General features: G+C 32.1%; 1 protein-coding gene across 1 annotated transcript; it reads right to left on the bottom strand.

The window, feature by feature from the left end:
- Positions 1-265: 265 nt before the first annotated feature.
- LOC129218151 (U-scoloptoxin(18)-Er1a-like) lies at positions 266-53,390 on the bottom strand. The gene is made up of 3 exons (XM_054852366.1): positions 53,171-53,390; positions 3,064-3,244; positions 266-511 (listed from the first exon to the last, which is right to left on the bottom strand). The coding sequence occupies exons 1-3, from the start codon at positions 53,318-53,320 to the stop codon at positions 471-473; spliced, it is 372 nt and encodes a 123-aa protein (XP_054708341.1). The 5' UTR covers positions 53,321-53,390; the 3' UTR covers positions 266-470.
- Between the last annotated feature and the right edge of the window lie 3,558 nt (positions 53,391-56,948).

The following is a 56,948-nucleotide window of genomic DNA, read 5'->3' as shown; positions in this document are numbered from 1 at the left end:
TTTTCTTGTATGTAACCCATTAGAAATAAAAATTAAATTCACCCTACAAAATAATTCGTTTATCTGGGCTGCAGACTGCTAAAAAAAACGCTGCTGGGTTACGAATTCTGCTTGTATTGCAGCAATAGTTACAACAAAAAAGGAATGATTACACCTTGTTCAGGATACATGTAAAATATACACATGAAGCTAGAATTGATTTCAATGAACAAAGTCTTTTGTGACATGTTTAAATTCATAAATAAAATGGAGACTATTTTGTCTTTTCAGTTTTTATTAAACAACAAACTTCGTGTTCATAAATGCATACATAATTTGAAACGATCTCAATGTGTAAAGTACAATATAATGATAGAAAGATGGTGCGTTGAAAAAGATGAAACAAAAATATATCGCAAAATCGGAGACAAATTTATAAATTAAATTGGAACGCTACATTAAATGAATGATGTACACTTTGATTGTTACTGTCAGGCTGTGCATCTCGGCTCTGGATCATCCGAACAATATTCTAAAAGTAAAAAAAGAAAAAATTAGGTTTCTTTCCAGACAATTGAAAGCTAACTTTATTTTTATTATTATAGTTCCAAGTCGCACAGGAACGTAAAAAATAAGTTAAGAAAGATGTTCGAGTATACGTGTTGACGAAAAATTGAACAATTGTTAACTAAAAATTTATTCGAATTAAAAATTCAAAATCTTTACTGGAATAATTTTATTTACTTGTATTTTTGTTTAAAATAAGAGCAATTTCAGTGTATAAGGGTCGTTGTTCAAGCAATATACTGAGCTAAATAGTTAATTAATTGATATCATATTTTGACGAATTCAAAATGAATATTTTCTGAGCATGTTCTGAGCTATGTGTTGCGCATTTTCACATAGTAATAAAAAATCTCACATAGAACACGCGCAACGCAGATTCGAATTCCGACGGGGATTTTCTGTGCTCAAATATCAATCATATTTTGTTTGTCTGTGCAAATGCATTGCAAAAAGGAAAAAAGATTTCCGAGGAAAGATAAATGTTTGGAACATGAATTGCAAAAGGAGTCAAGAGTACGTTCTTCTAGTTTTTACGAAATGAATAATAATAATCATAATAATAATAAAAGGTTTAAAGTCACAAGAGAGAAGCAAAATGTAATCCGGTTAATGGTGGCATAACTTTGGTTGTACATTAAAATTACATTTTCATCGAGCAAAATAAGTGTAATACATGGGCACTTTCCCTTTTTTAAATGGACAAAAAATGAAAAATAAATGAATTACATTTTATTTACCAAAATTTTAAGTCTTAATGTTACAAGACTGAACTGTAGGGCGTGCCCACAGGATGAGAGCCGCAACGCTAAAGCAATTGCAAAGGAGATTGGCATCCACCATTCACTAAGAAAATTCCAAAACACCACAGAATATTTCCGTGCAACGTTTCGGGATTTCACGGATTTCCACCGGTTTCCTGTGAAAATCAAGTACCTTTGCGAAAGAAATTCATGAATTGCTACAAGTCCCATGAATGCACCGTTACGAAAAATACTTTTAGCTACCAAGGTAAAAATATACTCTGGGTTTTTAGAAAATGTTTCTCCTTTTGCTCAATTACAGCCCATTCATATTGACACGGTCCTGGTAAATTAGGAAGGTGCCAAGCTATTACCACAAACATAGCTAAGATCTCTTGGAAGGTTCCTGATTTATTCTAGAGACGTGTCTTGCTTTTATTGGGATGGTTTTTGAATTCTTCAGAAAGGTTCTTGGTTATTTTGAAGACGGTTACTGACTTTTAGTGGGAGTTTTCTGTTATACGTAAGATATGTTACCGGTAAAAAGTAGACAATTTAGAAGCTTATTATTTTCAAGGAACGTTTTTGAATTGTTTTTACAGTGTTCGTCTGCTGATGAAAAGAACAAACATTTTGGAATTGTCTTGAAGCAGGGAATTTCGGTTTTGAAAATTTGACTAAGAGACATACAATCAAGCTATAAGAATCTGTTTATCTTCTTATTAAACACAATGTAGAGTCACTCGTAGACTAGCTAATTGCGGAAAATTTTAGCAAAACCAGATCTTCGTCGACGGCAGGTGTAACTGCTTGAGGTGGGATTTTTATGAACAGGAGGTGTTGCTCTGGTGGGAAAGAAAAGATTCCATGTACTACGAACAGCGTTCAGCAGGTGCAAACTATCAATTCCGAACGTTTATTGTAAATAACATGATAAATTGAATGCAGCTATCCAAGGAAAAGCAGTCAGTATTAGCGAAAAGAGGAATTTTGTTCTATTAGGAAAATGCAAAACCATATACTGCAAGGATGTAGCAACTAAAGTTGAATGAGCTTGGATCGAAAGACCTTGGTCGCCTACTTAGTCACCCAGCATGTATCGATTGCTTTGCTTCAGCTTATATTCATATTTAAAAGCCAATGTTTTCGTCATCAGTTTCGAAGGATTTGAACTCTGTAATTTAAATCTTAATTTCTCCTTTGCGTACTATGAAGGAAAAAAATGAGGTTTTAGTACATTAGCAGAATGTTTTATTAAGTATGTTGTATACCTTTCTCCACGAAAATTATCCTTTTCAACATTTCAAAGTAAACTAAGGTGAATGATCCTAATGCTGATTTTTAAAGCCACTACTGTTTGGAAATACATGAAGCCTACCATACAATATTCGTCAAAGGTTGAATTTGTTATTTAGCTGATTTATTGTCACAAGCACTTTGGGAGAGTTTGGATCAAGTTCTAGAGAAACAAGGGGTATTTCAGCAAGTAATCTAAGCACGTAGTGCACATTTTACCATGCAAAACATCACATGTTGGTAAAGAGAGAAACATGTTGCAAAGTAATCGGTTCAACATTTCCTACTTGTTAACCATTACGATTCGGCAGATGCTGAAACATCTTTCAAAGTTTAAATCAAACGAAAAAAAATATACTGTGCGTTAGTCCGGTTCACAGTTAAGTAAAGAAAAGATTTGAAAGCGTGACGTAATGTTCACGACGTTCAACAGAGAATGTTCAACAGCTTAAAATATACTTCAATTTTGAAAGATACTTACTATTCCCCTTCTCACAAGGACAATAGTCCATATACAGATCCAATTTGACTTGGCTAACGGAGCATCGTTCCTCCTTTTTCATTTTCCTTGCGCACCTCCTCTTGCCACTCTTCTCTTGAAGACAACAACCACTGCTGCAGTCAAAGCTGAATTGGCAAGGATCTCCAAGTGCACGATCAGTCTATGAAATAATAAGGGAATTATATGAAAAATAATAGGAATTTCATAAAAGTTCAATCAATACCTTTGTGCTTGAAAAGTAAAAAAAGAAATAAGAAAGTTAAGTTGCACAAATTGCAAATTTCTGAAGACGCGTGTTTCCGGATTAATAAGAACCCATTTTCAATGAAAAATAAGTGAGCTGGTCTTTTCATCCATAAGATCACTTATTTTGCATTGAAAAAGAACCTCCAAGTAAGTGTCTGCAATAATCTGCAATTTGTGCAATTGAAGATGTTATTTTTTTTACATGAATTACATTGTTTACGCATTCAAATTCAAAACTTTACGTCTCCAAACAGCATTCAAAGTTGCACCCGCACCTGTTTTTGTACGGTGGATAGGGACTGCATGAAAAAAATCGCATGAAAGAAAACCTTTCGAAACTTTACGAGTAGCTATATATATAAAAAAAAGTATTTGCAACACAGTTTAAAAATATTTTTTTATTCGGCAGATAAGTACCGCATAAAAAAAGTCTCACATAAAAAATAACCAGAAAAAAAAAATTACGAAATAACTAGGAGTTATTTCTTCAAACGAAATCAAAAATAAATCAAGTGATGATAGTTTTGCCGAAAAGTCAGACACAATTTCCTGAATAAGGACATTTCTGGGAGGTCACAGTTGCCTCCTGTCTGAATACCCCTATCGTCACTTGAAAATACTTCCTCGCACTCGTGTTACAAATAATTTCGTCAATTGAGTTCCAATCTGTTTGAAATTTTCACAAAAAAAAAAAAAAAAGAGTTGATGTGTACATCACATGACTTCCTTTACGCCAATTTAATGATAATAGTGCCTTAGAGTAAGCAAAGAAACACTTTAAATATTTTTACCCCAAGTTTATTGCGAATTGAAGCAAAAAAAAAAAAAAAAAAAAACGTTTTATGCAGATTAATTTTTCCAGTATTGGACATTTCAATGTGATCCAATGGTTAACTCTCAAAATATTGCCAATAGTGGCCAAAATGAAACCAGATTTAAAAAAAAAGAAAAAAAAATGATCAAAAGCTTAGCGATATATTGCAAAGTGTTTGCCAAATTATAACAACACTTGAGTTTGCATTGACATTAACAAAGATTTCCCCCTAATAAGGTGTAAAAGTCCCCCTTTGGAACATCTAAATGCAACCAAAAGGGGATGTGCACAACTAGACCCCCTTAGGAGTCTACGTACCAAATTTTAACTTTCTAGGACACACCGTTTTTCAGTTATGCGAGACACATACGCACATACACACATACGCACATACATACATGTACATACGCACGTCACCAGAAAACTCGTTGTAATTAACTCGGGGATCGTCAAAATGGATATTTCGGGTGTGTATACGTTTTTAGGCATATATCCACGCGTGGTCGGGCTGAAAGAAAAGGTCAATATTCATTCGAGGGTGAACAAAATGGAAATTAAAGACGATTTTTGGGTGAAATTTTTGCAAATACAACACTTCCTTTACTTCGTAAAAGGAAGTAAAAATCGAAAAAAAAAAATTATATATACAGGGTGTACCAAAAAGAATCATCCGATTTCAAAAAATCATAACTATTCTGTTTTTCGAGCTAAAGGCGCCAACAACGTACTGTTGGAAAGAGGAAACTCTCAAGTTTTACATGGTTCCCGCTAGGTAGCGCAGGGCGTTTGAGTGAACGCCCACTTCAGTTCTAGTGAAAATGGCGTCTGTACCACAAAAAGGATTTTGTGTTCTACGTTTTTTGCAGTGTGAGTCTGTAATAACCGTTCAGCGTGACTTTCGTAATAAGAACGGTGTTGATCCTCCTACATCACAGAGCATTGGACGATGGTATGAACAATTTCAAGAAAAAGGTTATCTGTGTAAAGGCAAATCGCCGGGCCGTCCCAGAGTCTCCGATGCAGACGTGGAGCGCGTCCGCGAACACCTTTGAAAATTTTAGGACATACGGAAACTTTTTCAGTTTCCCTTTCATCCAAAAAAATTTGTAATTGCATATGTTTATTACTGTTCGAAATATAGACATGCCAAATCAGATGATCCTTTTTGATACACGCTGTATATATATATATATATATATATATATATATATATATATATATATATATATATATATATATATATATATATATATATATATATATATATATATATATATATATATATATATATATATATATATATATATATATATATATATATATATCATATAAGGAATTATAATTTGTGATGTTCTGAGTTAATACATGTACAGTCGGATACCGACTTACGCGAGGGATGCGTTCCAAGACTCCTCGCGTAAGTCGAAATTTCGCGTTGTGGAAAAGTGTTGTGTATGTGACATTTTAGAAATTTTTAAACACCTTTCAAACTGTTTTAGACCATTTTTTAACTATATATTACCGATACTCACATAAAGAGCTAAATTTTTAACGTATTTTTTAAAAAAAGCTGCATTATTTAAACACTGCACTGTAAAAGTACTATACAGTAGATACAATAAGTTTCATCTATAACTTAAAAATTGAAGATGCTGATTTATGCTGCGTAATCTGATCATCATTCTAATATATTTTAAGTACACTACAGTAGCTTCGCATTTGCTTTTATAACATTTAAATCTAAGGTGACACCCCTCTTTCAGGGTCTCTGTTCTCTACTATACAAGAGCAGATTCCAATTTTATATTGTTTGCACTTTGCGTAAACAATACTCTGAGAGCTTGATATTAAAACTAAGATCTGAACTTATACGGATTGCCTTCTCTTGACTTTTAATTATACGTATGAAAGAAGAAAGATTCACTCGTACCTTATTGTCGTGTTACTTTCGACCCACTTTCTAGTTGTTAAAGCGTATCAAGAATCTTTAACTTTTCTTATATTGTCGCAAACTTTCGCTTTTTGTTTCCATCTTCAAACTTAAGGTGAAACAACGTGCCTAGGTGCTACAGTATTTCATCACCTTTCATATTAAAATAAATAGATGAAAAATGAGGAGTGGTGATTATACACACGGATAAAGCTATGTTTATAGTGCGGTGTGTGGGAACTACGTAGTCATTGATGCTCAAAGGATGAAAGTACATTCACGAAGTCAATGTTTAGTAGTGAATAACAAAGCCGAAACTTAGCATCATGTTTGATTTCCAAATAATTTCGTGTTGGAGAGCGAGAAATTCGCTTTAGCTCTAAAATTTGTTGCTCCTGAAAAACTCGCGTTATAGCCATTTCGCGTAAGTCGGATCGCGTTATAGCGGAAGTCGACTGTACTTTTAAAAATAAAATTTGCGAAACATAAATTAGTATAAAGAGAGTAATGGTTATATTAAGTATATTTAATAAAAAGTGTTATGCCCCGACATTATAACATACAAGTTTCAGGATTTAAAAAGTAAAATTGATCATGAATAGACATTGAAATTAAATAAAGACTCGCAGGTAAAAAATATTTTGCGATGCTTTTGCGTTTCAAGCCTACTCAAGATTGTTCTTCTTAGAGTCATAAGACAATTGTATATTCTCTGTTTACTTTTAGTCCAAAAATACAGGTTTTTACTCTTAAAATTGTAATTGAAATTCACAATTGACTGTTGAAAAAATTAAAGCGAGTGAGGATTTTGTCGTTACGAAAATACGGGTATTCTGCAAAAATTTCGCTTTTAAACAAAATAACAAATGTCTGAGTTTGAATACAAAATGCCTTCAGGTTCGACCCGAATGATCCTTATAATTGTTGTACCAAACTTTATGACTCTGATGATGGAAAAAAATATGACCAAAAATGCAGGATAAGAAATGAGCATTTAGCTTTTATTTGGAGATTAAATGAAGTAATTCCTTTTTTACTATCAAATTTTGTATGCAAAGAGTAAGGTGACGAGGGCTATTGTTTTCTTTTATTTAATTCTCTATTGCTTGACTTTTAATTTGAATACAATCATGCGACCCTCTGCAAGGAGAGAGAAAGAAATTGAACTGATAGGTTTCGAGTAGTGTACTGTACTCGATCAAAAGCGTTTCGAGGCTACTTACTTAAAACACACTGTTGAGTGAAGATAGAATTAGACCATGTTTATTTAACTCTTAAGAATGATAGTTGAAATGGTAAGACGCCTACTTTATAGACTTTCGGAAAAGTGAAAGACTGTGATTTTTTCAGATAGGAAAGTTTTGGAGAAAGTAAAGCATCAACAATTTTGTTGAATTGTCGATTTTTCAAGCAAAGTATGGGTTTTTCGCATCATACTGTTCCTTAAAATATATAAAGTAAGGAGGGGAGACAGATTGACCGACAGACATTCCCTAATATCAGAATATTAAGTTCTTTTTTTTTATTTCCGATATTTATTTGATTTTTTTTTTGTCGATATCTTTCCTTCTTACGATTCGAGGTCTTCATTAATTCATTAAAATCTATCGTAAAAAAAAGCTAAAAAGAGGAACTTCAAATAAATTTTATCATTCAAAGCATGTACTTTAAAGTGTCAAAAACGAAAAGGAATAATTAGCATAACGTTTCCGGAATGTCATTGAAATATTTTTTTATGCCTATTTCCTATCAGGAAGATGAATATTTGAAAATAGCTGTTTCACGTCCGTTTCCTTCAGGATAATATACAAGGAAATTAGTTTTTTCACAGCTGAATAGAAATTTCAAATTGTTATACTTTCAGAGATTTTAGCGTTCTTCTTTTAGTTTCCTCTTTGCTAAGAAATTCAGGTTTTAACATTTTTTGAGTTTTTTTTCTATTTCTTGCTCCCTGATATAAAAACCCACATCATGTCTCGAATAACTTTGAATCCGTTTAAAATCAGCGAAGCTAGTTTTTCGTTATTATGAACTTGTAATTACAGCGAAAGTTGAACATTACAAACTGTATAAAATCTTTAATTATTAGAGCGAAAGCCTGTGTTTTCATTGTGAAATGCACCAGAAAAGGATAATCTTCATTTTTTTTCATTGATTTTGTTAATGTAATATATTGATAACATGCTACATTATAGCCCATCATGAATTTGTCGAAATTCATGAAGTTGATTTCTACCGGTTAACTGGACACACTAAAAATTTAGTTAGAAGTTCTAAAAATTTTCTATGGATATTGAACCCATGGCATGAAATGGTTGGATATGCATGATTAAAAATTAGTTTTCAGTCTCTCTTTAGTAATGCCGTTTTTTTTGTGCGTTGGTCATCCGAAACATTTTACTTGATATTATTCTAAAATATAGGCACTGCATCTGGAAATATTTGTGTTTAAGTAATATAAAATAACGTCTGAAGTAGTCATAGGAGAACGGTATATCGTGCATTCGAAAGGCAGTTTGAAACCAATTTTGGGAAGTTCCTTAACCATGTACGAATTTTTTGTTGAAAGGGCGTAAGTCACACATAAAAATTAAAGAAAAAAACAAGAAAAAAAAAACTTGTTAATTTTTTTTAAAAATAATGAATAATAATAAACCATAATGTTTTCTTGTTTATTATGTCGTTATAGATTCAGATAGAAATGCCCTTTTAACACACATCAATGTCTATCTTCAAACAATGTAAAACCATACGCCCATAAAAAAGTGATTCATATAGGAAAGCATTTTCCCATTTACGACTGTTTGCCGCAGAATTTTAGAAAACAGTTTAAACATATATGTGAAAGCACGTTTGCGATTTTTTTCGCTATAGATTTTGAATGGTTGGAGGATGTTTAGGCCTATTTCTTAGCACCTTAGCAAAATAAGTGATCGTTGTATAACGTTTACGACTGCTTACTGTTTGTTGTAATATATATTTTAGATGTAATAATGTATGTGATCGTCGTATAACGCTTACGACTGTTTGTTGCAGTGGCGGCTCGTGCCTTAATTTAGTGGGTGGGCCCGCAGTTATGTTTATGGGTCATTCTTCAAAAAGTGTAACTTTTCTGTCACATGACTTTTACATTAAACACTTTAGGGAACAATTCATTTAACATTGATTTTTAATTTCATCAAAAATAAATCTATTTAAACCTGCCAACACATTTTTAATAATATTTTTATTTTAGAAAATTTTTGGTTCACAACATGTGTATTCTCACCTTCGTGGCATGTCCCACACCTTGTATGACTGTTTTTGTTGCTTAATAACTTGTTTATTTAAAAGCAGTGATGTTCCCATAATTTACTGAGGGTATACTCCCAGTAATCCACTAAGCACAATTTGTGTACGTGAACATTTTCATAGTATGTCATAATATGAAAATTCATGATTTTATTTTCTTTTTATTTATGAGTAAAATAATTGGAGCTTAGCCGGGCCATTGTTTATGGTTACTTCTAGAAGGTGACACTTTCATGTGAGAATGGAAAAAAAAAAGAAAACAAAAGGTTTCGAAATTGAAAAATATTTGCGTTCAAAAGTAACGTTTTCCGGAGAATGACCCTTATATGCTTACACACATAAAATGATGAAAACAATGGTTAGTGAACTAATGCTGAGGAACATAAAATTATATTTAAATCAGTTAATGCAAACTTCAGACAGCCCTTCAAAATTATACCACTTGATTTAATACACCCAAACCTGTTTTTGTGCGGTGGATAGGGACCTCATAAAAACAAATTGTTCGTTTTAAAGATAACTTCGTTCGTTTTAAAAACTCTTTGTCTGTTTCATAAATAATTTGAAAATGGATTCCCAATTTGATTGAATTTTTCACATACCACGCAAAAAAAAAAAAAAAAAAAATGTACTAAAAGAAAGACCGCACAAAAACAGGTTTGTGTATACATAGATTATACAGGGTGTTCCGTTTTAACCGACAAGACCTTCTTTTTTGCAACCGTTTGTCCAAGATGCATACTTCTAATTGCAAAAATGTTCAAAATCAGGTACAAGGTTAAGGAATTGAAAGTTTGAAGCAAAAATAAAAATGAGTCAAATGATACAAAATTTAACTTTTTATACGGGCCCTAGGTCCTCCAACTTATATTCAGGGTAGTCATCACCATTAAAATATAATTCCAACACAAAACGTTTGACATTAGTCGACCGAGATATGAAACGTAGCGTTTCGCGACTTACACCACTTCACACACACTGTCAATAACACATTTTGGGGGAAAATATAACAGTTTAAAAAGGCTTAAAATTTTTGTGAGCATAGAGTGGTTTTTGAAATTGATTAATGTTTTGCAATGTTTTCGCGTATCACAGCATAACATTTGCATTTGTTTTTGAATAGCATTGAACAACATAAATACTTTGTTTTTTTACTTTGACAACCTATCATTCTTCTGAAAGGACGATAAGTTCCTATCTCAACTTGTATCTGGTCCCTTATAACTTTAAACTCGAATTTTCGAATATGTCCTTGAGTTTTGGTCGCATAAATGTCAAATTTTTTTGTGTCAGTAATATATTTCAATGGGGATTATTTCCCTAAATATAAGCTAGGGGACCTAGGGCCCGTATAAAAAGTTATTTTTATTTTTTGACTCTTTTTTTTTCGCTTTAAACTTTTAGTATCTTAACTCTGCATCTGATTTTGAACATTTTTGCAATTGGAAGTATGCATCTTGGACAAACGGTTGCGAAAAAGAATGTCTTGTTGTAAAGTCAGACAAAACAACGCAAGTAGAAGCACAAATTTGTAAATTACAGCAGACACGTGTTTCGGCGTTACAGGGAACGCCTTTTTAAATGCAAAAAATAATGAGCTTATGGATGAAAAGACATCCGACAAAAGCCAAGAGCAGATAAGCATGCAGCTTAAAAGATAAAAACAGCGGATTAGCCAAACACCAATGACAAAGTTATAAACCGATCAGGAACCAATAGGAATGCAAGCAAAGGCCAGGAGCTTTCTCTTAGGTACGAACCCAGAAAGAAAGAATTCAATTGGACAAGGATTAAGCCGAAGCTTAAACAAAAAGAAGAGAAATTGTCAGTAACCGTGAACCGCAAGAAAGGAAAAGCAGAATGGAAAAACCATGAAATACAATAAACAGAAACAAAAAATATTCGAAAAAAGGAAAAATAAAGATAAATAGAAGAAAATTGGGGGGGGGGTGTCAATCAAGACAAAAAGGTAAAAATAAACAAAGGAAGATAGATCAAAATGAGTGGGGAAAAAAAGGGGGGGGGAATGGGGAAAGGAACAGTATTAAAGATATGGGAGCCAAATGTTAGAAAAATATGGAACTGCACTAAGATCGTTAACTAAGTTAGAACTGTTCCTCAAAATATGAAAGGATTCCCAAAAGTCAAGATCTGATGAATTGGGGCATTTTTGGATAATCTGATAAGAGTTAAAATCAAAAGAGTGATTCGAATCCCAACAATGTTGAGCAATACTAGACTTATTTAATTGTTGTTTTTTCACATAATTTTTTACAAGTTTACAACTACAATTAATTCTATAAATTATAGAATTAATTGTAGTTGTAAACTTGCCTATATTGGACAGACTCGGCGTGCTTTAAAAATTCGCTTGAAAGAGCTTCAAAATTATGTGAAAAAACAACAATTAAATAAGTCTAGTATTGCTCAACATTGTTGGGATTCGAATCACTCTTTTGATTTTAACTCTTATCAGATTATCCAAAAATGCCCCAATTCATCAGATCTTGACTTTTGGGAAACCTTTCATATTTTGAGGAACAGTTCTAACTTAGTTAACGATCTTAGTGTAGTTCCATATTTTTCTAACATTTGGCTCCCATATCTTTAATACTGTTCCTTTCCCCATTCCCCCCCTTTTTTTCCCACTCATTTTTATCTATCTTCCTTTGTTTATTTTTACCTTTTTGTCTTGATTGACACCCCCCCCCCCCCAATTTTCTTCTATTTATCTTTATTTTTCCTTTTTTCGAATATTTTTTGTTTCTGTTTATTGTATTTCATGGTTTTTCCATTCTGCTTTTCCTTTCTTGCGGTTCACGGTTACTGACAATTTCTCTTCTTTTTGTTTAAGCTTCGGCTTAATCCTTGTCCAATTGAATTCTTTCTTTCTGGGTTCGTACCTAAGAGAAAGCTCCTGGCCTTTGCTTGCATTCCTATTGGTTCCTGATCGGTTTATAACTTTGTCATTGGTGTTTGGCTAATCCGCTGTTTTTATCTTTTAAGCTGCATGCTTATCTGCTCTTGGCTTTTGTCGGATGTCTTTTCATCCATAAGCTCATTATTTTTTGCATTGAAAAGGCGTTCCCTGTCACGCCGAAACACGTGTCTGCTTTAATTTACAAATTTGCTTCTACTTACGTTGTTTTGTCTGACTTTACTATTCTGCACAAAGGTATTTATTTATCTTAATGTCTTGTTGGTTTAAACGGAACACCCTGCATATTTTAAATGAAACACTCGGCTTCCCTTAAGCGATCAAATTGATAATAATATTAACAGCAGTAATAATAATAATGTTTTGTAATAAAAATATTAATCTCATCAACTGTGCCATCCCCCTCCTTCCAAGAAGGGTTGCACACCGTGAAACATTAAGGAACCAGACTCTCAAAAAAGAGAAAGACCCCTTACCACTAAAAATACCCCCGTAAAAAAAGGTCTTGCTAGGTGAATTAAATTATTTTCATTACAGGCATAAAAAGTTATTTAACAATATTTAAAAAATACTTTAATTACAGTATAAGCATCTTGACTTAATAATTCAAGCAACCTTAAAATTAAAACATGGATGACTGACAAATCGCGTCTAAAAGGTCCGTCCGAACAACAACAAAAGTAAGTAAATAAAATAAATAAACAGAATATTTCTATTGCTGCATTTTTTACTTATCGACTTTCAAATTTAACTTATGTTTTATCATCATTATTAAATAATAATTTTGAGAAAGAGTGGTTGAAAAATTAATTACGGTCACACATATACCCTTAACAAAATATTTAAGCGACTAGTTATAGGCACATTAGCTTGAAAGGATCTTAAATATTTTAATAATTGTCAAAATTATACATATATGATAGAAAAAAAAAAGCTAAGGTACGTACCAATGGAACTGCGATCTGATGTAAAACAGTAATGTCATTTCTCTCTCGACTTTTTTTGACATGCGGGCCTGCAAAAGCTTTTCAAAAAAATTCACGCGGACCTGTGCTGTTTTTTTTTGGTAACTTGTAAAAAAAATGTTCGCGAACCGTTGAAAACTAGTGAAAAAAAAATTACGAACGGCTGAAGTTTTTTCCCCTTTCCTTTTTTACGAAGTATAATAAATGAATAAGTAAATACATAAATAAAGCTCTATTAAGTAACTGTTACACAAATATTTTAATGTTAAAACAAGAAGTAACTTTGTTAAAAAAAAAATTGACACAATTTTTAAAAAAATCTGCTGAGAAATCATAAAATTATGAAAATTAATCTCAAAACTGACGTAAAAGATTAAGTATTGGATAATATTATCATTAGGTATTATGGAGTTTTCTTTCTTTTATTTATTTTTTTATTTTTTGCGTGGATGACCAAAAATTCTGAGGACCAGTCTTTTTTTTTTCTGCCGGTGCGTCAGACCACCGGGCTGCTCTACTATTCGAAAAGAAAGTCCTTACACCGAAATTTTGAGAATAATCATCTCTAACCCCAAAAACAAACAAATAACTAAAAATATTACGTATGCGTTGTAAAAGAAATGCATGGAATCTCATGAAACCGGCCATCTCCATGCCCCTATAGTAATAGCTGTTGAAGAGGAAAAAAAAAAAAAAAAAAACAGAAGCGGAACGGTATGATAAAAGTTTTCCCTGACACATGGGCAGGGGGCAGCCAATTCTCTGCCCTTTTACATGTTATTCTATTGAACGACGTTGCTAGATTCTTCCCTCCAAACTACTCTTGGTTGGTATTAGGCATTTCCGATTTCGTTCGGGCTCGGTGAAATTTGCCCACTCTTGAGTTGCAATAAAATCCTTCGGGTGTTATCACCCGCCGTTTTTCGCTTTCTGATTCAGTCATTGCGATTGGCTAAGGGAAGGGGCGTGGCTCTTGGTTTCGGGAGCAGCTTCACGCGATCCCGCAGTTCCCAAAGCTGTGCACAGCGCTAAAATGAATGGGATTTAAAAACTTTCTGGTTATGTTTAGAGATATGCGGGGAGGAGGGGCCTAGATGTTTGAAATCAGTTGTTCGCCTTACTTTTTGATTTTTTAAACTGAAACACAAAACGATATTTTTGTTGATAATGTATTTTATTAATTACGATTTTTTTGGGTGGGCCGGGCCCACCTTGCCCATAGCGACGAGCCGCCCCTGGTTTGTTGTACACTTTTTAGTTGCAATCATGTAAGCGAACGTAATACCACCCTCACGACCACTTGTACTAAATTCTGGCGAATGAAATAAGCGAAAGTAAATATGCTCAACACCAATTGTACGAAATTTTGGAGATCAAGACATCATGTATCAAAGTATCACCATATTCAATGAAGTTTTAAATAATGTGTGATAGCCCGACATCTTTTCTACCGCAGTCATGTTTTATTAGCTGCTGTTTAAGGAAACTTTTGAGTTCTCGCTATGATGAAAGAACGCATACTGTTTCCACTTAATACCATTTTATATAATTTTTGACAGTCCATGACAATAGTCAAAGCATCCAACCTGTATAAGAGCTTTGAGATAGTTTAACTAATTAATATAATCACACGCATTTGTGTATAAGTTAGATGAAGTAATTTCAGCATGAGTTTATTACAAAAATTCATTTTTTACTTCCTTTTCAAAAAAAGAAAGTACTGATTCGCGAAAAAAATTTCCCTCAAAAATCGACCTTAATTTCTCTTTTGCTCACCCCCGAATGAATGTTGAGTTTTTTTTTTTTTTTTTTTCCCCGATTTGACCACACGTCGATAAGTGCCTAAGAACGTATAGAAACGCGAAATATCCCTTCTGACGATTCCCGAGTTAGTTACAACGAGTTTTCTCGTCACGTCTGCATGTACTTATGTATGTATGTGCGTATGTGCGGATGTACGTATGTGCGTATGTATGTCGCATAACTCAAGAAAAGTATGTCCTAGAAAGTTGGAATTTGGTATGTAGACTCCTAGTGGGGTCTAGTTGTGCACCTTCTCTTTTGGTTGCATTCGGGTGTTTTTAAGGGGGTCTTTTGCCCCTTTTTGGGGGGAAATCATTGTTACGCATTGTTTGGCGGACACTTGGCGATATATCGCCAGTCTTTTGGTCGCCAAGTTTTGTCGCCAAGTTGGCGACAAATTTGGCGAATTTTTTTTCTTAATCTGGTTTCAATTTGGCCACTGTTGGTGATATTTAGAAAGTAAACTATTGAGACACATTAAAATTAGCAATAATGGGAAAATGACATTAAATTGGAGCAAAAGGAAGTCATGTGAGGTACACACATCAGCTCGTTTTTTGCTATGCCTGCGATCTTTATATTATTGTGAAATGTTTTCCTCTGAACTTAAAAGCTTCCTTTTGCTTAATCAACAAGCATTGTTCTTAAACGCGATTCGCTTTTCCTGTATTTTTTTAAAAATCTTATATCGTTGAGAAAGATTCGCCTTTGTTGATTGATTTTAAAAAAAAAAACAAAAAAAAAAAAAAAAAAAATCACAGATTAAATAAGTGTGGAGAACTTACAGTGGCATTGTATGCGAACGTGAAAGATGTTTCTGCAATTCAGTTTTTACGGTGGGCTGGGAACCGCAAGAATTCGTCTTCGTCTTACAGATATCGTCGTAAAATAAATCATCGTTGACTAGAAAACCAAATGTGTATGGTAAAAAAATAAAATGAAAAAAAAAAAAAAAACCACTTGAACTCGTACCCTGTGAGGAGGAATTATGTTTAATTGTTGTATTTAAGATTTCTTTTTCAAGCTTCGTTTGACTTAAAAAAAAAAAAGAAAGAAAAACAGGTGAAGATACAAAAAAGATTTTACTATCAAAAGTAAGGTACAATACATACTATTTCTCCACATAATCACCTTGCTGATTTAGGCATTTGTCGTACCTGTGTCCAAGCTTTTCTATACCCTCCTCATAGAACGTTGCCGCCAATGATTGAAAGTGATTTTTGACGTTGTCTTTGAGTTCCAATCAGTTTGGAAGCGCTGCCACCCAAGCCACTGCTTCAGTTCAGGGAAAAGATAAAAGTCATTCGGCGCTAGGTCGGGACTATATTGTGGATGTTCAAAACTGTCCCAATGAAATTTCTGAAGGAGCTGTTTGGTTAGATGTGAGCAGTGAGGACAAGCATTATCATGAATCGGAACAACTCTTGAGGTCAACATGCCTCTTCATTTGTTTTGAATAGCTCTCCGTAAGCGTTTCAACGTTTCACAATAAGAATCTGCCATAACTGTTGTTCCCGGCTGCATAAACTGTAGAAGTAGCACACTTTTTTGGCCCCAAAAAAGTTGCCATAATCTTACGGTTGTTGACGGTTTGCTTGAATTTTATGGGTTGATTCGGTGAATTAGTGCGCATCCATTGCATTGATTGTCATTTCGTTTATCATATTGAACCCATGTTTCATCACCTGTCACAATGGATTTCAAAAAATCATCTCCATCAACATTCTAAAGCTCAGGAAATGACAAAGCTGCACCTTAGAGCAGGAATTAAAATGGAGGGAGCAAGTCTAATCATTGGCTTAGCAAAAGCTGACCCAAAGGCCAAAGTCACGTGACTCAGCAACGACGAATGGTTTGCACGTTTTGCGTGAAACAAGCGAAATAAACCTGATTTCTTCCAATGCTTTACTTTAAAATCTGTCACGTGACTTGGGGTCTTGGTTTCATGAAAGAAAGTCTTCGCTCCCTCCATTTTATCTCTTCTCAATGAGTCGCACCCATTCGGAGAGTTTTGTTATTATCAGTCAACATCCTGGGGGACCCAGCGAGCAAAAAGTTTTCTGTAGCGCAACCGTTCTATAACTATAGAATGTAGGGACGATCTTGAAACTTTTGGAAATTGCATCGATAATTCACTTATCGTGAATCTTCGATTTTCCTTAACCGCTTTGTCGACTCGTTGAGCAAGGCCGTCTGTAGCCGCAGACTTGCGTCCAAGACCCCCTTCATCATGCATACTAGTTCCGCACTTTTTAAATTTTCGGCACCACTTACGAACAACACCAGCACTTATTAAGTTGTCTCCATATACACGTCTTATTTTTCGATCAATTTCCACTGCCCTGTTTGTTACCTTCTGCTTGCAAGAAACGAATAACACTTCTCAATTCGCATTTGGCGGGAGACTCGATAGAGACAGCCATGTTTTCGTGTCTGTAGCTCAACAGAAAATGACAGATTGGACTCGGCAGTAGCTGAGTGTTTGGACAGGGGTATGTGCAGAATCCTAGTACGCAAACCAGCCACCTGCAGCCCACTTGGCTTTCCTACTGTGAAAACAGAGCTTGAAAAAAAAAAAAAAAAAAAAAAAAAAAAAAAAAAAAACAACCTACGCAACAGCAGTATTTATTTCATTTATCTGTTCTGGATAGTGTACAAATTGAAAGACATTTCAATCTGCGTGTAGTAGTGTTTACAAAAATTACGCTCGTCTAAACACATCAGAATATAAACTTTTTAATAATCTTCAAAGATTTTCTTAAATAATTCTTCAAGAATTGAAAAATTTGATTAAAATAAAATAATCATTTTAATTTTGATGATGATCAAAAAATACCTATTGTATTTATTTTAAAATATATGCCACATCTGCGGTTTTCTTTGCAAAACCATTCGGTCTGTGTGTAGTAATGTTTACAACTATGATTAATTTCCGTTCATTTCACTGACATTTTTTTACATTGTTTCTTGTGGAACGACAAAGTTATACGCGCATAATGAACGCCATGAAACAGGTTTTAGAAAACTGAGCCTGTTTCCTTAATATTTTCTGAAGATAGGAAAGAAAAAAAAATGCTCTGAGTAAGATATTTGAAGTTCAAGGTTATCATTCGGAGAATTTAACGAGGAGAAACTTGATGTTCATCTTTTCCCTCTTAGGGGATTTGACTTATCTGACGAGTTGTTGACTCTCTGTTTCTATTGGCTGTCATTAATTCCCTTTTCAAAAATAATGACTTGTTTTGACACAGACAAATTGATATATACTTAGAATTAATATGTTTAAACCTGTTTCGTGTAGAAGAATGAAAATTAAGAAATTATTACCCCAGAAGCAGGAAGCGAAAACTTTGTCAATAAATTCAGAAAATAGCGTGATATTTTCAATAAAAACATCGTTTGTTTGAAGCATGCAAGGTTACGATTCGGATGTTAAGCTAAGCAGATGTTTTTCTGGAAAGTAATTTATTTTGTAGTACTGTAATTATGTCATTATTGCCGATTATTATACCGTCAAAGTTTATTTTGGCATTAATATTTGATTGCGCCTCAAGTCAGTGGTGCTCTAGTTGTCACTGAATATAAATTTTAGAACATTGTTCATGACTATTGAATAAATAACTGATTTTTTTTCTTTAGTTCCAGTATCACAATAATAAAAGATGGGTGAACCATAATGACAAGGGGAAAATTGCTCAAAAATTTCCTCAGTGTATAGGTACATGAATAAAATTTGCTTTTAGTGGGAACATTTGTGCTTTATATATTTATTTAGTTTTTCTCGGAAAAGAGATTAGTTATTACGGCCCATGCAAACAGTGTCATAGATATGAAACACTTTGTACTATTTTTAACGAAAGAAAATTTAGTAATCGACGTTTTCCGAAACTCATTTCCAAATTGATTCCTCGTCGAGCTGGGACCTCAATCTTTGCCCTCTATAATACATATTACATCCTTCGTACACTCTCTTAGGATTCCAAAATGCTTCCTTTATTTCTTCTATTTATTTTCTGTCTTCTTTTCTATTATTTTCTTCTTTTTTGAGCGATTTAACTTTAAAATCATTATAGTATTTCCTTGTACGAAATTAAGTAAGAGTTGCGTTTAATAAAAATCCCTACTTGTTTGTTTACTTAAATGTCCGTTCCACTACTGTCCCCGAATCAATTTTGATTAGTTTTCGTGACGTCTAGACGTACGTTAGTACGTACTGGCATATGGACAAGCAAAACATAAATTTTAGCACACTGTGACATTTTTTGTTGCGACATCCGTATGTACGTATGTATCTCTCATAACTCAAAAAAAGTTAACCGTGGGTACAGAGCGTAACGGTACGCGCAAAATGCGTACGGAGGGCCTGCCATATGTCTGATTGAGCACCTCCCTCTTGAGTTGCAATTCGTTTTTCCAAACAGGCTTTTTCTCGCCCTTTTTTTTTGTGCCAGATTGACGTATATTTCACGGGGGTTTTCTTTTCGTGTAGGGTTATTGGGTTATTTCACCTTTAAAAGTCACTCACTCCTTTCCTCTTTTCAAGTGACTATCTTGTGTCCCTTGATGAGTGTTAGCCACACAAGACCGCTTTTTACTTTTTTATCACTTTATTGCATTCTGGTAAATAAGTTTTGTAATAGCAGGGTAGACCAGGAGAATGCCGCCACCTCAAAAAACTTCAATTTTTATCACCATCAAAAATCGTATTTATGAGCTGGATCAATATTTTGGATTATTGTACGCCATCTTAATAATGTATACGAAATTTGTTATTAATAAATCTATAATCGAAATGGTCATAAAACATCAAGTTGCCAACCTCTGCACTGTGGCGGTATTACCCAGGAATCTGGAGTAATCCCGCCATTAGTCAATATGACTAAAAGACTAAGAAGGAAAATTTATTGAAAATCCTATATGCAATTAGCATTACAATATAGGAATTGAAAAGCAAAATAAATGACATTTTAAGTTTATACGAGAGAAAAAACAGTATTTTGAGTTCATCTGATTTTCTTAAAATTTACAAAAATCACAAATGTAGTTTTCAGCTGTTTCAGCATCGCTACATTCTGAATACACCCACTTGCCACAGCAAGTGCCTCTGTATCACCGTTGTTTCTTTCCATATTTATTGCATATAGCACAAAGTTGGACGTTTGGATTGTTTGGATCAAAAAAGTCATCATTTTCGCCGTCGTCACACAAAACTTTTTCACTTCCTCATCTGAAGATTTTTCAAAACTGAAAAGTCGCTTGCCATATTTCTTAACAGATTTATTCATTTTATTTTGCCGTATTGTCACTGCTTTCTCTTTCTTTGCCTTGGATTCCGCTTTGATGGACATTCCCAAAACCTTTGCTGCAGATTATCTTTCGGCTTGTTTCTTTTTCAGTGTCTGCCCCTTTCTTTTAGCTATTGTTTCTTCTAAAACTGCCTTCATTGGGGTCCCCATTAGAATTGCCAAGTGGCCTTTTCATTTAGAACTTTCCTCTACCCTTTCTGCAGCCAATTTTCGAATTGTTGAAAACTTTTCTAACGATTGAAGAAACGTTTTTTGAGGCACTTCCTGAACAGTCTTTGATGAGCAAGGTGCTACATCCAGTAACTCACCTTCATACGTATTGCTCGCATTTACAAGATTATTTTTTTCACCAGTTTCTTCTGTTAAGACTAACTTCTGTTAACTAACTCTTTTTACTAAGCACAGTTTACAAGAGTGCATTTTTGTTCTTTTAAAAAAATGCCTTTGCAGTGGAAATATGTTTCCAGCGGGTAATGCCGCCGCCATGGCGACATCACCTCTGTAGAGGTGGCGTCATAGCCCCGATCCGGCAAGATGGAAAAAATGTAGATTTTAGATCAAAACAAACGGAAGTGATCAATATTTTTGATTAAAATATACGCTGAAATATCTAGTTAAAGGTTGTTCATAGCAAGTGCAGCCATTGCAGCATCTAAAGGCACACCTCAGTTTAATCAAAGTGGAAAAATAAGATCAAACTTCTTCAAAACAACGTTCGTCACTATAAGAACAAAACAACGCGCGCAATGACTGCCATCGTCTTGGGGCATTGGTTGTAGCATTGTTTGCTCCAAGTCAGGAGCTGTTAGGCCGGCTATCCGGTTTCCTTGACTCAAATATCGGGGGTGGCGGCAATCCCCCGGTCTACCCAAAAAACTTTCGGTATTTTACTGTGTATTACATCTACGTTTATTAGATCTCATTCATTATCATTTTTTCGAAAGTAAATTCGTTTTAGTTATTCTTTTTCCGATCCAGATTTTAAAATGTCCTAAACAAATAAAAATAGTAATAATTTCACAAAATTGGGTTCCTTCGTACCACTTAGAATCGTAAACTGTTATCACCTTATACAAGAAGTGTTTTTTTCTGTCGCACCATACTAAAACCTCAGTTTTCTTGCCTTCTTTTTTTGTCTTTTTCTAGAAGATTAGTTCTGCAATTTTTTTTTTAACTTTTGTTTTCAGTATTATCTCTTTCTGAAACATACGTTTCTAATTGCCGCTTCTGTGCACAAAGGCATAAAACTTTAGTATGTTGAATTAAATGGTTCATTACAATTAATTCATATATATTAAAAATTAATTTTACGAGGTTAGATAATCAAGATAATCAATTTTTAGAAATTTATTTACTTAATGTTTCATGCCTAAAACTAAGAAAAAAATTATTAATAGATGACTGAACTTCGTAATCTTCTAAAATTCAATGATTACTTTTTTTTTCGTTTTAATCTTTTGAGTTGAATGAGAAATTTATCTAAAAGTCAACTCAGAACGTTACAAGGGCGTTGATTAAATTTAGCTTCTAGCACGAGGGCGACGGTTTTTAACCTTTTGTGAGACATTAAGCTAAACTTTTATTGAATAGGTATTTTTCTGAAAGGCGTTCACGTAAATATATCTGGGCTGAACACGTTTTCGAGGCGTAAGTTGAAAAGCCGGAATGACACAGCTGTTTTGTTAGAACTTTTTTTTAAATTCCATTGTAATTTTTTTTTTCCCCAAGAACACATATCTCTTTTTCTAAGTTTCAAAAAACATATGAACAAGCACTTTTCAAAAAAAGTTTAACTGCAAAGTCTTTACAAATCTACAATAAGACATAACATATATATGTATATATAAGATAAGAAAATATGTAAATATGTTTCTCATACCAGAGAGTTCGTTAAAGCTTAAGTCTTGCTTTTCTTTACCGGCGGCTTTAGTACTTACTTTCAAAAATAAATTCAAATTTGCGTAGCTGCTGTTATTGGATAAACATGTAAGGATAAGCGTTTTTGTTTTCACGTTTTCTAAAAATTACTGCCATAAATTTAAGAAAACAACATCTGGTCGATATTTATTAAGCAAAGGGATTAAAATGTTAATCTTAGGTTTGAACAAATAATGTAGGCTAATCTGTATGAAAAAAAACTTATCCACAACTTACTATAGCACATTACTAGCTGCATCAATAACATAACCTCTATTTTTATAGGGATAATAACCTTATTCTTTTACTAAATATAGGTTAATGATAGCTGAGAGAAGTTTCTCTTGGCTTCTTCCGTTAAAAGAAGTACAAGCAATGAAAGTTCACATTGTGTTTTAACCGTCAAACAATAATTTATTTGATAGCATTTTAGATTATTTATTCATTTATATTTTTAAAGTATATAAGTTGGTAAACATATTATATAAAAAACATATGTTTTTGCTTTGGATTTTAAATCTAAGGAAAATAAAGTTTTTCTCAGGAAAATCCTAATTTTCCCCAGGAATCCTTTGGGAAATTTGGTTTCCCATGGAAACCAAAGAGGAAATAAAAAACTGTTCATTTCGTTATTGGTTATATTTTTACATGTCATGATCGGTGCAAATTATGATCACTTTCGCAATATTTCCTTGTACACTTTTGAAATATTGAATCTGAATTTAAAATCTGTTTCCTTAAATCAGTGAAAATAAATCTTATGATACTCTAATTGTATATACGAATGTGATTATTTAAATGTGAATAAACTTGGTAAGTTGATTTGTTGAAATGAATTTTTACGATGTTGCAATTACGATGAAAGGGTTACTTTTTTAGATTTTCTCTCCATTAATTTTTTTTTTTTTTCATGTGAGTTCGATTTTCTTTTCTTTTTTTTTGCAATCTGCACGTGTTAGACACCGACATATTAATTGTAAGGGAAATCCCTGGGATGTTTCCTAAGGTTAAAGCAGTTTTGTCATGAACAAGAAGCGTTGCAATTAAAGGTGTATTCTTCGGATTAGGAACATATTGCAGTTACTGTCGTATTTAATAATGTACGTCCATAATTTGTGGAAAGAAGCTGAAATCTTTGTAAGTTTTAAGACATAAGTGATCGAGAAGCTATTACTAAACGTTCATAAAGGCTTGGAAGACATTGCAGTTAACTTTAAAGGAACTCCTTCATTCCATCAGCATTTTAGGGGAAACCTATGGTATTTAGTTTTTTAGTAAGTTTTATTAGCAAATGGTTACAATTTTCATTTTAATAGTATTGTAAGATGGGGCACATTATACCCGGTGTACACAGGCTCGACAAGAGGCCATGTCAGCTTAGTCGGAAACTAGGGGCCCAGGATTTGGGGGAGGGGGTGGAAATGTGTGCTGAAATAAACGTCGTTAGGGTTGTATAAGAGATCCGCCCACCCCACCCCCTCGCCAAAAAAGAACGATAATAAGATATCAGGAGAGGATGTTGAATTGAGAATCGTATTACTGACAGTATTACTAACAATCAGTGGCATGTTTACACTCTTGGGGCCCTGTTTCAACGTATTTTTACTCATCCTTCTGTTTATCGCTCTAAAATAAGCTGAAATATCTTTAAAAATGAACTTTTCAAACTTTGATCATTAATAAAAGATAACAAAATCGGAGATTCTTCAAAGGATTTTTCAGACGTTAGACATTGCGTTGTAAAAAAAAAAAAAAAACATTTTATTTTAAAGCTAAGTTGGTTTAGTTTTTTTACCTTACATGATAAACGAAGATTAGTTATTGATAAAATACTACCTGTTCATAAAACACTCTTATTTTAAGATTGATTTTCAAATTGCGTTCGTAAAGTACATTGCAACGGGCAACTAGTCTCGTAGTTTTAGCACTGGAGAACAAGCTTTCAAGAAACTTGAACTTCGATGCAGTTATAAATCATTTCGCAAATTAAAAAGTAAGGAAGGTTGTTTTAAAATAAGTTCAAATATTGTGAATTTGCATAGTTTCAATGTATGAAAATTTGTTTTGATGTATGAATTTCAGTGTTGTGTGTTTTTTTTTTTTTTTTTGAATTAATTCGCAAGCATTTCGTGAATTACAATTATGATTGTTTGCAAAATTTACTCTTTTCGTATTTACTGTTGCGGCACTTAAAATAGAGTTAGTACTTGTTTTCTAGTAAGCAGTTATGATTTTTTCTTTTTTCTTCTTTATTTTTCTTTCTTTCTTCGTTTTTTTCCTTTTCCTTCTCTTTTCCTTTTTTCTTTTTTTTTTTTTGGGGGGGGGGGGGGGTGACAAAACTTACTAGGAACCCACCTTTGCTCTCTGCGGCCCTGAGGGTTACAATGTCCGTCTCAGTCTTTCATTTTTATGATGTTGGTACACATGTTCGTCAACCTCACAAGCAGCCATATTTAAGCAATTGTCTATGCCGCAGTTTCTACCGCGCTTGAAAAAAAAAAGGTTTTTTGTGCGATCAAACGACGAAAATTTTTTTTAAAATTTTTATTTTTTTCTGAGCATATTATATTTAGGTAAGTGATACGGGTTTTTCTCTTTTTTCTGTACATTTTTATACAAATTACCGCTAAGCAGTTTTTTGTAAACATAACCTAAAATACTCACTTTCTATTCGGTTTGCCTCTCCAGGGCACTGTGTTATGGGGCACTATGTGACACTGTACTGACAAATTTCTGACAAACATTGAGGATAATAAATATGATGTTAGCCATTTACTTAGAAGTAACAAAGACTTAGAAGTAACACCTATTGAACTCAGTATGGTGATATAGTTACAGGATATTAAAATTCTGCTTCCTCTTGTAAATATTGCAGCAAGAAAGACCAAACGTCAGGCAGATGTCTAAAATTTCCCAAAGAATATTATATAAAAAATATATATTCGTCAGAAATGTTTACTTTTCTCTTATTGTTATTTTTTCTATTAAAGTGCAACTTAAATTAAGTAGCCGCAAATAATATTCATGTTTAAATTATTTTAATTAAAGAAAGATTGTTATAGTTTATATCCATGCCAAAAGTAAACTGATTTAAACAACATTTTCTAATCTACATTGCAGTTTTTTTTTTTTTTTGTAAAGCTGTACCCCACCTTACCCTGAATTTTATTTGCCAGTTAACCACTAGCTTCGCATCGATCAATTCTGACTGCCCCAGTTTTCACTTAGCATTCCTTTGGTCATTTTTTTTTTCAATGTATTGAAGCTTATTTTTGTAAACAAGCTGTTGTATCATATTCATCATTCCTTTCAATTTTATCAATCAAGCCTTAATTAATGAAGCAAAGAAAGAAACATAGTAGATAAATAAATAAATAAAACGAAGGTCAGAAATATAGAACACTATTTCTCACGACACGTTCGGAGAAACTCATCCATTTTTCTCAGAACATAGCACCAAACTGTTTCTTTCAATATGTAACTACATAATTAAAAGCACTTTAGTGTGTCAAGATCACAGATGCTATCTTACGCAGAACATACATCAATTCTTTATGAAACATTACGTATAATAATAGTAATAATAAAAGAAGTAACTTCTTTTAGCGGGTCTGACCCCGGGTAAATCTGTCCTAAATATCTCAATCCATAAAGAATGGCTATTTAATTGTTTACGCGTCAAAAGAGATCCACGCGAAAAGAAATCAAGCAGAGGATAATTACCGTACGCTCTACTCATGACTTAGACATTTTCTTCCGCATAACAAAGCTTTTAGGAGTAGTCTGGAGAATAACCTTTTGTGCTACAATATCCGATTAGAAACAAGTTTTTGAATGTTTCGGCGTTTTATTTTTACTGAATTTGTTAGAAGTATATATAGTTTTGAGAGAAAAGGATTTTAGCTATTGAAGTTTTCCTGCGATACCTTGAATTTGCCGAAAACATTTGTAAGCTCATTATAAATTAACTCTGAGAGATATGTGTTCTTACATAAATATTATTTGAATATTTCAGTTCTTTGTTTTTCGCTGAATTCAAAAGGAGTGTTAAGTTGTGTGGAAAAATAATTTCAGTTATCTAAACTTTTTTTGCATTTCTTTGAGTAGTTTTTCAAGTAGTATGTAAGTGGACCATAAATTATTGTGAGAGATGCGTGGTCTTATAGTCTAAGAGCCAGTGAACGCCAGATTTACGGTATTTTAGCAAACTTCATATTTCCTTCAGACATTATTTTATAGCTGCCGTTCGTGAAAAGGAGACTCATTGTGCTGACCGGCGGTTCCCATAGGAGCGCCGGCGTGCGAAAGATGCCAAAAACAGTTTGCAATTTACTATTGGAGAATAACAATGACAGACGTACTGGCTGGTTCCAAGTCATAGCCGACGACCGGTAAAGCAAAAAAAAAAAAAAAAATTAAAAAAATGAGCAATTTACAGTACTTTAGAAAAGCTGATTTTTCGATGCGTTAAAGTAGTCAATTATTAATATTAAAAAATAACAAGGGCAGACGCCAGACGAATTTCAAAGTCATGGCATACGCCCGGTAAAGTCAAAGAAAAAAAAAAGCAGTTTACGGCGTCTAGTTATTCTAAGGCTATATCCAGAACGGCAGACAGCCTCATATTACCGTTCTAACATCTCAGCAGACGACGAAATGTTGCCGCCGCGTAGCGGGTTAAAGAACGCATCGTACGGTGGGATATTTTTAATTATGGACAAATAAAACCTTTTAAAAATTAGTTTTTGATAACAAACGATAAATAACCTTTGAAAGTAATTATTTTTAATAGCAGCCAATAAATTTTACCCGAAAATATTAAACTAAGAAAAATAATAAAATTTTGTAGTAATATATGAATACCGTCTCAACGACTCCTATGATTGGATTTATCTAAACATTTGATTTTTAATTGATTTATATATTAATGATTTATCAATATTATGTTCTTGAATGTATCCGCTCACTTCTTAAAAATAAGAACCAACTCCGTTACTTTTATACTGAAAACATATGTAATAACCACGTAATTGTCTTTCGTTGCAATACAGTTATAGAATGAAAATCAAAATGCATTTTTGTTGTAAACATATCGCAATTCACTAGTCAATTTTGTGTTTTTAACATTATTTCTTGTTGTTAAATATCCACTATCATAATTCAATATTTTCCCTATTGCTTTGAAGTAGAATAACATCATATAAAAAGTGCTCGAGTGTTAAATAATCTGTCAAATTTTGGAGTTTTAGTAGCCTGAATCTGAAGAGCAGTTTTCGCCTTTTCTAAGTCTTTCAGGACATGTGAGGTTGGTTTAATTCTATTAAAACTCGAATGCTTTGCAACATTGTTTTTAGAGCAACAGCTGTGGGGGAAAGTAGGGTAGTGACTCTCAAGGGCAATTACGCTCACCCAAATATTTCTACAATAATCAAAAACTCGCGATCGGTACTGCTATATATCTAACATCATTGTTAATTTGTGTTGATGATTAAGTCCTTGCGGAAAGGAAGGTATTCAGCACTTAAGCATAGGGGAAGGTTGCCGTCAATGAACCGGTTCCATGATGAGACCACTAAGATATTTCCCGTACCAGAGTTTGTGCAGACGCGTAATCAATTTTAGTACCTTCCTTTGTCTGAAAACAGTCCACTGCAGAGTCGTTAAGTAGCTAAAATTACTTCATGATATTCTTAATCTGTCAGATAAGATTTCTACCATTATCTTACTAATTATTGAAATTTTCAATAGCATGCTTTGAATGTCAATGATCAATTAAACGTGAACATTGACATAAAATAGTGCTTTTTAAAGTACAATTCCCCATACTTCATGTTTCATCATGATTCGTCAGGGCAGTAACACCAACAAAAATATTCAAAATGACGTAGTTGCTATCATTGGACCACTAGGTGTTACCATGAATGGTTCAATTGACACAGTGGTTCATTGATGGAAGATTGCAAATATTGTTGTAACTTCAGCTCAATTAACCTTCAAAATTACTCAATTGCTTTAAAATAAATATGATAGTAATGAAAAAGGTTTATTCTCTTGAAAATCCCCATACTTTATTATAATTAAACCCCATTTTTTTATATAAAATTGATTACACATTTAAAACATAATAATACCGTTTCAAATATTTTTGCTGTTCCAGAAAAGTGCAAAAATTAGTAAACTATGGCCAGTGGACATGTGAGAGCATGTAACGTGCTACAGTAGTTTACAGAAATGATGGTATGAACCGTAACGAAGTCTGCCAGCAATATAGAGTCTTGAAAGCAACTTTAAACAGTCGCATGGAAGAAAAAAAGAGGTTTATTGTTACCGTAGTCACGTATTAAAAGTTTAGGAGATAAGCCCTCCGAAATAGGAATATAATTGGTGAATCATATTTTGACAATAGAGAAGACGTTTTTGGAATTACTTCCGAAAAATTGGGGGAATTGGCTTTTCAAGAGGCTGAGAAAAATAACATGTCCCACAAATTTATTAAGACAAAGAGTATGTTAGTACTATATTTTCTGGTAGTTTTGAGACTTAAGTTTCTGGTTTCAGTAATAAAACGGTCAATAAATTCTTTGACATTTTAGAGAGCAAGTACAATCTTGCGTCAAATTAAAATTTTCAAAATGGATTTAACAAAACTAACAACAGTTCAAAAGAGTTTGCAAAGGTTTTAAGAACGGTAATGCACAGGTTAGGAAAATATCAAGTTGTTAACGAGGTGTGATGACAACAGCTGTGTGTTGTGCGAGTGCTAGATTTTTTTTTATGTTCCTATTATCAGAAAAAAAAACACATTTTAGAAAATATATGTATTTTTCTATAACTCATTGTTATTTGTATTGTTTATTGATCGCCTGTTTTAATTATATGTAAGTTAAGCATTATTTTTTTAATTTGAGAATGTGGCCCATCGATGGAAATACGATGGCCTATCCATAGCAACCGGTTGCCATGAATGGACCACGTGCTAAAATATTGACTTTTAATTTTCATTACTTATTGCGTATATTTATCATGAAAGTGAATATTATTATTAAAAGAGAAATATACTGAGAAATTGTTCCTACAATTAACGTGAAATTTGAGTTAGATCCTTAAAAAAAAATCGAAAACTGTTATGTGGTTCATTGACGGCAACCTTCCCCAAAACAATTATTTAGCTATCAATACATTCTGATGGCTGCTGAATTAATGACAGTTGGGAAAATTGGGTCCTGAATTGAGTTGAAAATGAAAAATATTCTTTTGTTTTCCTAGTAGTGTGGAAAACTTTTTTTTTAGTGCTGTAACTACCCTCTGGCAAGAACGAGGATATCTTGCATGAAAAACTCCACGCGGTAAATTAATATCACTTAGGTCTTAAACGAAATATGTCCTTACATTTCTTAAAAGCTGCTTCTGACAATAATTGTGTGCATACTTTTACCTTTTGAAAAAGAACAACGTGTACATTTTAAATCAGTCGGAATGATTTAATCGGTAAAGAACGCATGGCACATTATCAAAGAAAAATGAATTCAAACTTCACATTATTAAACATTTCTTTTAACTTAGTATGATATTTCTCTATCTAGTTCTAAAAATTTCTTAGAATATTACATTAAACCATTCCGTAACCTATTGTTCTAAAAACCATTCCTTATTAAAATAATTGCATTGCCAACTTAAGCTTTTTACCATGCGAAAAAAATAAATAAATAAAAAAAATACAAATAACTATTCTACAATATAAACGAAAACGATTTTTAACTACAAAAGTTTTTATTCAAATTATTTTTTTCACAGAATATTTATTGTCTGCTATTAAAAAAAATTACTTTCAAAGGTTATTTATCGTTTATTATCAAAAATTAATTTTTAAAAGGGTTTATTTGTCTGCGTATTTAATATATCCCACCGTAAGATGCGTTCTTCAAACCGCGACAAGGGCAACGTTTCGTCCTCTGCCGAGATGTTGGAACCACAAAAGCTGTCTGCTGTTCCTGGATATACCTTTAGAATACCTAAATTAGCGATCTATCATCTATATTAATTTCATCTTTGCTAAAATACCGTTTGGAACCGGCCTGTACGTTTGCCATCATTGTTTGTGAATAGTTATAATTGACTATTTTAAAGTATCAAAAAATCTTCTTTACTAAAATACCGTAAATTGGTAACTTTTTTCCTGCACATTACCGGTCGTCTGCCATGACTTTAAACCGGCCTGGACGTCTGCCATTGTTTTTTTTTCTCAGAGTAATAATTGACTAGTTAAACCTATCTAAAAATCAGATTTGCTACAATACCGTAAGTTGTCACCATTTTCGGCACCTTTCGCACCCCAATGCCCCTATAGGAAACGGTCAGCTTAATGAATCTCCACTTCGTGAACGGCATGTAAGGATAATGTTTGTGAAAAATATGAACCCTGCCAAAATACTGCAAATCAGCCGGTCACTGGATCTTAGACAATAATTTTAAATAGCTGAAATATTCCACACACTAAAATTTGACCCCTGAGAATAAAATAAAGACGCCTATTTAGATACTTCAAAATTTTGCTGTTGCTCAGGACAACTTCGCAATGCTTGTAACTGGATGAATAATTACTTGCTGCTTATCATCTGTTTCAGAAACCTTCTAGCTTCATGTAAACAACATGTTTAGCACGTAATCTACCAACTTCGCACTACATTAAAATATGAAATAAATACGCATTTCGTTGAAAACTGCTATGGTGAGTTTTTAACACCGAGCAATGTCCAAAAAAGCCTTGTTTGTGTGCTTAAAGAAAAAATATTTTTATCAAGCGAGGCTATAAAAGCAGCCCTTTGAAACTATATACATGATCTTTAAAACTGATAAAGATGCTCATGAATATTAGTATTAATGTTACGTTGTTTCAAGAAATAGTTAATTTATGAAATAAAATATTTTTTGACTATAAAATGAATAGATATTAAAATCACGTATAGCTGCAAGCTGTTCGTTACTAGCAAAACATTGTAAAGGTTAAATTATTCTGACTCATGTCTTACTTAATATTGAAAATATACGCAACGTTGTGTCTTAATTTTTGTGACTATGTTCATTAGTTATCTGAATATTGTTGAAAATTGAATTATGTTTTCGTGATTCTTTATAAAGTGCTTATTAAACAATTTCCTCCCTGCATATTTTTATTTTTGAGAGGACTTGTTAAAATCAGCTCGCTATATGACTTATACTATTTGCAAGAGAAACTGATTAAAGCTCGTCAAAGGTAAGCAAATACCTATTTGTAGTTATTCATAAACTAATTTATTATCATCTAGGAAGAGTGAATTATTTAATAGGGTGGGCCCAAAAAATCGAATTTCTGCAAAGCACTTAGCCTTAGTGCGGAAAATTTGTGACTCCCTAACGCTAATTACTGTGCAAAATTTCGTGACTCTGAGTTAATGTCTTCTGCTCTGGCAAGACACTTCAATTTTTGAGATTTTTAGAAAACCATCAAATAAAGAGAAAATTTACAAATTATTTTAAAATCCGCTGAACTTAGTGCGGTATTTTTTTAACTGCGTAAGGAAGTTTTAAAACGTTGTGCGTTTGTAAGTTTGTGTTAGGAAGTTAAAACATTACAGCACTAAGGCTTCAAGTTCAGCAGATTTTAAAATATTTTGTAAATTTTCTCTTTATTTAATGTATTTCTAAAAATTCAAGTCTTTTACCAGAGGTGAAGACATTAACTCAGAGTCACGAAATTTTGCACAATAAATAAAGTTAGGAAGTCACAAATTTTCCGCACAAAGGCAAAGTGCTCTGCCGAAATTCAATTTTTTTCGGCCCTACCCTATTATTCATCTAACTTAAAAGTTGTTTTTAATAGTGAGAGCTGACTTATTTTATTGAGAAGAAACTCCAACTCGCCGCCCAACGGTTACGACAGTTCAAATTGGAAGCTCAGCTTTTCAGTTTCTACTTGAAAAAAATGAATAGACAAATCACCTCTAAGGACTCATCGTGTCAAAATTTTCTGATGATCTTGCTGTGGGGATTAAAAGTGGAAAACAGCCCTCTCCTTAGAAATCTATCAGCACCCCTTCCCCTTCCCATCTTAGAACATGACAAAGTCGAACTCGATTAGTGTCTCTAAACAATATCCAAACCTTCCAATAAAGTTCTTACCCAATTCAAGTTGTTAACAATTTTTTATTGCACATGAAGAGTTCAAGTCATATGTGAAGGAAGTTCCAAAACATCTAATATTCCGAAATTTGTTCCGAAACTAGAAATGTGTTCCCAGAACCAGAAACTTTTTACGCGAGGGCTTTGAAATTTGGAATCGAAGAAGTAGATTTTTAATTGTTGGCAAAAACAATGGTATGTAATAGTAATTATCAAGTTAAAATACTTCTACTTTTCCATTGCTGCCAAAAGCAATGAAAAATATTAGTAGATTTATAAAAAAAAGTTTAAAAAAAAAAATTGAAACCCGACTTTTGCAAAATACACTAAAAGGTAAGAAACAAGGTAGGTGCTCTTTGATATCATCGTGTTATTAAGTAAAACAAGTATGTTAGATATTCCTATTCATTTAGATCTATTGATATCCTCTGTCACTTTCACATTAATAACATTATAATTGAATTCAAATGTAAAGTAATAATTACACACTACACTTTCTCAAAATTGTCGATCGCTCTACTATCTCAAGTAAAAACCTGCAGCTCGTTTCTTCCTGTGATATTTCACTCATTAAATTTCTTGAATTTGTATATCCAAATGTCTTTAACAACGTCGGACGTCCTTCTTGTATTGTCGTCATCTTTTGTACGTGTATTGCGCGTTCTCACGGCACCTGCGACATCTTGCTTCTAATATTTTCGCACGATTGTACTTTGACTAAATTAGAAGTTCATCGTACTGCTGCTAAGAATTCGTGTTCTGAAACTTCATGGCTGTCTGTGTAAAAATTATATTCTTGCTTAATTTTCTGTGTGGAATCATGCACTGAAGTCATATATATATAAAAAAAATAATAAAAAAAAAAAAAAAAAGAAAAACGAACGACGCATTTTGCAAGATTTTTGCGAAATTTTCTATTGCAATGGACCACTTTATTTTTTTTGTTAATTACAGAAAATTTGAAAATGTACGTAAAAATTAAAATGATTTTTATTTTTAAAATGTAAGGCCTTTTGTTTGATTTTACGAATATGAATTTTAGAGCTGTCCGGTATCTTAATTTAATCATGTGTAAATCCTTAATGTTCTTTATATCTTTGTTTTGTGGATTCAAATTTAAACCAGATTTTAAAAATTGATTGACTACTAATATTGTTGTTATTATTTCTACCATTATCACCACGTTAAAGCTTGCTAGGAGATAAAATTTAAGTATTGCGCTTATGTATTGGTTGGGAATCGTATTGAAAAAAAAACAGATTAACAAAATCTTTTGCAATTCCTATACTTCGTATTCCGGAAAGGAAAAATGTAATTTTAAAGGAATCATTTAAAAATCAAATTGTCATTTTACTCAGTTCGAATTAGTAGGATCACTTAGGTGTTTTATTCGCTGCATTAATTTTTATTTACTGATTATCGAGAAAAAAATATAAAAGTTGGTAACTTATGTGATTTTTTGGAGCATGCTGGAGTTTTCAAATGAGAGACTTGCTACAAAAACTAGCGAATGTACCTACTTTTACATAAAGCAGGTGCACTGTTATCTACTAATCGACGTAGGGTGAAATCACCCAATCTGACCGTACTTTCTAGTATGGGGTAAATATGTATTTTTTACGCATGCAATCGACATATACTCAGGATGTTGGAGCTAGTTGTGTAAGAGTTGATAATTTGTGTTCTGACCAGAAACTGCTCAGAGTAGCAGTTGTGGAGTTCATACGTGTTTGCTCAACAATTTTACAATTTCGATTTATTCCTCAGTAATCAGATTACACCGTTCTTATGCATTGAAAATTATAACTTTTTCAGTTATAATTTCTTCTGTGTTAATGTTTAGTGCGTGTTTTTCTAGTATGTATTCGTTTTCAAATATATCTAATGCATGAGATTAAGAATGAAAATCAGGTTGGAAAGCGCACAATGTCGAGCAGAATTCGTAATATGGGGCAAAGCAAGTTAATTTTTCTTCAGAGGAGGGAGTAATTTATATGTGAAAGTGAAGATGAAAATTATACTATGTGTGTTCATTGCGCAAGGTCATTCTAAAATTATCAGGGAGTGAATAGTAGGTTTGGTATGAAAAATAGCTCAAATAGGCTGATAACCTAAAAAGAAGTATTATTTGTTGAAAGTATATTAGTTGATTTATTAAATGCAAATATTTGTTTTATGATATTGTTTTTGTGATGTTGTACCATGTAATAGAAGGCTTCCCGTGTAAACAAACTTTTCCCGAGTTTTTTCAATATTAAAATTGTTTGCTAAAATTTTTATTTCAAGCTTTTAGAGTAATATGATCCTAGTTCCAGAATCCTGAGTTTTGTTATTCGCTTAATTTTACTATTTTTTTTAAACAAATCAGCTGTAGGAGACAAAAGGAAAAGGTACCTAATATTCGGTGCTATTACTCTCATTATTTATTTCACACTCAATGTAAATACTGTTTGCCGTACATTTAAAAAGTTTATGCATCAAGTATTAACTTTTTGAATCAAGCAATAGATTTTGATCAAAAAATGTGTAAATGCACATTTTTAAGAAGAGGGTGCTTTATTTGTGGTAATCGAAATGTTTACTTCTCGTAAGTTTTAGTTTTTATGTCGGTTACAGAAAGTTTTCTTTGATTTGAAAATTGGCGATCATACTTTGTTCTTCTAAAAACGAAGTAGTTTTTTTTTTTTTTTTTTTTTTGTATCACTGAAAGCTATTAATTTGGTTCAAGCTTTTAAATTAAATATTTGAAATAATACGGAGTGGTAAGACAATAGAGAGAAAGAGAGAGAATTACCACTACTGTTAAAAATTGGAGTTGACAAAAATAGGCAACCGAGTTCTGGATGAACTACTTGTTGATTGTTGAAAAGGAAGTATATATGAGCACATTGATAAGTCCAGCTGAGGCTACCAAGCAAAAAGGACTAGAGACTTCTCAGACGGGTTATTCAAGCAAATACGAAACTCTGTAGGCATCCGTGACGATCACGTTAAATAGTGCCATCAAGAAGGGCATACTTAACCTGCATAGCTAATCACGAGGGCTACACGTTGATCTTCATGATTACTTAAGTCGCCGTCAATGACTTGCGAAACGAGTTGCGGAAATCTTAACCATTTGCAGTCAAGGAAGGTTCTCGACAATATGTTTAATGAAGGTGTCTATGAACTGGCAAGTACAAACAATTCACTTATTACCATTTGTCAACTATTATAAAGTGACTCGTAATAAAATTTTCTCATCAAGGTCCGCGCGTTAAGAAACAAACAAGAAGTGAATTATTTATACCACTAAAAGTTAATAAAAATACATTCATTAAAAAATGTATTTGTACTTTACCGGTGATAGGGTGGACTATATATTTGATGAAGTAACTAAAATATGAACAATTTGTACATAATTACGGAACAAAGTTGAATATCATATAAAGCTATTTGTGATGAATAATCGGAATTTCAAAAAGCATTAAATGGGGAAAGGACTAAAGCTAAAATGGTTTTGAATTAGTTTACATTCTGGTATATTTTTAACCGCAAAAAAAGTTGGCTTTATTTTGTGTCACAAATGAACGATTGGTCAATTCTCTTATCGATTTCAATTGATTTTCTTGTTTGCTTTGGATTTAAGAATGTTAGATCTTAATATCAAAGGATTAGACTTTTATATTTCTCCTTGTTTTTAGTACAATATACGCTGTTAAAACTACAGGATGCATTCGGCACCTTTCAGGGGAGAAACGCTTGTTTACCAGCGGCATCCAATACCGCGGAGCCGAAATGCCACCTCTAAATAGGGTGAAAAACAGGCACCTTTTAAAAAAGAGGCAGCTGAGATGAAAAAAGGAACCTTCGGAGAGAGAAATGGCACCCTTAATGTAGATCCTTCTCCCCCCTCCCCCGCATTGTGTGCGTTTTTGAATACAGTTGTGTGTTTTTTTTAAATAGTTTTGTTTTGATTCATGATATTCTACGCTTTGGACATTTTTCACATTGAAATCAGTACTGGAAATGATTAAAAGTTGTAATTACAGCATTTGATCATGTTTCAGAGTTTTCAACATAGTTAAGAAGTGCTCATTGCTTTAATTCATCTGATCGTGCTCGAACTCAGTGTTTCTCAACCTCTTTTGACCCACGGGCCGGTAAAAGCAAATGAAAACCTTTGCGGACCAGTGAAATCTTTATCGTTTTCTTTAAAATTCATAAAATAAATAATAATAATAATAATAACACTGGGGCCGTTAAATCTTGTGAAAAAATTCTGCGTTCTGATGAGTTTTTTTTTTTTTTTTTTGCAAAGTAATGTTAAAAATTAATAACAAAATAAATATCTACCCTTTTATTTGGTATCTAAGAGCTGTCACAAATATACTATAATTTAAAAACGAGTAACTATTTAAATGATGTGAGAAATTATACATTTACTAAAACATGACCCATACTAAAAATGAAGTATAGAGGTATTTATGAATTATTTGCATGAAGAGCCAAAAATATTCTGGGATAATAGTTACGAAAAACAAAATCGTTTCATAAACGTTAATCAAGAGTAACAAAATAAAATGCACATGAAGTTTTTCGACAGTTTAAAAACCAAAAGAAATTTCTAACGCTTTTGAAATATTAACCGCTAACAGGAAATGATTCAAACACTTAAATGTAAAAGCAAAAAAAAAAAAGCCAGACGGAGAGAAATTGCTTTCCTGTTTATCTTTTTGCTTGCTAATTCTGTTATAATCTACCCGAAGCACAAGAATCCTCTTTATTCTGGTTCTCACTTGTTGGTTATTGATAATCTTATTGTTGGTTATTTTGGTGATTAAATGCTGCTTATCGAGTACTCAGGAAAATAATGATAGATATATTTAGTAGCGTTTTGAATGATGGAAATTTCACGACAGTACAGTCGAATCCCGACTTACGCGAGGGATGCGTTCCAAGACCCCTCGCGTAAGTCGAAATTTCGCGTTGTTGCGAAGGGTGTGTGTAAAAGCTTTTACAAATACACCCAATTATTTTAAACACTTGTAAACACCACCTAAAACTGTTGAAAATCATTTCTCAACTATACATTATTGTTTCTTACAAAAAAAACTAAATTTTTCTTTCTATTTAAAAAATACCGTTTTATTCAACCCAAAATGCTGCTACGATGCACAAAATCAATGATCAATGCGAAAAAAAAAAAAAAAAGATGTAAAATAAACCAGTACGGTGTACGTACTGTATGTAGTAAGAAAAACAAATGCACTATAGTTTTAATGTAAAATAGATCCAGTAATGATATTTGTAACTTAATCAAGTGAAGATGATGATGATTTATGCTGCGTGATCAAGCAGTTATTCTATATAATTTTTAAATAAACAATACAATTGCCTCGCTATTTTTTTATAACGTTTCCATTTATGGTAACTACCCTCTTCCCGGTTTCTTGAATTCACAATACAAGAGCAGTTTCCATTTTCCTAATTTTTGCATTTTCCTTAGATACTACTCTGTGAACTTTTACGGATTTCCTTTTCTTAACTTTTACTAACAGCAGTTTTTTTTACACAATTTTTCAGTCAAATAACTGAAGAGCTTTCTGTCTTAAGTATGTTTTATTTATTTAACCTAAAAGCCTATCAATTTTCATTACTTGACTACTTTTTTTTTCTTAAATTTTGAATGGACAGTTATATAAAATTCCATGACATCCTACATCAAAGCAAGCATTTGAGCACAATCTCAGCACAAAAATCAGAAAGCTTCCGCCAGACTGGGAAAACTACGATAACTGCAGAAAAGTTGAAATTAATTTTGACTAAAAGTTGTAATTATCATGTATTTTTGGCTGGTGTTTATGTCGTTGGTTATGGTCTCAACGTTATAACGTTGAGACACAATATGTGGATTTTAAACTGCCTCAATAATATTTTTAGTTTTTATTGAGTTTGTTGGTATAAAATGGTAGAAAAACTCTTAAATTATTGCATAGTTGTACAAAACTAAGAGATACTAATTACTAAACTTATTTAAAATGAATTATTAACCTTGTTCAATGTTATTCAGTCATTTAGAGTACCTTTGAGAGACGTCAGAAATGGGATGCAAAACAAATGTTTTTTTTTTTTTAAAGCAAAAAATATTATTTTTCTGGCAAAAAATAAAATTTCCGCATGTTTAATCATTTACGCCTTTTACTTCACAACATCACAAAATGTGCAACATTTTCAAGTTATTATTATTTTTAAATTATGAGCATTAAACGTATTTCATAATTTTGACAGACGAACCCATGACTTTGACTGCTGTTTTTTTTTTTTGGACAATTATGTTAAAAAACTTGAAGTTCCACAAAGTTTACGGGCATGGGCCAAAGATATTCAGAATGTCGGTAATGCGTTCTACAATGAACATGTAAAATAACTAACCACAATAAGGGTGGAAAGTCCAGTGTAATTACAAGAATTATTAAGTTGTAGGACGTAGTATAATGTATTGAAGACAATTGAGGCAATGAGAAACAATGGGATGTAGGTGGTGAATATAAAAATTTGGAAATAACCGGAAAAATAGCAGGGGAACCTCTTCTCTGTCTTGTGGCACGAGATAGTTGTAGTAGCCCTGGGGCTACTCAGGTTCTGCTGTACAGCATGACTTCAAGAACAAATTCATTGAAATTCATTGAAAACCTACTTACGTTATTTTTAAATGCGTTTAACTCTAAACTTGAAAATATTCATTTACATCCCTTTGCTTCTCACTGCCCCAATTGAAATCGTTTACATTTTATTCATAGTGTTTGAACACAATGTGAACGGATACTATTGTCGACTGCTTAAAGGGTCGGGGGGGGGGGGATCATGATCTTCATGACTCTCCCTTTGTAAATAATAATAAGTAAATGATAGTTAGCAGAAAACCTTTACTAGCAGAGATCAATTATTAAGTTAAAAATATGTAGCTTAAAAATGACTATTAATTGATTTGCATAAAGTGGTATGCTGCGTGTCATTATTGTCCCTAATTTTGCCTTCTTGTATATTTCTCTCGTCTTAATAGTCACTTCCTTAATCGTACAGAAATATATAATGGTCATTTATTTTTGGATCCATGAAGCTTTAAATTTACCACCCTTTTTTCATCATCCCAGTATGCTCCAAATTATATTGCGGAAGGTTATCCAAAAACTTGAAAACGAACGTATTATTTTTTGTGTTTGTCGGTTTCTAACTCAAATAAGTAATGACAGCTATTTTTGTTATAACACTTGGAAAAAGTCCTAAAGATCCAAAACGTTTACTAATAAATACTTTTAGAGCATAAAGGTCATGATTTAATTGTTCCAACATTTTTTTTTTTTTTTTTGTAGAATCGCCCTGGTTGAATTGACAGGGATTCTACCTAATGCATTTTTATTTATTTATTTTTTTGCTGAGTTCAATCTATAAAAAAATCGAGTAACTAGAAGCGTTGCTTCAAATAAAGCTAATTCTAGCCTGTATTTAGCTAAAAGCCAAATCTAAAATTGATCAATTCCTTTCTAATTATGCCTTTAGCTGTATTTTTATTAACATTGTAAAAAAGAAAAAACAATCTTCAAGTTGAAACTCTTTACGTGCCTTCGTTACTTAAAAAATATATACATTTAATATATTTGAATTATATTTGTCATTAAACGGAAGGTATTTTCTGAACTAATTCTGTGAAAGTTTTTCCTCATGCAACCGTTACTGTTTTATGCTCACAATTTTATTTTATACCCTAATATTTCTTCTAAGCAGTCACGAAATCAAATTTAAAAGACGTATTATTCAAAATGCACTTCCTTTAGAAAGTTCTTTTAGCTTTTAAAACTATAATGAAGATAATTATTAGTAGTTGCGTACTTTAAAGTTCTTTTTGTTTTCGTGAAAACAGTTATAAAAATTTTATTACTTCAAAAAATAAAGTAGACCTAAAAATATGAGAAGCCTGGAAATTAAGTAGAAGGTTGAAACTCAGTACTGTGGGAATAGGAATACTATTAGTATTGAAATTATTGTTTGTTCTTTTGCACTTCCATTGCAGTTTTCTTGTGCGTGAATCATGCCTAAATTTGTTTGATTATCACTATTTAATTACTGTTTAACTCGACTCTCACTCTCTCATTGAGCGTTTGATATCCTCATTTGTTGTTTTAAATTTGTATTTTGATTGAATTAGATTTGTCTCAAATCTCCTAAATAGCAAGTATGTAATATGCTGCCATGTTTCTTATTCTTTTTACGGTGCCTCTGCTTTGTTAATTCTTAAAAGATGATAACATATTCATTAATAACTTTTTAATTTCACTTCAATAGCGTTCATAGTTCAAAGTTCTTTCAGAGATAAATTTAGCATGAGATTAAATACAATTTGGCCTTTCAATCAAAGTTTAAAATTATAATATTCCCTTAGCGAATGCATGGTGGAGAATAAATAAAAATTGCTCTTTAACTTTTCTCCAAGTAGCCTATTAAAACTAATTAGGTTTCATTTACGTATATTTTGCTATGACTAGTTCTTATAGCTTCAACAGAATTTTGCTCCAATAAGAGAATTTCATATGTAGCAGAAACTTCTTAACAATATTTTGAGATAATATTTTAAAGCTGTCTTATTGGCTAGTTTCTTTTTCGTTACTTTCTGACAACATGAATAATATAAACAACTCTTTAAAATGGTATAGCACTTTAAGTAAATAAATTTATTAACATAGAGTTAGCTTTTTTTGTATAAAATATTTTTATTCGAGTAGAAGAAAATGAAATTATTTTTCAGACGTAATAATGATTCATAAACTGCCTTTTTTTAATATAGGAAAATTAAAGAATAAGATATGTTTAGAGATAAAGTTATTTTCACACATTTGAGTAAATGAAGCCTGTAAATGTATAACCTTTAAGAACTTAACCGCAAGATCTTTTGACAGTTTAAAAACAGATATATTTCTATTTTAACTGGACGTTTTGATGTGAGGCAAAACAAATTTTGTGCAATTTCTCATGACTCTTTATATCTATGTCTTTTGATTATGTACAAAACAAGCATGTTATTTAAGGACATGTCAGAGATCTATGGAAAGCGTCATCATAAGGACAACCAAGTCGGATTTTTAATGTAGGAATCAAGTATGAGCCAATGCAACCTATAGCTGTGAACGACATTGAAGGACCAATAAACATAAGAATGAACAGCTTTTCAGAACTGAAAATTTATCGGAGAAATATCCGCAGTCACGACAGCAACATTTGAAATTTATGACGCATCTTGCAAAAGGATATCCTCTCTCGTTCACGGCGTCGTTGGAAAAAAAAAATCCCGCTTGCATCTGAATTGTAGTCCTTATGATCGCTAACAGGAACTATATATGAAAACCGACAGGAACAAGCATTTTGAAGTAGCTGCAGAAAATATCGCTCAAAACTAAAGTTTTTGCTCTAAATTTTCTAGGTATGAAAATTATTCGTCAAGAATGCCCAAATTGTCTCCTTCCACATTTTGTCAGCTTAAAAAGCATTGTGCTCGGTGAAAGTGTACAGCTACATTTAAACACGCTCATGTTAAAATATCTCTTAAAAATTAGGAATACATTTTTGTTTAATTCTTAGATATTCTAAAAGTGTATTTTCTTGTAATTTTATAGTCAATGTATCTAGTAATATCCTGCATAACTTCTTGAATAGTAAGTTTCTCATTAAATGGCTCTTTTGGTATGATTCACTACGGTAAATTTTGTTGTAAATGTTTAGCGTATTATTATTAAAACTAGCTGCGTGCCCGGCGTTGCACGGGCTACTTAAAAATGAAGGAGATGTCCAATTGATGTTTTTGTATTACTCTGAAATCAGTTTCTAAAGCGCTAAAGAGTAAATAAATACACGCAATGCAAGGTTTGCAAAACACCAGTAGAGTATATTTTTGGCAAAAATCTCTTTAACGTTAATCATAGTTATCAATGATACAAGTTATGAGTATTTTCAATTAGCACAAAAGATGAAAATATATGCATTATCAACTATAATCTGTGCTCACGTTAAAATGAATTACATCTGATAGACTATACCTGAAATATTTATGTGCAATTACAATCAGCCTTTTACATAAAATGACACACACTTTTTGGTTGATAACGTGATACTAAAGCACCAAGACTAAATAACTACCAATAAGCATTAATTATTTACCAAGTCATCAGATTCCAATTTAGCTTTGGTTAAAATCCTTAAAAACAATCTTTTTTGTTTAAATCAGTTTCACAAAAAAATCCAAACAATCTTTAACATGTTCTTTTAACGATATAAACTGTATTTTAAAAATAGAAACAGGAAGGAGAAAGAGAGTTATTACAATTCAAAAACTCACCCATGTGACGGGAAAAAGTCCAACAAAATAAACATAATTATTCGCACATCCTAAGTGTACCAAAATATGAGGCCGGTGAATGATAAACTTACACTACAATCAATAAACATAGCTAAAGAAACAACTTTCATATGCTGAAAAGAGTTAAGAACGTTGAATGTAAAAAATAAAAAAAGGACAGACGATAAAATAAAAGGTTGTCCGAATAGGACAACCAATTTTTAACTAATTTAAAATGAAATTCTAAATGGAAACGTTGTTTTAAGATTTGGACAGCAGCCAAAAAAATCTCTTTTAAAACAATTAGTAGAATTTTACTCGTTCACGCATATGCAAAATGGCAACAGGAAAGAAATAAAAATTCCTAAATAGCGTTATGTTAATTAACGTTTTATTTAATATCTCGTCTAATTAAAGTCGCACAATTACGAGATTGGTCTTATTGTTTTCTTTGGAAAATTCCGAATTGATCAGTATCTCGTTTGACTCTCGATTCGCAGCGGTTCTCGAGAAGATCGATCTTCAGACAGACAGACAGACAGACAGACAGACAGACGGACGCGAACAGATTTTAATATTATAGTGGATCATCTTTTGTACAATTTCTTGCATTTCAAGTAATGCTATTTCATGCATGGATGTTATCTATGCAATAAAAACATTCGTTATATATGCATAGGTATCAGGATTAAAAAGAAAAAAAATCACTTTTGCCGTACAGAAGTGCTTATAGCACCATTAATGGTTTCAGCTAATCGGCATCAGCAACATAAGAATAAGCAGCTTGTGTCGAATATAATAATGGCAAAATGACATAAGAAGTGAAAGTTGCCCTTCAGATTTTTCAAGGTAAGAAAATTTGTAATTTCTAAACAATGTTTCTTATTACCAGGAAGTTGTTAGCTGAGATCAATCTGTGTGAATCGTGTTTAAAAACTAGTTTCTTAATGAAATTTTCTTTGTACGCCACAACTGAAAAAGATTCAGTTTTCTGAAACTAAAAAATATCATTTAAGAACATCAATAAAGCAAGAAAAACTAAGCGGTTTATGTCTACTGTCGGTGAAGTATGATGTATGTACCAAAAAATACTTTCGAAAATGTCAGATAATTTTTTGAAAGCGAAAGCGCGAAAAGTTTCATTTTTTCTGCGCATTTGTTTCTTTCTTTTTTTTTTGGCATAAGACGTATTTTTTCGATAGATCATTTAATGAAAATTCAATTTGTTGCTATGTATAACAAGAATTCAGACAGTTTGTATAGTATGTAAAAAAAACAAAGTACCAAATATAAAAATAATGGATATTTTCTAATTATGTTACGTAGGATAAGCCATAATATTCCTTGGACATATGTGCCTAAATCTCAATCTATGCTTCTGTCTTATACTACACACTAGCAAACACAAATAAATCCAGAAGAATAAAAAATTCAAAAAATTGTAATTAATTTATGAAGGACTCAAAAAAAATGGGTATAACGAAATTATGTAACATTAACTACGTGTTCAGATAAACCCCCACTTGATATCAATATGATTATTCATACATAAAAATACTTAGATCTTTATAACGGACGTAGTAACGGTTTTTAGTAAAAAGAAAAGATAATATTTCGTATTTAATAACTTTTGATTTAGTCACCAGATAATTACATACTTAAATATCACCAATCAATTTGAACTGTTGGATAAAATGCAAATTATTGCGAGGTACGAAAACCTTTTGAAGCAGCGCGACTTAAGCTGCACATAAAAACTATTTCAGTGGAAAGCCTGTAGGGTAAATCGACCAGTGCCTGAACAAATCGTAATTTTTGTAAAAAAGTAAGGTTTCAGATGTTTTTCCTTAAATGAATTGGCAGTGGGAACTTCCTGCTATGCATTTCCAAACTGGGTTGGACTCCCCAAAAAACCTGAAGCGAGAACACAACAATTTTTAATATTGACATTAATCAGTAAAATGTTATTATTAAAAATTATGCCAAAAATAAGGTTTTATGATAGTTTGAACTGTTAAAGATAAAATTGCGCTTAGGTGTGTGTTCACTGGTCGGTCCATCCTACTCTTCAGAACTTCGAAAAATCGCTAAAAATATGATTGTGAGAAACAAAACAAAGTAGAAAATGCTCGCATTTAAAACTAAACGTAAGTAATAGGCATCATTAATACTTATGTCATGAATAGAGATGAAAACGGTCAGAAGAAAACCGGAAAATTCTTGGAAAAAACTTTTTCTGAAGGAGTTTATTTCCACTCCGGAAAAATTCAAAAAAAAAAAAAAAAAAAGAACTTTATTCAACTTTTCAGGAAGTTTTAATTGAAATTTTCAGCAAAAAGTGATTAGAAATTTCTCATACTTAAATTCTGATGCAATTCATTCCCCCCACCCCCTCTTTGTATGTTAAAATACTGTCTAACTTTGATAATGCAAGTTGTTGTATGACAATATAATTTGCATATAGATCAAAAAACATTTAATACTTTTAGCAAAAGAAATTAAACCAATATCCTTAGTAAAGAATTTATTTTCCTTCTTCCATAAAACAAATAAGCATATCTTTAATCACAGAGCTATGTTTCTGATGACTGTGCGAACCAAATGTACAGGGTGCGGCAAAAAACCCCGGGCAAGCAATTTTCCATGTAACTTTATTAACAAGCCATGCAAAATTAAAAATTTTAAAAACCCCTGACTGAGTAGCAACTGTAGAATCAAGAAGGAAATTTGAAAATCCTTTTAAAAGCCTTATACTATTAAAAATCAATTTCAATTATTTTATTTGCCGTTAAATCGAAACTGGCAACAGATAAAAATTTTAAATCATTGTGTTTAATTTCCTTGCCGGTTAACAATGAATTCGGGGATGTCGAGGATGAATCGCGTGAATAAATGCTTAGCCGTTATTAAAATATGCTTTTAAGAAAAACATTGTAAGTCGAATTCTATGTAACATGGAAGTTCCAAACACATTCTATGAGACAAGGAAAGAAATTCTCTTTATTTTGGTATTAAATATAAAATTTTTTAACTATATTTTCACTGCAGAAATCACGAAAACCTTTCAGAGGTTTTTAACTAATATCTTCGTTAATTAATGTCATCCAAAGATGCAACCTAGCTAAGAACACTCTCGATCAACTCTACTTTCGAACAAATTTTTTTTTCAAAACCGGTCAATCCGTTTAGGCGCTAGAGGGCCAAAGACAGATACACAAACACACAGATACACAAACACGTCAAACTTATAACACCCTTCCTTTGTGTGTCAGGGGTTAAAAATATATAAATTAACAAAACACAAAATACAATAATTTGAAAAGACCTTTAATAATCAATAAATTGGTTTCAAACTAGCCGCCTATTGAAGTAATACAGAGGTGCAACTGCTCATTGAAATGTTCATTCAAGGGCCGCAAGTCCTTTAATCAATCCTATTCCCTATGAAGCAATTGGTTTAGAGAGTTCAAACTTATGTGTAGTTTAGGGTAGACCTTTTACTCAAAAACAGGTCATACAGTGTAATAAATGGAATTGAGGTCTAGCGAGTAGAGCGTCCACTCTAAAGATGATGTCATGACAAAAACAATGCACCTTGCACCACTCTTGTCTTTTTGGCCGTATGAACTGGTGTGGAGTCTAATTGAAATGTCCAGTCTCATTTCTATGCTGAAGTGCTCTTAGGTCCACAGAAGTACAACAGCTTTAAAAATGTCCTTCTGGTACACTTTTTGATTCATTTTATGGCCGCCATCCACAAAAAACCAGAGAATTTTGGTCACTTGCAAAGCCGATCCTAGCAGGTGTGCGACGCGTGCACCGTACACGGGCGGCCAAGGTAAGGGGCGCATACATTTCTATTAATCAAGCAAAATTTCTCAAGAATTTCTCACAACAAAACTTTAAGTTAGTCGAATCGACTTATTAAGCTAAATTTTAAATCTTATTAAAGAATCAAAGTATGATCTGTACATAAGTATGAGCTGGTTGAACGGTAAATCAGTGAAAGCAAAGGTATCTCTTCCAGCGTGGACTTGCGGCACGTCTTAAACGTTTCTGGCATATCTTTGGAGTCATCCGAATACATGAACTTTTTGGAACTCGTAAAACTTCTGTTTCAGCTGTTTTTGCCTTTAGTCGCACTTATCGGTCACAAATTCTCACCTCACGAACGACTTCTTCGTGGAAACCCAAGGATTTTACTGAACTCACTTCTGGATGACCTGACGATTAACTGAAATGCTCTTTGTTCGTTTTTGTACACTTCCTGGACATCGACTATCATTTACAAGCCACTTGAAGCAGCATACCGCATCAAATACTGTTTGCTAAGGCACAACACGCAAACGAACTGTCGTTCTATTTGGTGAAACAACTTTAAAATAGCAGGTCGTTTGCTTAAAATTGTAAGGAAAATGAAAAAAAAATACATAAACTAGGAGATATATTGTAAATTATTTTCTAATAAAATGAGAGACAAAAATATATAAGACACTCCTTAAAATGAAATTACTTTACTTCCATTCGATGATGCAATCTTTGTCCGAGATTTATTTATTTATTTATTTATTTATTTATTTATTTTGCCGCACTCTGTATACTGCCGTGCTAAGCACAAAAGTGGAAGCTGCAGTTGAGCTCAAGCTGAGATGTTGTGTTTTGAAGTTTGGCTCTTCCATACATTTGATTCAGATGTATTTTTTTTCCAGAATTTTTTTAAAAAATAGTTCTTGTAGAGTCAGCAATCAATTTAAATTTTAGATTATCAACCAATTAGGCTTAGGTGTTGTATGAAGCAACCGGTGTTAGCGAGAAAAACATTCATATTAACTAAAAAGTATTCTAAATGCAAACTGAGTAAATATTACACAAATGTGGAAAAAGACTGACTTGTAAATAGCTGGTTCTACAAGTCAGCCTTTTCTCACATGTATGTAATATTTACTTAGTTTGTATTAAGAATACCACCGTGCTAAGCACGGAAGTAGAATCTGCAGTTGAGTTCAAACTCAGATATTGAGCTTTAAAGTTTGGCTCATCCATATATTTGACTCATTTGTCTTTTTTTTTAAATCAGAATTTTTTTTAAAAATGTGCCGTATCAAAATGACCCTAAAACATTTTGTTTATTAAGTGAAATACGAAATTGAGGAAAACTTGGTTATAATAACTCAGCTGTGTTCAAAAGTGCAGGTACGACTACTTCTACTAGTGTGTTTAACACGGCCGTATGAATAAACTGAAACTCCAGTTTAGTTTTGGTTCAACTTTAGAAACCATTACGCAGTTTTGGTTTGGGGTTTCTTTTAGAAAGAAGAAGAAAAAAAAAACAATTTAGTTTTGATTTGGACTTAGACTGGACTGGAAAAAAATTAAAACTCAATAGCTTTCATTTTCAGACAGTAAAGTTACATTGTAAGGAAGGAAAATCATACTTATTTTTCTTTCAACAATATCAATCATGTTTGAAAGTCAAAAATTACAATTTCAAGTATCAAAATCTATCTAAAAAAGAAAATGTAATTGTTGTGATTGGACACACCTAACCCAATATTATTGGTTAAACGACGACTTTACTTATTTCTAGTGTTTGACCAAGAAAGCTCTCAGTTACAAAACAATTTTTTTTTTTGATTAAACTTACCTCTATGTGTACTTCTGTCAAGCAGAAAAAGAAGATGTTTCGATTGCATATATTTTTTAATGCTTAACCCTTTATATGTTCTCAGAAACACGGAGCTATTAAGAAATCCTATTTTTATTCATAAAAAGTAAATTTTTCCATTTTTTCCAATTTTTCCCGAAAGAAACCGGTAAAAAACCGGTTTTTTTTCACCACTTCAAAATTTCGGGAAATTTTACACCTCTAGTCATGAAATAGTAAACATCGACTTAATATTTTAATTATCTATCAATACTTAAATTGTGTCTAACGTGAAACAAATAAGCGAAACAATAAAAAACCTTTTTTATTACTAGGAAACTTAACTTTAATTGACATTTATTTTGAGTTTTTCTCGGAAAGTTGTTCGCATTTTATTCGATGATTTGGGACAGTAAGATGCATATGGATGTAAGTGGATTTTTAAAGTTTTAATTTAAAGGAGGGCACAGTTTAAACTTTGGGTAGACTATCATTATTTTTTTTATAAATCATGTCTCCAGGCAACGTCTTCCAGGAGTACAATTACCATAGGTCTCCCCATAACACATTTTAGTTTATCCTAACCATTTATACAGATTATTTCTTAGTTTTGAATTTCGGCGCTTACACCCCTTTCCTTCTCATTGCCTCAATTCGCAGCAAGTTTCTGGTAAATTCTTCACACTCACTTCAAGAAATCGAAACCTGTTTTCGCTCTCCGAAAGCGACAGGATTGATGAATTCCTGAGTGCTGGGGAAAGGTATTTGATTCACACGGTTGCTCTTTGTTTATTAATTTAAATATAATGGCAGCATATACACAAAAATGCGACTTCTAAACTATCTGCTAACGTAAAGAAGTTCAACATTTTTTACGTTAACAGAATAAGTAGTATAAAAAAAAACTACCTATAGGTCACAATAAAAGATTTCCCTTTTTTTGACACCACTATTATAACACATAGATCAATATGGGGCTCAAGTTATCTTGTATTATGCTTATTAAGTTTTATTTCTTAAAGCTCCCTGTATTAATAACCTCACTTTAACAAAGCGATATTAAAATGTTGAGAAAATATCGTTTCTTTTATGTTCTTAACTCTCGTGCTTAAATACGAACGTGTCTCGTGTTTTTGATTTAGAATAAATTCTTATGCAGAACACATGTTTTAGTAAATGCATTTGGAGTTGCTTATGAGATGATTTTTTCATGTTTAAGAGTAATAACTAAAAATTTTAATCAAATATTTGTCTTAAATGAAAACTAAAAAACTAAAGCAATATGAAAAGTTGCATTGCTGCGTTTTATATTGCTTAAAAATTATTATATACAAAGAGTTTTGAGTAGACAATGACCTAAAGTTAAACAAGAAAAAATCCTTGCATTTTCCTGACTTTAAATTCTTGTTTTAATGTGATTGATTTTTTTTATTAACAGTGCGCCAATTCAGTTTTAGGCGTGCATTTGTGTGTGTTAAGCAGAAAACAGTTCAACAGAAAAACTTATAATTTATAAGACCAAACTTATCTTTTCAAAATACAACATCAAAGCTTATTAATTTACCATGGAAAATAGTGATCACCCTTGCCACTAATTTTTGTTAGGTAGTCACTTTACAATACAATAAATACTTTTGTCATTTTTTGGTGTGCTTTGATTCTTTCGAGGAAACATTCAGTAGTTTGCAAAAAATAATACATTTATAATGATATAGATAACTTATATGTAAAGGATGTAATTAAAGAAATTCCTTGTACTAAAAATGTGCTATTAGATGATTTGGATTTTTTTCTTCGAAAATGAACCGAAACTAGGGTCACATACTTAAAATGTTTTTACAAAAAGAAATACCCGATAAAAATTACATTTCGTGTTACAAAGTACTACTTGGTTAGTACAGCTATGAACAAAGCAGATAAATATACTTCAAATATATGACTATTTCTAAATAACAATTCTCTCTCTCTCTCTTTTTTGTGAGAGTGCTAATTTTTGCTAAGCGCTGTAACTCTTTTAAACGGTTCTTACTCTAATGGGAATTTTGTAACGTGTAATTTTTTATTTTCTTACGGTCTTCCGGAATTATCCAAATAAATAGATAAAACGTGTGATTTTTTCCTTCCGGCTGATTTTGAAGTCTGTAGGAAGATCGTAGCAAGAAACTTCCTTTTTACATTTTAACGTGGCTAAAGTTGTTGACTTGGCTCATTGATTTCGTTTATATATTTTAATGAACCGAAACTTTAGCAATTATAAAATTTGCACCTTAAGACTTGATTTCGATATGACATGGTACACATTGCTTGGTTTGCATTATTTTAAAGTCGCGTATGACACGGTTTCGATTTTACACGAAACAAGTTTCGATACAACACGATACATATTGACCTGATTTATGTTGTGTACATAATTAATTAATATAAGAAAAAAATGAAAAAGTAATTGATAAAAAAAGTTTCTTACAACACGGTTTCGAGGCTACATGGTACGAATTAACCGCATAATACGAGACACATCTGTATTAAGGTTAATTTTTTTCCTGATTTTATACAAAAACTTATAAATTGTCTTTTGTCTAAGTAGCATTCTTTTAAGTATTTATTTAAGTGAGCATTTCTTCTTATCATTCTTAAAAAGTGGTTTTTAAGGAATCAATTATGAGAAACTATTTATATGATGAAAATGCTTTTTGTAAACTTAATTTCTTAATTTGTAAAAATTCAAGAAATCTTTGTTTTCCACATTATACACTTACTATGGTGCAACTTACTAAGTGTTAAAATTTATAAAACATACTTCAAACAAGTATATTCTACTAAAGACCTTGTGATGCCTATAATGTATTTTCCAGAACAATGTTTGAAAATGAGCATAGATATCTTTTCTCGCATTAACAATATAAAAACCGAATCTAATTTTTACTTTGAAAACCAGCTGTTATACCAATCTTATTGATTATTTACTTTCATTATTTTAGTTCTCGGGTTTCCCTCAGTGTATAAAGGGTAAATAGCTTGTGAAAGCAAGAAAAGGAGAAAATATCTAAGCAAAATATTTGAATATTTTTTATTTATTTATTTTTTTTTTGACAATTTTGCTTTATCTAAAGTTTGTTCATATTGGACAGGAAAAAAGTTTTCTTTTATGCGTTTTCAAAAAGAGGTAAATAATATTTAAAGACTTATCTCTTACGATTTTTAGGAAATGTATAGCAAATATAAAAAAAAAAAAATGTACAAAAATATCCGAGTGTCCGTTTTTAAAACAAACTATTAATTTCAGAGAGCAGAAGTTTTCAGTAAACAGAAATGAAACATTTTATACAATTTTTTCTAAATAAAAGAGGATTGACAAATCCTGCTATAAAACCATTCAATTGATTCTAGACTACAACACTAATTTATTTGAGGACTAACATTACGCGTACACATTATTAAAATTAAAAACGCTAGGCTTTAAACAAACATGTACAAAAATAAAAAATAAATCTTTTCATTTTTAAGAATTTTGTTTTAATCTAAAAATAAATTTTTGCATTTTCCTAAACTAGATTAACACATTGAATGCTAGAAAAAATAATTTTAGAGTAACTTGAACCTATAAATGATCTTTCAGAGGAAACATTGCTCAAATATTAAGTGTTCCTTTTTACGAACTGATAAATTGACAAACACTGTCTACAGATGAAACATACTTCCACCATATTTATAACTGTCCATCCAAGATTTTCCGAATGAGCCATATCCTGGAAAACTTGTGGAGGAATCACGGGCTATAATAATAAAAAAATATTTTCTCTATCACCACCCACAGTGATAAACATTAGTTCTTACACTTGAGATTTTAAATGAAACGAAATTCGAAAAGTTTTTATACGTTAAAAGATATTCCTTTTACAGTTTCAATATTGTAAAGTGATTAATCTTATAAATTAACTAAGCAGGCGCCTCGTATATTATACGCACTTACATTTTATTATAAGCATCAACTGAGGATTACAGAAGAAACGAATGCTTTATCTATTAGTTTGTTAACGCCTAAAAGAGTAAATAAAATGAATAGACAAAAAATAATAGAGTATGCTACTCTAAGTGGTGTTCAGGCATTGTTAGACCTATCTTTGCAATGATTTCTTGAGAGTTTTGTCTAAAAAATGTGTTGAAAAATATATTTAAAAATATTTAATGGAAAATATTACTTTCAGAACCAAAAAACATAATCTAGAATGAACATTTTTATACTCATATGTGTCAGGTTATGAAATTCGAACTAATAAATTTTTATGAAAATTTCCTACTTAAATTATTGAGGAAATCTATATTTGAAATTTATTGACCAATTGAAATTATTTTAAATTACTTTTATACTCGATATTGCGTAATATAAATACAACATGTTGTTTGAAAAAAAAATTAAACACAAATCCTAAAGCTTTTCTCTCAGTTAGAAGAAAAAAATCGATCGCATTAAAGGACAAATGTGGAAGCATAATGCAGTGAACAATTTTCCAGATCTCTATGCCTGAACACGAGTTTAAAGAAAATAACAATTTCTACAATCAATTATCATCCTTGTAATTTCTTCTATTGAAGTATATGTCTAAACTATTTAACTCAAATATCAGAAATAAAAAATAAATCACTGGAAAAATCCATCATTTTTTTTTTCTCAAACCAATGAATTAGAATAGAAACAAATACTTACATTTCTCATTTCGCCGACATAAAATATTGGTTTCTGTACCAAATCACTCATCAGTCCTTTTAACAACAAATCTTTGTCTGCGGCATGGATGACCACGAGTAACGCAAAGAGACCGAAAGCGATGGAGATCATCATTTTGAGAGCGCTCATCTTGCGGAAGGATGTCTGGATTCGACAACAAACGTGAAAGGCAAAGAAGATTCAAACTGAGCTTCCACCAGGCGAGTTGTTGCTTTTTAAAAGGTGAACGATGCCAACCATCGCGTTCTTTTGCCGGAAATTTCCGTCGGGTCACATGGGAGCTCATGGAAGCTCTGGAGTGGTCGGATAGGCTTCATTGCCGAAGGGAAGTATACCTTTGGTTGAAAGCACTGATCGCAGTTTGTTTCGGATGAATAAAGTTCAAAGAACGATATCTGATAGAAAGGTGTAACAATAGGTCAGTTAGACGAGGCAATCTACCTCACTTGCTATGCAATAAGGGAGGAAGGAAAATTTTTTTTTTGTGGTTTCTGTCACTATAGAAGCAATTCATTCCGCTATTTGAATAAAAAGATTTATGGTCAAAAGCAAGGGGTTTCGTGAATTGTTTTATCATGCTTCCGTGTTCCAACTAGCAAAATAAAATGATTCTATGCTTCATTTGAATATTTCTTCTCAACATATTTTTGTTAGCTCATTGCGGTAGTTAGTTAAGAAATATTACCCAACCACGCATTACACAATTTAATGCAAACGACAACATTAATCAACAGTGCATCTCGTTATTTAAATAAAGTATCTTCGTCGATGAGTTAATTAACTCAACAGTGCAATAAATTTCACAAAGTTGAATAACCGGCACGTTATGTTGTTGTTTCTGAATGTTTGGTGGATATTAGAAATTTGTTTTTAAGCTTAAACTTTTGTTGCATTTTTTATTTTTCTTAAATTTAATGCTCATAAATTTTTTTTAAGTAAACAGGAAAATCATAAATTGTTGACATACTCGTCAACTTTTATTATTTTTATTAATTTCTTGATGTATTAAAAATGTAATTAAAATATTATTTCTAGAGTTTATTTAGAGAATAGTGTTAAAAATATTTTTTTTGGAAAAGTTCGTAAATGAACGCTTTTATGATTTTTACTCTGGTTTTTATAACTCTTTACAGTAAATAAGCTAATTATAAAACTATTTTTCAAGATGTTAGCTTAACTATAAAGGCTTAAAATTATCTCATTAAAAGACATATTCCAAGATTTCCGCTCTCTTCCAGGGCATATTCCGAAGTCATGTTGCAGTATATCAAGCGAAATATAATCTGAAATTAATTATTTTAGACTTTGTCTGTGCTTTGTGTTTCAGAACACGAGCTACGGTCAAGGTATTATGGCAAATTTTCTGAGGTACTAGCGTTATTGAAAACAGTAACTTCATATATTTTATCAAATAATACATCAATTTCTAATTTTTGATAAATTTAATGAAAGTTTGAATTTTTTAATGAATATTTTTTAACCTTTGTGTTTTTTCACCAACAAATCATTGTTGTCACTGTCTACGTTTTAAGTAAATAGTTTTAAAAAAAATGTATTGAAACATTTGAAATTAGTTTCAGAAAAGAATTTTTTACAATTGTGTAGAATGAGGTTCTTAAGTATTTCCTTTTAAAAGGCATCAGCAAAACTAGTTTCATCTTTTTTTTTTTCTTGGAAAAACAAGGACTTTTCGGTAGAAATTTTATTGTAATTGTCAGTCGTCAAGAACGACATTGTAAAATTGGCAGATTTAACCAGACAATGTCTTGTTTGTTTTTCTGTCTGTTTGTTTCCACGCTGCACCCTGCTGATCCTTTAAGACCTTCGAACTTGAAATTTGGTGCAAATAAGTTTTGTTCCTGGGGATGTGCCCTTTGGAGCTGTTTTAACTTTCCTTTTTAATCTTCAAAAAGAAGATTACTAAGAATTTTTTTTTAACCAAGTTCTCACATAAATTCCCCAATAAGGAAGCCAAAAAAAAAAAAAAAAAATCTTACATAACTTAAAATTCTGTATCATTCGGAAGCTCTTATTTTCTGCACAGGATGAAATTCGTACAATTACACCACGGCGTACCACGGGCAGGTAAAGGGCACTATATAACTGCACTTTATTAATTTTTTTTTTATTCAATTTTTTTATTTATTCATTTTTTTTTTCATTTTTGTCATCTGATGTAACATAGCTTTATTGTACAAGCTTCTTCCGCGGCTTTTTCCGCGCAAGTTTCTTCCAGCAGAAAGCATGAGTAATAAATTGTTTTTATCGCTGATTTTAGTTATTTCCCTTGTGCAATTCTTCTTGGTGCAGTTCATTAGCTATCATTTCTTTCTCGGGGAAGATTGCGGTCCTTATTATAATGGGAATTTTTAGAAACTGCAGTTTCTTACTTATGCACGTTTCACCGGATTTAATCAACTAAAAAAATTAAAGTTTTTTCGGCTTTTTCTGAAGTTTGTAGGAAGATCGACGAGAGAAACATCCTTTTCATTTTTCTGCGGCCGAAACTGTGGTGGGAAAATTTTGTGTACATATACAAACTAAATAAATTAATCACAATGATTCGTTTTTTTTTTTTTTTTTTTTTTTTTTTTTGCTGATTTTAAACCTCGCGTTTTTTTACTTATTTCAATTAGATAAGTAAAATATATTACGATTTTCCTCGCTTAATTTTGAATTCTGTTTAAAATGAAGCGAGGACTGTCTTTTTTTACCGCTTTTATCATGTGCAATATTGGGAAGGGAACGCATTTTTTGTGCATACTTTAGTTAAATAAATAGAACATTTGATTCACTGATCTTAAATTCGTCTGGAAAATTTCAGCAAACGATTTCCTTTCAGCATTTAGCATTGGTCAAAATTTTAAAAGAGAATTTTTAGGAATTGCTGTCCGTCTTTAAAAACTGATAGAGAGAATTAGAGGGGCCGGCCGTTCACGTTTGTTAGAAACTATTTTAACATTGCAATGGGCACTTTTAACGACAGTTGTCCTTGTTTCAAGTCAACATGTTTATTTTTCAGGGTTTGTTATGGTTTTCAACTAATTTTTGTGTGAAAAAGCTGTGGGGGAAAACTTTATACTTGCATTTTAATTAAATGAGAAAAAACGAGCGATTTTTTCTTTTCTTTCTCTGTGTCTTATTTCTTTTTTCTTTTCTTTTTTTTTTTGTGGATTGTAATCCGTCAAAATTTTTTTTTTACATTTTTAATGCGAGAAACACCTAATGGAAAAAAATAGCGAATGCCACCGGACACAGGGCAACTAAGAGAAAGAAAGGGTGATTAAGAATGCATCTGTCAATCGCCGTCTGATCACTAACCTAACTAATGATTCTAACAGCTCTAAAATATACATTAAGTAATTTGTAAAATGTTTCACGACGCAGTCTTTTATGAACTTATTCATTAAAAATGCATTACTTATATTAACCAATGCATTTAGCATCATCAACTTCAATAAATTAAAAATGTGTATATCATCTATCACGGCGAGTAAAAGAATAGTGGCTACTAATGTAATTTTTAAAGCCAGCGGGCCTAGCGAATATGGAATTTTTCTAATTTTGTCCTTTAACAGTGCTTCTTGAGTACATCGTCGAAACAAGCGAACAGGCTTCCCGTGACGAGGCTTTGTCAGCAAGAAAGCGAAGTCAATTCATGGAGATGCGCAGAAACAAAGCGACAAATAATAAATTGATGGTCGCTCTATGTGTTATTCAAATATCTTCTTTTTTATGTCTAATCAGAGAAAGGCAG

The sequence above is a fragment of the Uloborus diversus genome, chromosome 3 (assembly GCF_026930045.1).
Source record: "Uloborus diversus isolate 005 chromosome 3, Udiv.v.3.1, whole genome shotgun sequence".
NCBI lineage: Eukaryota > Metazoa > Arthropoda > Arachnida > Araneae > Uloboridae > Uloborus > Uloborus diversus.
The sequence above is the reverse complement of the archived record's forward strand: the minus strand, read 5'-3'. Positions and strand labels throughout refer to the sequence as shown.

Excerpts from the sequence above, each read along its gene's own strand:
- LOC129218151 (XM_054852366.1), bottom strand. The coding sequence starts at position 53,320 with ATGAGCGCTCTCAAAATGATGATCTCCATCGCTTTCGGTCTCTTTGCG. Across the intron at positions 3,245-53,170 it reads ATGTCGGCGAAATGAGAAAT|ACTGATCGTGCACTTGGAGA; the intron begins GTAAGTATTTGT and ends ATTATTTCATAG. Across the intron at positions 512-3,063 it reads TCCTTGTGAGAAGGGGAATA|AATATTGTTCGGATGATCCA; the intron begins GTAAGTATCTTT and ends TTTTACTTTTAG.